Source organism: Marmota monax, unplaced genomic scaffold (genome assembly GCF_021218885.2).
Source record: "Marmota monax isolate L192 unplaced genomic scaffold, Marmota_monax_Labrador192_F-V1.1 WCK01_AAM20220418_F8-fsc00149, whole genome shotgun sequence".
Lineage (NCBI taxonomy): Eukaryota > Metazoa > Chordata > Mammalia > Rodentia > Sciuridae > Marmota > Marmota monax.
Window position 1 is genome coordinate 1,324,607 of NW_026693170.1, and position 72,089 is coordinate 1,396,695.

General features: G+C 45.7%; 1 protein-coding gene and 1 long non-coding RNA gene across 3 annotated transcripts in view; one reads left to right on the top strand and one right to left on the bottom strand.

Annotated features, from left to right (window-relative positions):
- Window positions 1-5,303: 5,303 nt before the first annotated feature.
- Window positions 5,304-57,747, bottom strand: LOC124100137 (insulin growth factor-like family member 4). Of its 2 annotated transcripts, none has more exons than XM_058582945.1 (4): window positions 57,659-57,747; window positions 57,219-57,269; window positions 56,863-57,121; window positions 5,304-5,629 (listed from the first exon to the last, which is right to left on the bottom strand). In XM_058582945.1, the coding sequence occupies exons 1-4, from the start codon at window positions 57,675-57,677 to the stop codon at window positions 5,503-5,505; spliced, it is 456 nt and encodes a 151-aa protein (XP_058438928.1). In that variant the 5' UTR covers window positions 57,678-57,747; the 3' UTR covers window positions 5,304-5,502. The 2 variants fall into 2 exon arrangements, with proteins under 2 accessions (XP_058438928.1, XP_058438929.1); XM_058582946.1 differs by lacking the exon at window positions 5,304-5,629 and adding an exon at window positions 53,032-55,765.
- Window positions 57,748-71,741: 13,994 nt separating this feature from the next.
- LOC124100274 (uncharacterized) overlaps window positions 71,742-72,089 on the top strand; it is a 4,296-nt gene continuing 3,948 nt past the window's right edge. The window contains exon 1 of the long non-coding RNA XR_006854210.2: window positions 71,742-71,864. This is a non-coding gene — a long non-coding RNA (uncharacterized LOC124100274). The remainder of the gene's footprint in view (window positions 71,865-72,089) is intronic.

Sequence of the window (72,089 nt, forward strand, 5' to 3'; positions counted from 1 at the left end):
GACCGTCCCCTGGTGAGCGCCACCTTGGATTCTGATACTGGGTGCCTGTGAGGAGATCAGGCCGAGTGTCATTTCCCCAGTGTGAAGACTGAACACCTGAGAAACGCCCAGGCAAGTGTAGAAAGCAAGTTTTATTTCAAGGATGGATCAGAGATGGACTTCCCTGAAGAGAAGGGGCCCAGAGCTGGGTGTCTGAGGAAGTGGGGGTGGGGGGCCTTGCCCTTTTATTCATTTTAGATTTCCTTTGTTCTCATGCCTCCTTCCCCCACATCCTGCCTACGTGACTAGTGACCAAAAGGTGGAGTGATCCAAGGGCTGGAAGGAAGTTGCCCAGGGGTACAGGCAGGAAGGGCGTGGCCCAGGGGGCATTCATCCCCCCACTCAATTCCTCAGAAACTCACAGCAGAAACTCACGCTGGTTAACCTAGTGACCTCTGAATCCCAATTTACAGCCTCTCCAGTATCTGCCTTTAAACTAAGGGAGCTGAGTTATTGTAACTGGAGTACCAGAAAGTTCTAGAAGGAATCATGCTCTATGGGGAATCCAACCAAAGCAGAAGTGTCCCCTTCAATGCCTCTAAAGGACCCTGCAGTACCCATGTTGATGTCCTTACCCATGGAAGTGTAAGAGAATTATAAGCTGCTTTCACTCATGGACAATTTACTTGGGTCTGCAGATGCCTAATGGGTAACTAAAAGCCAGATAAAGCTCTGCTTGGTTTTGTATTTTCTCCTTCGTTGCCTTAAACTTAAACATGTTACTCACTTGAGGAGTGTAACAAGGTTCACTAGCCTTCAACTGACCTAACCTAGCTTGCTCCCCTTCAGGTCTGAGGACACCAGGGTAAGAGTGACTCAGGTGCTTCCAAAATCTGCAGGGACTTTGCCGGCTTTCACTGCCCCTGTTCCAGAACATCTGGAGTGGCAACTAGCAATCTCCAGGCATTGCCCTGTGCCTTCCGGAAACAGAGGGGCCTCCCAGGACAGATTGCCCTGTGATGAGATGCCCCCCAAGTGGAAGCAATTGCCCCATAGTGGAACCCAGCCTGCCCCTACCCCATGGGAGTTGAATCCCCCCTAGTGATGATGACAATGACGATGTTCCCAGAGCACCACAGGACCAGTCCTGAGATAATAATGATCAAACAGATCTCGGACAGGTCACAATGTCTGACTGAGCCAATCATGCATGTCCCCTGCCCCCAGCCACGCAAACCCAAGCTTCTGCCAGTCCCTGGAAGACAGACCTTGGGTCTCCGTTTGCCTATTTGGTTCCTCATTTCCTGCCCTTCACACCCTCTCTTTGATTGGCATATTGGACAGGTGGCTGACCCTGGGCTGTCAGGAACCCCAGAGCTAGGACCTTTGTCAAAGGACTCCAGGAACAATGACCCTATCACCCAAGGCACCTTTGCGTATTTAAGCCATGAACCATGTTAAGGTTGAGCTGTGGAGGCTGAGAATACCAGTACTATGTGGGGGTCTGCGGGTCAAATTTTATAGACTTTTATTTTTCCTCATTTCCTCATCAGACTTTGTCTTTCTCTGGGCCCCTCCAGCCCTCCCAGGCGGGAGGCTTTCCACCCCCATGTTCTGTTCCATACAGGTTTAATCAGGCCAGGAATGTGGCCTATCTTTGATCACCAAAACCCTGTTCCAGAAAGTAAGGGTCGGCCCCCAATCCTGATGACGTGATTGGAGAAAATGAGTGTCACCGGCTCCTTGTCAGCCAGAAAATAGGGGCCTCTGGCTTGGGGAGCCCCCACCCCTCCTTCTACATACCTGACATTCTCCTTGCATTCCTGCCTGTCCCTGGGAAGGGCTCCCTAAGGCCAGAAGGAAACAGCACCCCCATGTTTCCAGGAGAGAGATTCACCTATGTATTCCCGTGGAGGAAGGCCAGCCGGCGAGGCGCCAGCCGCTCCCAGCTGCTGTGGGAACCTATGGCCTGGACCTCACCCAGGGGTGTCTGAGAGCAGGGCCTGCCTGCCCTCCCCAGAGGGGCTGGGCTGGGGGTCGGGAGCTCCCCACTCCAGTTCAGGGGACCTGGGGCAGAGTCCAAGCTGTCACTGACCTACAGTGGGTTATTGGCCAGTGTCTTGCTTAGAGTCAGGAGTGAGGTGAGATAATTTAACAAACAACCTGCAAACTCAGGACCTTTTAAACCATGGGTAGAGGTGTTTCAGGCTGGGCCCCCAGGGAACTGAGGCAGCGTGAAGACCCCCCTTCAAACCCTGGTTCTTGTGATCAAGTCAGAAAGATTTCAGAGATGTCACTCAAGTGACAGGCAGGGGTAGACAGAAGGGATGGGGAACAGGAAAGGGAACTCTCTCAAGGGAGAGAGAGGGTCCCCTCAGAGAGGAAGAGGACAGTGTGGGCAGTTTCATTGGGGATCCCAGAGAAGTTTCCAGATAGTCCAGCCCAGGTCCACCTCCTGACTTTTGACTGACAGCAAGAAGACATCAGACTTTCAAGTCCCCACTGCTGATGACAACTCTAGGACACTTTGCCCCATGCTGACAGGTTCTAATTGGATCAAACCATAAATTCTTACAGATTTTATGGTTAGGAGGAATTTTCCTTATCTCCCTGAGTTTCGGGATCAGTTCTGAGAAGAGTCACAAAAGGCTCCCCTTTAGGAAACTTGGGTTCTCTTGCTGTTTGGGGCCTGCATTTCTCCTGCAGATCACAGGGAATTTGCCGAGGAGTGGACGTAGCCTGTCCACTGAGGCCAGGCAGGGCTGCAGGTAAACTGCTTCTTGAAAAAGCATGTGGGGGTCAGCACCGTGGGCCCATTTTATAGACGCATTCCCTTAACCTTGTGTTCCCACCACCCTCCTCTGTCTGTCCCCTATCAGAGGCAGAGTCCCAACACCCGAGACCCTGGAAAGATGGCTTGGTCCTGTCACAGAGCTGAGCTCCTGTGAAGAAGACAGTCCTGACCCTGGACAGTGATACCCAGAATGGGCAGACCAGGCTGGGGGACTCAGAAGGACTGGCGGTGAGGTTAGACAGTGCGTGTGCAAAGACTTTTGGTCATCTTGAAAAGGGAAGGGACAGGATTTGAACTCAGGGCTGCCTGACGCCAGAGCCTCATGATTGTAGTCAGGGTCTTCAAGGGAGAAGGTGGAAGAGGTGGGAGAGATGGGCTGGGAGGGGAATGCACTGTCCTCTCCCCATGGAGGAAGGACTGAGGCATTTTGGTCACTTCTGTATTGTGCATGCTGGTTAGGTTCCATTTGTATTTTTTCTTTTTTGTAGATGGACCCAATACTTTTATTTTATTTGTTTATGTGGAGCTAAGGATGGAACCCAGTGTCCCACACATTTGGGACAAGCGCTCTACCACTGAGCCACAACCCCAGCCCCCATTTGTATTTTTAATGAGATAAATTTAAAGCATTCCTTTGTTATGGTCGTCTCTGGGGACCCAGCATGGAGACGGGACATGCAGCCTTGCTGGAGAGCTGGCCAACCACTGAAGCTCTTCCTATTGAGAAGTGACTTTTTGCTGAGGTTCTTGGGCAGCATTTTAAGTAGGAGGCAACTGCCCTGATGCTGAGTCAGCTCTTGGCACCTAAGGCCCCCTGCAGGAAGCAGGTAGCAGCCTGCAAGCTTGCAGTGACAGGTGGAGCCGAGCCCTCAGCCCTGCCCGGTCTCACCTGGAGGAGGGGCCTCTGGCGCTGGGGAGGCCGGTCCCATTCTCTTCCCGGATGCCCCACATACCTGACGTTCTTCTTGACTGTCTGAAATTCCACCAAATTCTTACCTGTCAATTCTCCCTGGAGCCAGATGGAAATTACACCCTGATGCAACCGGTGGAGGATTCAGCCTCTTGCACTTGGTGCAGAGGGGAAGCCCCTGTCCTTTGTCTGACACATTCCAGCAGCACAGATCTCCCAGCACCACCTGGGAGATGTGGGACAGGGTCACCTGTGACAAGGGCAGGGGTGCCTGTGAGCAGGGCCTGCTTCTCCTTTCTGGAGGGACTGGGCCCAGGACTGATGGAGGTCACTGGGTTGGGAGCTGGGGTGCCTGGTCCAGTCCAGACTGTCTGTGTGACTTGTATTGGAACTTCCTCATACAGGGACCCAGTGTGAGCAAATACCGCCCATGGGGTTGAGTTCTTGTGAGACCAGGAGCATCTTCTTGTTAGGTAGGAGTTTAGGGACACCAGGAAGGCGGAAGCAGGGGGTCAGAAGGATAATTAAGAAGGATAATCCCATCCCCATGACAGCTCCCACTACAGGTTCAGTGCGTTAAAATGACCCATGGGGGTAAAAGAGGCAGTACTGTAATCAGGTTTTCTAAAGTAACCCCTGGGGTGAAATTGGACAATATTTTAATCAGGTATCATAAGGAACCAGTGGGGGCTAGTGGGGTAAGGTCTTCAATCAGGTCCTGTAGGGAAGAGATCCCCTCACAGCTCAGCATGTAAGATGCGAATTTCCAGACATTGGGCCTTGATCAATGTCCATCAACACAAACGCCCATCAACTAATGAACAGATAAACAAAATGTGGTCTCTACACCCAAGAGGATGTTATTCAGCTGTCAAAAGGAAGGAGAAACCACACTAGCTGGACCTTGAGAATATTCTAAGTGACAGAAGCCAAACACAAGAGGTCACGTGGTATAATCCAATTTATATGAAATATCTACAAAAGCAATGCCATAGAGTCAGAAAGCAGATTAGTGATTGCAAGGGGCTGGGTGGGGGAGGCAGGGATGGGAGTGGCTGCTTAATGGGTGGGAGGTTTCCTTATGGGGTGATAAAAATACCAAAGTGTTGATGGCTGCACATTGTGAGCTACTAAGTACCACGGAACAGGAAGGCTTAAGATGGTCAGTTTATCTTAGAAGTAATTTTGACTGTGTGGGAAGTCAGTTCTGGTGTTCTGCATGGCAGGGGGACTCCAGATGACAATAATTGTACTGTATGTTTCAAAAAAGCTAAAAGGAAGAATTCTGAATGTTTTCACTACAAAGAAACAATAAATATTTGAGGGGAAGATATGCTTATCCTGATTTGAACATTATAGGATGTATACATGTATGAAGACATTATACAATATCCCACAAAAATGTGCAATTTTAATGTGTCAATTTAAAAAAGTAGTCGACTGGAAAGGGTACATAAGGAAACATTCAGAGGTGACATCCATGTCCTATATCTTGTTTTGGGTAACCTTTGTCAAAACTCAAGGAATTTTACATTGAAGATCTGTGTGTTTTACTACATGCACACTATAACTCAAATTAATAAAAAGACTTAAAAGTAAGCTTCCTTTAAGAAATAGGGGGAGAGTTTAGGGTACTCCTCTTTTCATAACAAACTTTTATTTTTGTTTTGCAGTATTGGGTGTTGAACCCAGGGTCGCTCTACAATTGCGTTACATCCCCAGCCCCTTTAGTTTTTGCTTCGAGACAGGGTCTTGCTAAATTGTTGAGACTGGCCTCAAATTTGCGATCCTTCTGGCCCAGCCTCCTGTGTACCTAGAATTACAGGCATGTCCAGAGACGGAGTAAGCGGAACCATGCATACCAAGGGCCCTGTTGGCTCTGCAGCTGTAAACACGTGCTGGTTTCTACCTGGACTGCTGTACCCAGGCTTTGCCACGGTGCTTTCCTGTAAGAGATGGGGGGCCAGATTCAGATCCCTCTGCCTGGAGGCACGGTGGTCGCCGCCCAGGTTCTGCCTGAGCTCCAATCGCCTCGCGCTGCTTCAAACGCCCCTCCTATCCGGACCAATCACAGCTCAGCTTCTCCCTGCGGCTACAGCCAATCATCGACCGCCTCCCTCAACAGCTTCATCCAGGGAGAGTGTGCGGACTCTGTCCAGGTTGAGCTGAGTTCTGAGGAGGTGCCCTCACTCTGGCTGCCATCTTCCAGGACAGCCTCTCAGACCAGCACTGTGACGCCTGTCCCCTCCTAGGATTCCCAGGCCCCAAATGTCGGAGACCAGCTCCAACAGGGGGTCTCAGGAGCATACTTCTGGGTGGCCCACGACCTCAGTGTGTTGGGTCAGCCTTGTGGTTTCATCAGGCCCAGCCAGGTTGGTTCAAAGCTGCGGCTGCCTCTGTGGGCCTCCAAGTCCAGAGCCCAGGGGTCATCAGACTCTGGCGGCTGTTTCTTTCTGCCAAGGCCTCCAATCCTTGTCACCTCCTGGCACTGAGTTTGTCATCCAGAGGGGTGGTGACTCCAACCAAGGGTGCCAGTGGCATGACCTGGGTGACATTGTGCTAGGGGGCTGGACTGCCTTGTCCTCCCTGAACCTCCACCGGAAGCAGAGGCTCCCTGGTCATCTGGTGCAGAGGAACCAACAGAATGTCCCAATGGGGTGTTGGGCCTCCTTTTCTGTATTTGGCTGCGTTAAAGTTAACAGTTTTGACTGATGGACTCTGGGATCTGGTGTTGAGCTCCAGCCCTGGTGGAGCTCCCAAAGGTCACTTGTTGAACTGGTCTCTAGATTTTATCAGGGGTCACTTCTCAGACCTCTGATTGCATACCTATGACAGTCAGGTCTGAAACCTCTTCGGTAGGCTGCTCACTGAGGCCCTTTGGAGGGACTTTGGATGATTTTGAGGGAACTAAAGGGGTGCTAGGTAGGGTGCTTGCTTGATAGTGAATGGGCAGTTTGGCCCATCCCACAAGCTGGGGGTGAGATTCCTTTGTGGGTGAGAGAAGAGAAATGCAGATTCTCTGACATGACAAGCTCATCCCTAGGGTTAAGGGAATCTGGCAAAATCTCCTGCTCTCCTATTGGGTGCATCCAAGTGACCCTCACAAACATGAATCCCCAGTGCAGCCTCCAGGGCCAGGGGACAGATTCCCCCTTCACCCACAGTCACAACCCAGGCCAAGTCCCCACCTCTAAGAAAACCTCAACCTCACCACTACCCTATTCTTTCTCTGCCCTCATCTCCCTCCAGAGAATGTCCCTTCCATATGTTCAAGGTCACTTTCATAATAGTTAGAGACTTAAGTTCCCCCCTTCTATATTGGATAGAACGAGATCAAGGAATTAGATGATTTGAACAACAATATAAAAGTCTGAGATACTGGGTATATGCAGACTACTGCAGTCAACTGAAACATCAGAACACACATTATTCCTAAGGCACCTGGAATATTCTCAGTATGGGTTATACGTTAGGCTACGCATCAACTCTCAATCATTATGAATACATTAGCCATGTCAGATATTTTCTCTGATCACCATGGAAAGAAACCAGAAATCAATAATGATATTAAAACTAGAAAATTGAAATTTTGTGGAAATGGAACAACACCCTTTTAGATAATCAAGGTGTCCAAGGAAAAAAATCAGAAGAGAAATTATAAAATCATGTGAAGAGAGTCAGAAGGAAGACACAACATGCCGGAACTTATGGAAGGCTCTGGAAGCAGAACTCCAAAGGAAACTGACAGGTTTAAATGCAGCATTGTGAAGAAGAGGTCTCAGGTCATTACCCTGAGTCTTAGGACCTAGAGTAGGAAGATAAAGGAAACCCAAAGCTAGCAAAATAAAGAACATAATTCAGAGAAAATCAATAATCCACAGGATGGGCATCTGAACTGACAGATGGGAAAAAATCCAGAAGATAGGGACGTTACTACAACCATATAAAATACGAAGAATTAGAACAGGTGGACATGTAACAAACGAGAATAATGGAGATGCAGTGCACAATTTCCTGGAAACTCACCAACTACCAAAATCAACTCAGGAAGGAACAGAAAATCTGAATAGACCTATGACCAGCAAAGAGTTGATTATTAATCAGTAATCTCCCAAGAAAGAAAATTTCAGGACCAGAGGGTTTCCTGAGTGAATTCCATCAAATATTTAAAATCAATCCTCCACAAGCTTTTCCCTAAAAAAAAAAAGTGGAAGGAACAATTCCTACCTCATTCCACTCGACCACTGTGACCTGACGCTGAAGCCGTATAAAGATATCCCGAGAAAAGCATGGATCATTAGCTCCCCTAAAGACAGATGCAAAAATGCTCAGCAAAATATCAGCAAATGAAATTCAGTGGCATATTGAAAAGATTGCTCAATAAGAACAAGGAGATCTGTCTCAGAAATGCAAGGGTGTTCTAAACTATCAAGATCAATTGATGTCATAAGTCACATAATACAGGGAATGGGGAAAATCTACAACCATCTCCATTAATTCCAATACAGCATTTAACAAAAACAAAACCCATCTCTCTCCCTCTCTCTCTCACACATACACACACAAAGAAAAAAAACAAAACAAAAAACTATCCCACAGAGGAGGAATAGAAGGGCATTGTCTCCACATGGTGAAGGCTTTGCTCTTAGGTTGATAATAAGACAAGACACCTGCTGTGTGCACTTCAGTTAGCAATATATTAGTGGTTGTAGCAGAGTAAAATAGGTAAGAAGAACAATGGCATTCAATTGGAAAGGAAGAAGTAAAACAATCTCATCCCAGGGATGACATAATCCTATATGTAGAAAACCCTGAACAATCCAAAAAACATTAGAGGTAATAAATAATTTCACCCAAGTTGTGTGGGGTATTGGATCAACATACCCCCTGGAGTGCAGCTCAGGGGTAGAGCACTGCCTACATATGCAAGGCCCTGGGTTCCATCCCCAAAACTGCAAAAAAAAAAAAAATCAGTTCTAGATACTTGCAGTGAGTTATCAAAAGACACTACAAAACATTTCCATTTATGGCAGCATCAAAGAGAATAAAATTTTTAAGGACAAGTTTTACAAGGAGGTGCAAGACTTGTGCATTGAAAACTAGAAAAAAAAATGCTGGAAGAAATTAAATAAGAAAGACCTCCATAAATAGAAGAACAGCTCATGTTCATATGTGTTGAAAGATGTCATATTGCTGAGATGGTCACAGCCTCTAAAGCCACCTACAGGTCCAGTGAAACGCCTAGGAAGATCACAACAATCTTTTTTTTTTTTTTTTTCCTAACAGAAATGTAAAAGTTGATTCTCAGATTCATATGGAATTTCAAGGAACCCTAAATAGATAACAATATTTCTGAAAAAGAAGAACAAAGTTGGAGAACTCACACTTTCTGGTTTCAAAACTTATCAAGCTACAGTAATCAAAACAGTGCAATAGAGGCAAAGTAATAGACCTATAGTTTAAGTGGATAGTATCAAGAGCACAGAAATAAACCTATGGCCCATTTTTATTTTTATTAGGTTGCCAAAATAACTCAACATGGAAAGCATAGTCCTCCATATATTGTGCTGGGACAAATGGATATCCATTGGCAAAAGCCTGAATTTGGATCTTAACTCACACCATATTAAGATAAAAACAAAAACAAAACTAACTCAAAGTGTATGAAAGATCTAAAAGGTAGGAGTTAAAACCATGACAGTCTGAAAAGATAACTCTTCACAATCTTACATTTGGCAGTGACTTCTTAGATAGTACATCCAAAGAAGAAAGTCAAAAGAAGTAAATAAGTAAATTGGACTTTATCAAAAGACACTATCAACAAATTGAAAAGGCAACCTGCAGAATGGGAGAAAATATTGCAAATTATTTACCTAAGAAGAATCTGGAATACACTATAGAGAGTGCCCAAAGAACTTAACACTATTAAAATATCAACAAAGGCTGTGAATTGACAATCTTAAGAAGATACCCAAATCCTCAAAAGGCCTGGGACGAGATGCCAAGAGTCATCACCATCATGGAAATGCAAATCAAAACCACTTGGAATAATTGCATCACACCCCCTCGGAGGGCAATAATTTTAAAACTGGAATTTTAGTGTTAGCAAGAATATGGAAACATTGGTACCTGCATACTTAGTTGGTGCACATGTAGATGGTGTGGCCATTGTAGAAGATAGTTTGTGTGACCCTCAATATGCCAGATAGAATTGCCATGTGAATAAACACTTCTATTCTAGTAAATACCCAAAAGAACTTAAAATAAGTGTTCAGACAAATATTCATAGTAGCATTATTCAAAAGAACCAAAAGGTGGGAATATCTCATATGTCCGCCAATTGCTGAATGCCCAGACAGAATGTGGTATATCCATATAAAGAAATATTATTTGTCATGGGAAGGAATGAAGTACACATACACGGTGCAATGAGAAACATCCTGCTCATTGAAAGAAACAGAGATGATGCATGGTGTAGTATACCATTCTAGTTATAAGAAATAGGCAAAATAGGTAAATAAATGGAGATGAGGCAGAAAACAGATTCATGTTTTCTGGGGACTGGGAGGAAGGTGAATGGGGCTGTGAGTTCCTAATTCCTATGGGGCCTTTCTCTTGTACTGATGAAGATGTTCTGTGCTAGGTAGTGGAGATGGTTCCACATCACTGTGAAATAGCACTGAATCATATATTTTAAAAAGGCAAATTTTGTGAGTGTATTTTACTTCACACACACCTGTGCGGGGAAGGTGGGGGTGAGGAAGAGCAGAAGGATCTGCCCACATCCCTGATACTGGCTGATTTGTTCTGGTTCAAGTACATCGAAGCCCTTGATCAATTCAGTCACTGAAAGGATTTGTTCCATTTTTGATGACAATCACAAACCACCTCTGGGACCTGATTCTCTCTCAAGTGTCAAAACCACAACAGCAAAACCACGATTAACAGTGAAAATTGCTCAGCCGCTGATTAGACATCAGGATATAACAGGTTGACTGATGTCAGTTTCAGAGTTCATGGAGAGTCAAAAGATGGAGCGACATTTAAAGAGAAAGTTGAAGAATAAAGAGAGACAGGGGCCAAGGTGGGGGGGGAGCGGGCAGCTGGATTATAACAAGGAGCTGTAACAAAGGCCGGTGGGGAGCCATGGGGGGTGTGCAGGCCTTGGTGGGTGGACACCTCCCACCTCCTCAGGGCCTTCCCATGTGCAGGAGCTGGAGCTTCAGACCACCCTTCCTGCAGCTGGGGTTCTGGATGCATCTGAAGCTCTGGGCAGCACAGCGTGGGGTCAGCAGGAGCTTCTGCAGCAGCATCTCATGACAAGCAACAGCTCTCAGTGGCTGAAGGGCCACAGGAGCTGCAGAAGAGGCACCAGGATCCTGGGGCACAGCTCGGCAGATGGTGCTGCTTTCCTTCCTGAGGCTCCTGCAGCCCCAGCCTGTGAAATTCAGGTTCTTAATCCACTGTGTTACCTGGGGACCCAGCCAGGACAGGAGTCAGGCCTGATCATCAGGCCTTGGTCAACACAAGCCCCTTTGCAGACAGCAGGGGCAGTGCCTGAAGTCCTGGTGCTGTGGTTGGAGCACAGGTCTGGCAGCCTCCTCCTGCTCAGCCAGCAGAGGAGGGGCCTCCGTGCCCTGGGAAGCACCTGCCCCTCCCTCTACATACCTGACATTTCCCCATCTTCCTGCCAGTTCCTAGGAGGAACTTCCCGAGGCCAGATGGAAATAACACCCAAGGATGCCAGGAGGTGGATTTATATATCTGTTCCCGTGGAAAGGGGCAAGCCCTGTGGAAGCCTCTGAGAGTAGGAAAGGCCCAGGCTTTACATTCCAGGAGCCCTGCTCTGCCAGCCCCTCCAAGGAGCCCTGGGAACCTCCAGCCTGGTCTCACCCAAGGATGTCTGTGAGCAGGCCCTGCCTGCCCTTCCCAGATGGGCTGGGACAGTGGTGTTGGGGCCCCTGGACTGTAGCTCAGAAGACCTGGGTCCTGGGTCCTGGGTCCAGCCTGTGTCACTGACCAGCAGGGGGAGGTGGGCAGCTAGAGTCTTGCCTGGATCCAGGGAGTGAAATGGACAAATTAAACAAACGGTCAGGATTTTGTACTGACTTTAGAAATCCAAAGTCTTTATTAGCCACGGGCAGAGGCAGAGTCCTAACACCTGAGGACCAGCTTCCACCAAGATGGCCCTGGTCCTGATTCACAGAGCTGGACACCCATGCAGACGACAGACCCTGGACAGTGACACCACAGAGCGGGCAGAACAGGGTGGGGACTTGGAGGGCTTGCTGGTGGGACTGGACAGCATTGTGTCCAAGAGGTTTTGACCCCTTGATAAGAGGCAGGGATAGAACTTGAACCCAGGGCTGCCTGACCCCAAAGCCTCGTGACTGCAGCGTCAAGGGCTCTCAGTGTTCACGCAACCCTGGACGGGCCCTGCTGCCCTCCCGCCATCCCCAGCCTGTGAGACCCCTGGGCTCTGACCTGACCTCCGTCCACTCTCCTGACTCAGGTGCACAGAGACGGAATTTAGAGCCAAAGGTACATATGGGACTGTTGGGAGGTGCCACATAGGAACCGAGCACCCTTAGCCTTGAGCGATGAGAATGTGGACGTGTGACAAGCCAGCCATGGGCTGTGTGTGAGTGAATTATGGGCACTGAGCGCACAGGGTGGACTGAACCCACACTGCCCCTCTGTTTGGGGGGGTCTTGCTCTGGTCTTTTCAATTGCTCCGCCATGACCCCCACCCAGCTCATGAGATGGGTATGGCCTACCTAGATGCCAGTCAACCTGCTGACAGCAGGCATCACCAAGCTAGACTCAACCCCGGAAACCTGACCCCTTGCCTTATTTGAATGGCTTCTCCCCAATAAAAGGGGTCAGCACGTGCTCCTGGCACTCTCTCTCTCTCACTCTCCCTTTCCACAGACCACTAAGGTCAGAGGAGCCATCACAAGACCCAAAGTAAAAGGTATTTCTCTGTCTCTGGGTGATCATTTTGTGCAGCCCAGTTCACCTGGAGTGACCTTGAGTGTTTAGTCTTGGGAAGCAACATGGGACCCCTCCCCCGTCAGACGCCAGCCCTAGCCCTGCTCTGGGGAAGGGACTCCTGTCACCTGAGCACCAGTGTCCCTGGGTTCATAATCCTTGGTTTTAAAAGCATGTGTGTGTGTGTGTGTGTGTGTGTGTGTGTGTGTGTGTGTCAGGGGCTAGCAATGTGCAGAAAGTCAGTGGGGGGGAATGTAAACATTTTGCAGAATCCTGTGGAAAGGCTTCTTGCCCGTCTCAGTGTGGGGGAGCGAGGACTCCAGGGAGCACCCTGTACCCTCCAGCTTGACAGAGGGGTCTTGGTGTGGCAGAGAGGAGGGCATGCAGGGAGGGGGTCGATGGGGCAGCCCTGACCTCTCCTGGTGCGGGAGGCTCTGATGTCAAATCCACCATGACACAAGCGTTTCTGACACTTGCTCCAGGGCCCAGCATGTCCCTGCAGGTTGTGGAAGAAGGCAGGTGATGAAGTGATGTCACCAGCTTATCCTGAGATATAAAAGGACATGCAGAGAACCACTGCTCACCCACTGACTCTGCGGCCACCAACCTGAGCCATGACTCCCCGAGGCTGCTTCCCGGGTAAGGAGCACAGAGACCTGTTCCCACCAGAGCCCATCTCCAATCCAGGTCACCCACCTGTCCCACCCTAAACCTCCTCCCTATCCCAGGCCCTGCCGGCTCCCACAGGACTCCACCTCAGAAGGACTCCATCCCGACCCCAGTTCTGCCCGTCTCATCCCATGGGAGACCCCGTCCATCCGGGCACTCAGCACCAGCCCCTCCTCTCTCCGCTCAGCCCCCTCCAGTCCCAACACCCTTCCAGAACCAGCCTGTGTGGTCTCCGCTCAGCCCCTCACAGCTCGGCCCCCTGTGCCTGCAGCTCCAGCCTCCTCCCCAGTACACTGCCCCCCCCAACCCAGGTCTTGCAAGAGTCCCGCACTCACCTCCCCTTCCCCTGCACAAGACCTTGGGGCAATGGGTGAACGTAGGGCAACGGGTGCCACCTGGGTGCCACAGCCTTCCTGGAGCCTCAGTAGGACAGGGACACCACCTCAGACCCTCCCCTGCCCTGGACAGTCTCCCCAAGGACCCCCAGGGTGACCTCCCTGCCCCCTCACCCCTTCTCTCCACAGCTGCCCTGGCCGCCTGCCTCCTGGTGCTGCTCTGCTCACTCGGAGCCTCAGGTGAGCCCAGGAGGGACGGGGACATCAGTGGGGAGTGTGGTTCCCACAGGACCCCAGGCTGAGACCCACCTGCCCCTCCCACAGGACCCCAGGCTGAGACCTACCTGCCCCTGCCACCTGGCCTCCAGCTCCGTCTCCCCTGTCCCCACAGGAGCCAGCCTGATGCTGTGCCGACCACTCACGAGATGCAGGGACCAGTCCTATGACCCCCTGCGGCACTGCTGCCTCGGGGATGCCCTGGTGCCCCTGGGCGAGACCCGACAGTGTGGCACCTGCAGCTACAGGGTCTGTTTTGAGCAGTGCTGTCCCCGGTGGCCGCTCGGCCTGCAGGAGCCCCTCATGGTGAAGCTGAGGGTTGACAGTTGCTCCTCGCCCCTGGTCCCAGGAGACAAGCTTTGTCGCAGGTGCTGTCCTGCCCCTCCCTGGGCATGTGGGATGCAGGGAATCTGGGGTCTGGCTGCCACTTCTGTCCCTGATGGAGCTTCCCTGCCCTCCTCTGTGTCTGCTGTCTGCCCCCTGCCTCTGTCCATCCACCTGTCCCTTTTCCTCCTGTGTGTTTCCTCCTCCTCTGTCACCTCTCTGTCTCATCTCCACATCTTGGGCCTCCCCTCGAGCTCTCTCACCCCTGCCCATGTTCTGCTGGCCCCTCTGTCCCTGGCTGTCTCTCTCCTGCTCACTGCCTGTCTTTGTCTCTCTGTTCAGTGTCATCAGTGGATCACCAGGCACAAGATGACTCCTGATGCTGTCCCCCGGATGGACCTGGACAGAGGCCTGGGGCCTGGGACAGGGAGGGAGCACAAGACTCTGCACCCATAACACCCAGCCTGCCTCTGCCCTCAGTCGGGTCTAGTCCTCTTTCTATGAGGGTCTTCCTGAGGCTGAGGAGTCCCCAGGGCCACCAAATCCTCAGCATGACCCCATACCTAGCAGGCCGGTTCCCCAGGGCCCTGAGGACCCTCCTCTGACACATTTTAGTACCTGGGTCCTTTTCTGTCCTGGAGACAAAGCTCAGGGCACTTTATTCTGTCTGCACAGTTCCGTACTGTCACTAGGGAGCTGGGCGGCTGGTGGGTCTTAGATGGTTCCATGGCCCCTTCTCTCTGTATCCTGAGGCAGCTAGCCATCTCCACTCTCCCCTCAATGTGCACAGTTTACCAAGAACCCCCAGGATTTCCTGGATGCACTGAATAAAAGTCACCTCTCAGTCACAGCCTCCAGTTTCTTGCACTGATCTGGACGTGGGGTGGGACAGGTAGGGGAGGTGCCCCACATGCAGGGCTTGGCTTCATCTCTGAGCCAGTGCCTGGTGGATGATTGGGCGATGGGCCTCCTGGTGGGCATGGGGCAAGTGGAGGGTTGAGGGGAGAACAATGTGGGGAGAGGGTGGGAGGGGGTGGGGCTGGGCTGCCCTGAGTGTGGACCTGGAGGGGGTCTCTAGCTCCAGGGGAAGGCGCCAAAGCTGGGTGCTCATGAAGAGCCCTAACCAGGAGGTGGGGTGAGGAGGGAAGATGATGGGGAGTTACCTGAACTCTTCCCAGCCCTCTAGGGACAAGGTTGATGTGTGTTACCCTGGCTAGTCCCCCAAACACTCTCCTCAAGCCCTTTGCACCCCGATTCTGCCCAGCTGCCACTGCTGATCCCAACACACCTAGAACCTTTCAGTGTGCCCCAGCCTCTCCCAGGCCCAGGACTGGTCTCCCCAGGCATCCCCGCCCCCCCTCAATGTCACAGCATGGAGGGGTGTTGGGACTCACAAACAGCGAGAGTCTCCAAGGGAGTTTCCTTGGAATTAGTCCAAAATGTATCCGGATTCTGGGATTCTGGAAACTGATAGAAGCCTATGCAGTAACAGTAGAGAGACATCAGAGTGGACAGGCCAGAAACCTGTGGCGGTCCCCTCAGAGGAGGGATGGACTGTTCGGGGCTCCCCTGGATCATCTCTCCTGGAAGGTGCAGCGTGGCAGGATCAGGAGAGTTGGGCCTGCAGCCAAAGGCTGTGCAGCCCAGGCCCCTCAGAATGGCCACACCCAGGACACAGCAGGTCACTTGAGGCTGCAAGAGTGGGGGTGGGAGGGGTGTTTATCTGAGCCCTGTTTGGGGAGACCCCATCCTGGGGGATGTGCAATTGTTTTTGAACATGAAATTATTCTGAAGCCTAAATTATTCCTGAGGAGATGATCTATCACGATTTCAAGGTGCACTCTCTAGACCTGAGCCACAGTCCTGGGCTCCGGGGACAGGGGCAGGATCATGCAGGCAGGAGGAGGGAGGAGGCTGGTTTCAAGGCTCGGGTGGAGGATGCAGGCCCACCACAGGCCGCTCCTCCCCAGAATGTCTCAGCCAGGAAGGGGCTGGAGGGGGTGTGTCCATCTTCAGAATGGAGCTAAGGAGAAGATCAGGAAGTGGGGTGGATGGAGAATTGGGGACATGGGACCGGGCTGTGGGTCAAGGCCAATACCCCATTCAAACCCAGGAGCCAGACCTCACTCTCAGATGCTTGGGGGACACAGGACGGAGCGGGCTGCCTGTGAGTGGAGGACACTGTCTGGGGGACTCAGGACAGCAGCGCTCAGCCTGAGCTCTGGCCCATCCTGTTCTGATGTGTCTCTGGGTTCCACCTCTTTCTTCTGTCATTTCTGTGACCTTCCTGAATTCTTCTTTTTTTTTTTTGTAAAATTTCGTGTCATCAGGGTTCTTGTTTGGCCTCATTACCACTGTGACAGTAGAAGCAAATGTGACTCCATTTTGTTTTATGACTTCATCCTGTAAAACAACCGTGCCAAGGAGAAGGGTCACGACTGGGGCAAGATGTTCTTTTCCTTTTGCTATAGAAACCTTTAAGAACACGGAACTACCTAATGGAGTACTGTTTCTGTAACTAGGGTAACGGGGCTCTGTTTCTGTAACTGGGGTGACTGGGCTAACTGGGATTGGTTAGGCTTCCCTCCGCTTGACTGCACTGTCCTGCTTCTGTAACCTGGCTTGCTTGCATTGGCTAGACCCCCTGAACATCCCTTTTGTGGTTTTCAGGCTTATAAGGAGCGCCCTTGCAATTGTTTGGGGCTGATCAGGAAAACAGCTTTATGTTCTGGTCAGCGGCCACCGGTGTGCTTCAATAAAGGCTTGATTCGATTATACGTGAGTGGTCTGGAAGTCAGTTTATGAAACCCTGGGACGGAGCTTTAACTATAACATCTGGGGGCTCGCCCTGGATCCATTTCTTCCCTACCTCACGCCAAATTTGCCTCCAACGACGGGCCTTTGGACCTCGGCCCCGGAGTAGAGGGGAGCTCCTGAGAGACGTTCCTCAGCCTCACTCCGAGGACGACTCCAATCCGTCCTAGGACGCTCTGAAAAGCCTCCTGCCGGCTGTCAGATCTGGTGAGTCGACTCCTCTGGGGAAAAGGTCAGATTGGATGCAGTCGCTTACACCTTCCCAGGGACAGGAGGAGACTTTGTCACTGTTTTCCTGGAGGCCTCCCTGCGGGGCCTCACCTGTGCCTGGGGGCAGGAGGAGTCATGGTCTCTGCCCCATTAGAGGTCTCCCTGTATGACCTCATCGATTGTTGCTTGTGTCTGTTCTGCTATTTGTCGTTTCTCCAGCGTCTTCTTGCTGTTTGTCATTTGTCCCGTGTCTGTTCGTGTTTGTCTGTCCGTGTGTTGTGCGCGGGCCCTTTTCTTGCTCTCATAACCGCTCTTCTTTCATCAGGACTCCTTCGCTCCACTGACATCAGAGGTAAGGAAGCGCTACAGAGTCTCTACCTGGACCCCTTTAACTTGTTTTCCTAACAATTTTCAGGACTTCCAGAGGAGCGCAGCAGAGTATGGAACTACTGTTGATGGTTTCAATCTGAGAAAATTCTATGAGATGGATTGGCCCTCCTTTGTAGTAGGCTGGCCCTCAGAAGGGTCTGTCTTTGGCTACGGAAGTCCATGCTGTAGTTTTCGGGGAGCCCGGTCACCCTGACCAGATTCCATACATTCAGATCTGGGTTGATATTCTAGCCAAAAAGTCTAAATGGCTACAAAAGTGTTTTTCCTAACCTCCCAACCAATCTCACTGCCGGGACTCTGTCCCAGAAACATAAAACTATTCTAGTCACAAAACCCAGACCAGTACCTGAAAGGTCAGGACCACCCCATGTCCTGCCTGCGGCCAATGAAGAAGAACCTCTCTCAACTGCTCCCCCGCCACCCTACCCTGACCAAATGCCCCAAGCCACCCCTCAGGCAGAACTGGAACCCCTTATGTGGGGCTTACTCCGGCCCCCCTCGCAGCAAGCTCCCTCTCAGCAGGGCCCTTTGTGGTTTGCGCGTCCCTTCACTACCAGTGACCTTTATAATTGAAAAAATCAAAATCCCTCTTTTACAGATGAGCCCCAAGGACTCATTTCACTCCCAGAGTACGGCTTTTACACCCACCAGCCCACTTGGGACGATTGCCACATCCAAGGAACGAGAACGCGTTAGACAACGCATTAGATGAGAGGCCCCCAAATCCATTATAGGGTCTGAATGGACTTCCCACCGACGACCCGGTACGAATTGATCGCGTATTCCCATCCTTGCACCCTGACTGGGACCCCAGCAGTGACAGAGGTAAGGAGACTCTAGACCAGTCTCGCCAGACTCTATTGCAGGGAGTGCGTGCTGCCGCTTGGAAACCCACAAATCTCTCCAAGGTGAGTGGGACAGTTCAGGGACCTAATGAATCTCCCCCAGCGCGTTCCTAGAACGCCTTTAACAGGCCTATGTCTGTATACACCGATTGTCCCTGAAGCTCCCGAAAATCGGAGAGCCATTGACATAGAGACTTTGTCACCCAGTCGGCCCCAGATATCAAAAGAAAGTTACAAAGGCTAGAAGGATTTGAAGGAAAAATGTTGTCCGAATTAGTAGAAATTGCCCAACGGTTCTATAATAACTGAGACCCTCCAGAAGAAAAACAAACCCAGAGATGAACAAGAGTATTACTAGCAGCTACAGGAAACCCTGCACTCCCCACAAGAGGGCAACACCAGAGATCCAAGATTAAATCGGGAACAATGCGCTTTCTATAGAGAGAAAGGACACTGGAAAAACAGATGCTCCTACAAAAACAGAAACCCCAGGTTCCAGCCAAATAAGAAACCACCAAAAGCAGTTCTCCATTTGGGAAATGAGGACGGACAGGGCCTGGGCTCCTTCCAAATAAGTCCCTGGGAGCCCTTGGTTACTCTCACAATCTGGGACAAACCAACAAAGTTTCTGGTGGACACGGGGGCCACTTATTCGGTGCTTCAACATTCAGAGGGCCCAATTCCCAAGTCAAAAATCCCTATTCAAGGGGCAACTGGAAAAACTCAACATTGTTCCTGGACTCAGGCTAGGATTACAGACTTGGGAAAAGGAACTATCACCCATTCCTTCCTTGTAATGCCAGACTGCCCCTACCCTTTGTTGGGAAGAGACCTCCTACATAAGTTACAGGCAACCATTTCATTCTTCTTTGATTCTGCAGAATTAAAGCTCTCTCCCCCCACTAAAATCCTAGTAACTTGTCCTCTTGGGGAAGAATACCGACTATTCCCTGAGGAATCTCTAGACACTGAGGTCCTAAAGGACACTGACAATTTGGGACATTTTATCACCCCAGAAGCAGTAATGTCAAACTTCCTCCAAGAATTTCCCAAAGTATGGGCAGAATTCAACCCTTCTGGACTAGCAGCCCACCGCCACCTATCGTTGTCCAGTTAACTAACATTGCCACCCCGATTTGAGTCAAACAATACTCCATCAGCCACCAAGCCCAGTTGGGGATCACCCCACATATCAATCGACTCTGGGCAGAAGGAATCTTGGTCCCTTGTAAGTCCTCCTGGAACACTTCATTCTTACTGGGCCAAAAGCCTGGAACTAACAACTACCAACTGGTACAAGACTTAAGGGAAATCAGTAAACCAGTTGAAACTATATACCCCACTGTTCCTAACCCTTATACTCTGCTAAGCCTTCTGTCCTCCGAATATACCAGGTGTATACAGTACTGGACCTCGAAGATGCCTTCTTCAGCCTTCCATTGGCAAAGGTAAGCCAACCCATCTTCGCCTTCAAATGGTCAGACCCAGAAGGGGGATATTCAGGACAACTAACCTGGACCAGACTACAACACAGATTCAAAAATTCCCCCACTCTGTTCGATGAAGCCTTAAGTCATTTTGTGGTTTATAAAATGTTATAACATTTGCTAGGCCAAAGATTATCAAGATCATCTTCAATTGATTGCACTGTTGTGAATGCTTGGACCGTTTTCTAAATCCAGTTTTAGGTGCCACTTAAGCCTCAGGTAGTTTCAGGGACAGGACTGTCCCCAGTGAGGTGTCCACAGGCTTGGCTGGGGTCTGAGTCAGATCTAGCAGTTACTCTGTGAATGCCCAGGAGGGCAGCCTCCTCCTCGGTCACTGTGGGTGCTTTGCCCCCATTGCTCAGAGCTCCTTATGTCTGAGAGAGACAGGCCACGCAGGGTGCTCTCAGCAACTGTCACTCACTTGCAGGGTTGTATGGAAACAGAGCTGCCCAGTAGCTATACCTGGCACCACCAGCAAAGTTGACGATTCTATTAAACAGCCAGCTTTCTCCATGGTGTCCTCCTTTTCGGATGTATTTCATCGACATCAGAACACACCTCATCATACTGTGAGGGCAGGATTCCTGTCCCTTCTTGGATGCCACAGGCTCTGGGCCCTCCTGCTCAGCTGTTTAAGCAGGAAGCAGAATCTGCATAAGGGGTGTGGGGCTGCTGCAGGTTGGTGGAGGGTCTAAGTGTATTACAGATTCTTGTCCCAAACATCAAGAGGAAGAAAAGCTTCCTGTTTATTTCAGAGAGTTAACAGAGCTCCCTGTAGAGGAATTATTTATGCCTTGACTATGGTGCCGGGTAGCTATTGAATCTAAGGCCACCTGACCCCAAAGCATCAGTACCCTGCTGTGGATGCTCAGCATGCCCTGGTGATGCCAGCTGCCTTCCCACCAGCTCAACCTCTGACCCCTAGCCCTGTCTTCAACTCCCTCCTCCTTCCACCCCTGGGGAAAATTTGGGATCTCCTTGGGGTCTTGGGCCTCTGATGACTTGAGCTTGTTAACCACAGGTTTCTAGGACGGGAGGTTGTCCATAGAAGTGAAAGTAGAAGTAGGTTGCTGGACACCCTCAGCTGTGTGTTTTGTCAGTCAAATCTGGCAAGGTTTGAGATGGTGGCTTCTGGGTCTTGGACCAGCTGCTGCTCCTGGAGGTCTGGCCTCTGTCCAGCGCGGGTCAGTGCCTAGGTGGTGAGGGGACCAGCCATGCTTTGTCCATGTGGTGGATGCCCTGAGAGCCTGAGGGACGCAGAGATGTGTGTGTGGGGTGCTGGCAGTGAATGGCTGGCTGACGTCCTCAGGAAGATGCGTCTTTGGGACCCGGGGGAGGGACTTTGGAGAGAGGGTCTGGCGGCTGTTCCAGCTAGGAGGTGCAGGGGTCACAGAGACCCCTGGGGCCTTGGTGTCGCAGGCATCAGGTCTGGGGTGTGGGGGTGGTGGTGGGAGGCGGGGGCTCTGCAGGTGTCTGCAGGGAAGGACACGGGAGCTGTGTCTGGGGCAGAGGGTTCGCGGGAAGGTGGGTGCCTGGGTGCTGTGATGAGAGAGGGTCCCTGGGGGTGGCGGGGAGGTTGTGCGCCTAAGGTCAGGATGAGAGGGGAGGTGGCGGGGCTGGGGGTGGGGACCAGGTGAAGGGCTGTGGCCGTGGGGAGGGGCCTGGGGGGCAGGTGAGGACCAAGTTTCTATGGATCCTCACCATATGCCATGTGCAAAATAAGTTTCAGACGATTTGCATCTACGTTTTGTGACTTTGGTCTAGACCAAGATTTCTTAAATAGGACAAGAAAATCATTAAACACAATGGGGAAGTTGAAATATTAAATTATATTAATTTAATATTTATAATTAATATGACCTATATTCATGAAAAGTCACTACCTCAAGAATGAAAAGAAAACCAGCACATAGTGGAAAGATATTCATCCAATCTGGGGTCTTCATCTGAGCATCCCCACACCATGTCCTTGGAACAGCAATGACCTGCCACAGAAGATGCCCAGACACTGCTGGGGGAGAAAAGAGATGCCCCCTCTTCTTGTAGTACACTCCTGGTCATGTTCCTAACTTGCCTGGTTTTCCATGATTTAAATCCCAATTGCAGGGCTAGTCCACTTTGTGTTGGTTTATTATTTAAGAAAAAATAAGATTCTGCTGGTGCAGTGGCCCACACCTGTAATCCCAGTGGCTTAGGAGGCTGAGGCAGGAGGACTGCAAGTTCAAAGCCAACTCCAGCAACTTAGTGATACTCTGTCTCTAAATAAAATAAAAAATATAAAATAAAATATAAAATGGGCTGGGGATATGGCTCAGCAGTTAAGCACACCTGGGTTCAATCCCTGGTACCAAAAAAAAAAAAAAAAAAAAGACAAATAACATTCTACAGTAATTGCATTCAGTAAGTCCAAGGACAATATTCCCAGCTCACTGCAACCTTAACCTACTATGCATCTTAAATATGCTAAATATGCCTTGGCTAATGGAGTACCCCTGGGGTGAAGGACACCAACCTCCACAGAGTGGCATTTTTCAGAGGCACTGAGAGGAAGAAATGCTCCTGCTGTAGTTGGGTTCCTCATAGAACACATGATTCCTCATAGAACTTTCTCGTGCTCTGATTAATATAACTTGGATCTTTTAACTTAAAGTCAGATATCGCTATGGTGTCTGCAGCCAGTTGGAATCCAGAAGGCAAAGGTTAATCAGCCAGTTAAACCTGAAGTGTATTCTCTGGTTAAAAAGTGGTGCTAGCCAGGAACTGTTCCTGTGGACAGTTCTCTTTAGTCCAACCCGGTGTGGGGAAAAAATAGGCTAAATTGACCGAGGTACGGGTCAGAAGACAGGTGGCTATTCGCTGCAGAGAGGAAACCCACATTGCAGTCAGAATCAGAAGGCTGGGTGCTGGGGCTTTGACGATGCTGATAAAGGTTAGCAACTGTGAGAGGCTGCGTGTGGGGACAAGTGCATGGAGTTCTGCATACATGGCATAAGTTAAGGGTGTCTGAGTGGCAGGCCACTCCCCTGTGCTAGGCGTGTGAGTGACAAACCATTTACCCTGTAGGCACAGCCCTGGGCATGAGGCCATGTGTTGCAGTCCCTGTGCTTGCTCCTTGGCCTGCTCCTTGATTGTCGCTGCAGGGACAGTTGGCCAGCAATTGCATTGGTGGCTGCCTGTAATCTGCTTAGTTCCTGCCTGAGTATGTATACATGGTAACTGCACAATAAAATCAGCCCTGCTTCCGGCTTGGCCTCTGGAGGTCTTGATTGGCGACTCCACAGCCACACTCTCCTCTACCCTGTTCCCGCGGACCTCCTCGCTGGAGGAGAGAGAGCCCATGCAGCGGAGGGGAAGCAAACCACACAGGAGAGGGAAACCCCATCAACAGCCTGGCCTGAGCTGCTCAGCCAGTTGGACACTTGGGGTCCTGAACCGCAAACGAGAGTCTCTGGCTCCCCCTTGTGGCGGAGGCGGCAGCATCATTCTCGCTGTGAATTTTAGACACCCGCTTCATTGTTCATGCTGGAAGCGATGCCTCATGAACCCTGCAGTTTGCAAATGATCCGCCAGTGAAAGATCCATTCCCAGCTCTGGTAACGCTCATCCCTGTGCCGTTGTAATCATGAACTTGGGAGCTGATGGCATCGTGTGCCGGACAGTGGGCTATCAGCCTAAGGCACCCTTTGTATAAAAGTGATCAGGAAAGGATTTGCTCCTCAATGGCCTGAGTGTCCTCAAGACACACAGCCTCCTCCAGCCTGGATCACACCCTTCCTTTGTTGTGTGAACAGCCTATGAATAGCAGGCCCAGAAAAATCTTACTTTAGGCTAAGAGATTACATTAGAAATGAGTAGAGTATTTATACAAGACACAATGGGGTGGGGGCAGGGGAGAAAAAGACAAGGAAAAAAGCCATAAGCATGAGTTTCTGACAATTTTCTGTCGCTATACCTGATACAGGGCGATTTATGAAGAATCGAGGTTTATTGAGGAGTCTGGCCTTAGCATCTGTGCAGCTTCTGGTGAGGACCTCATTTGGCTTCTACTCACGGGAAAGTGGAAGGACATTCTGGCGGGGGTGAAAGAGGAAAGACCCGAGAGGCATCCTTGCTAGATAACAGCCAGCTACTATTAACTAACCCAGACCTGCAAGGGAGAATATTCTCGCAAAATATTGTAAACCCCCCCCCCCCCCTTCTTTATGCAGTACTGGCCCCAGCCCTTTTTATTTTTTGAGACAGAATCTCACTAAGTTCTCTACGCTGGCCTCAAATTGCAATCCTCCTGCCTCAGCCTCTCAAATCCCCCGGGGTTACAGCGTGGGCCACTGCACTGGTTTACACATACATTAATCCGCTCTTCACCATCGCCTCCTGGACTCGCCTCCTGGAGCCCTCACAACAGCAATCTAATTTCAACATGAATCTCGACTGGCATTAGATACCTGGAAAAAGAAGAAAACTGATACCAAGTGTTTGTTGAGGATGATAAAGACTTGGTAAAATATGAGCCAATAATCCAAAGCAACAGAATCCCAGGGAAGAGATGGAGACAGAGAGACAGGACGAAGTCAGAGGTGGCTGGAGAAGAAAAGAAAATGCGGGAAATGCTTTTGTAAAATGGAAGATGGAAGCGGTGCTGCGGGTTCGGTGCAGACAGCGCAGGGCGGTATTAGGGTAGCCGTGCGCTCTGGGAGCCCTCACGACATTTCTGGTGAGTCACTTCGGCCTGAGCCCTCTGAGATTCGGAAGGATGGAAAAGGGAACTTCCAAGGCCTACACACTGACCCTCGGTCATGGGGTGTTGGGCGCTCACATGAAGAGCACGTGGCCCGATGATCTCCCGCGCTCATGCCAGAGCTGCGTGCTCTTCCGCAGGGGAACCGAGCTCAAGGTTGTGGTCGGACCCTCCCTCATGGGGAGGTGCAGTCTCCAGCATTACGTCTCTGTTGGTCTCCGCGGTGCAGGGTTCAGAAAGCCCCAGAGGATACACACTCCTGATCAACCACTGGTGACACCCGCGCTGTCCAAGAGGAAGAATGAGTTGACAATGGGAAAGAGATGGGAACCAGAGAAGTGGCCCCATAGCATCAGGTCCTCGAGGGATGCAGGTCCAGGGCTGCTCTGTCCCCTAGGACAGCAGGTCTGGGTTTGGTTTGTTACCTTCACCACTGCAGCAGCAAAGGGTCGACTGTTCTCACGTTAGTTAAAAGAAACAAACTTAAGCAGAGGTTCAAGAAGATCAGGAAGACCCTCATTCTGTTATTTTTTTTTTTAATTGAGAAGGGATACTCCCTTATGAAAGATTTCTCCCTATGAAGTAACTTTCTCAAGCAGAAGCTGAGGGAAAACCGAGCAAACCAAACCTGCTAAACCAACCCTTATCTTACTAGTCACTTCTCTACGCAACCCATGGCCTTTGCCCAAGTCCCCTGACCTGATCACAATCTACTACTTACCATTTATCTAATGCAGCATAAGTGTGTGTGTGGTTCTGGGTATTGAACCTGGGGTCTCATGCATGCTAGGCAAATGCTCTACCACTGAGCTACTTCCCCGGTCCCAGAAATGATTGATTGCCTAACAGCTGCATGGGGTCTTCTTCATTTCCTTTTTTGAAAATTTTATTTTAATGTGGTACTGATGATTTAACCCAGGCTGCTCTACCACTGAGCTGCACCCCACCCCCCTTTTATTTTATTTTGAGACAGGGTCTTGCTAAGTTGCCCAGGCTGGTCTCCAACTTGTGATCCTTCTGTTTCAGTCTCCTGAATTGCTGGGATTACAGCCTGCACCACCATGTCCATCGGGTCTTCAATCTTAGGAAGGCTCCCATGCCCCATCAGAACTTGGATTAGATAAATTTGTGTGCTTTTCTCCTGTTAGTCTGACTTATGGCAATTTAATTCTCATGAAGTAATGTTCAGCAGGGACCCTAAAAGGAAGGAGGTGGCGCTTTGCCTCCCCTTCACTGCTCGTTTTTATTTCTGCAGTAACTACATAAATTGATACTTGGAAATTACCTCCAAAGTCCCAGATGCTCTGGAGTGCAGATGGGCCTCAATCAACTCAGTGTGATTTAGGGTTAAGAAGGCTGAATTGGAGGGGAACTGGGGTTTTTAATGAATAAATGTAGTAAAGCTGGACTCAAAAATACTCAACTGACCCCTTGCCTTTAAACTGGATGAGTTGAGACTGTTTCTATTTATCGCATATAGTAGTACCTCCTTCGTGGATTGTTGAATAAGCCAGTTATAATGCATCAAAATAGGATTATGGCTTAGATCTGAAAATGGCAAAGATTAATTAACGACCCAGGAGAAGGAATGGACATCTGCCAGGGTTCTCAGTCTTCAGATGAGTTTTGTGTGTGGTCAGTACAGGGCACAGCAGGTGGCCAGGTGAACACCGTCCTTACTGCCCAGGGCAGGGGCTTGCTGAGCTGCTTCCTCTAATCACGACACGGGCCCGTTCCCCAGACTGCTGGGCAGGGATCTGAGCCCCAAGAAATGGTGCTGAGGGGAGAAAGACCTTCTTTCCTTGGCCAAAGGCTCAGCCTGGCAGCAACTTCTGGGAGGGACAGAGGCCATTTGTCACTGGATGACTTTAATGAGACCCAGCATTTTGGCTGTAGTCCACAGATAGCCTGAAGAAAATCCCTGCTCCCCTTCAAATTAAGGCAAAAGGTTTCTGGCTGGGCCTTTCCCATGAAGGACAGAACGCAGATGTTTCATGGAAACATCAGGATTTGCCTTCAGCAGCCGTAAGTAGAATTCAGAGATGAATTTGGCCGATACAAGCAGCGCAGAACAACATGCCACCACGTGAGACTTCTGCTGATCATGGCAGACTTCCTCAGAGCGATGTTCAGTTCATGGAGCTCGCTGATCTGCAGCTTCGGATCTGGAAGCCAACAGCATAGACTTGGCCCAGGAATCCACCTGTCGGAACCCTCACCAGGCCTCTGCCTTGCGCCCTGTGGCCACCATTCTCAGCAGACTGTCAGACTGTGAGTCACTGGAGAAACCAAAGAGCAAGGACAGGATGTTCCTGGTTTACTGTTTTATCTCTATTGCCAAGCTAGGTTTTTGACACATACTATTCAGTAAGGACATATTTGATGTCATTTCAATAACTGACTTGACAGTCTTTCCAATCTTGCTTTATTTGAAGAATTCACACACCATATCCTTTCGTTTATCTGGTTGGTTATTTTATCTTTATTGTTACCTCAGGATTAACAAATACCCATCATTAAGGATTTGTTTGATGAGTTATTTTAATAAGTTATTTTAACAAATATTGGTCTTTCCAATACTGTTTCATTGAGCTATCATTTACATACTATAAGCTATCCATTTAATGTGAGAATTTAATGGTTTCTTAATTTATTTAGAAATTTTTGCAATTGATTTCGTTACTCTTTAGCTTTGGCAATTGCTAATATACTTAGCATCTCTATGGCTTGTCTATTCTGGTACTTCATATAAATGGAATCCTTTGTAACCATTTTGAATCTGTGCCTTTTACTTAGCCTAATGTTTCAAAAGTTCATCAATGTCTCTTGTGTCTGGATTTCATTGTGTTTTGTTGCCAAGTAACATTTCATGTTTGGAGAAACCAAATTTTCCATAGGTTGAAAAGTTGATGATCATTTGGGTTGTTTCCCCTGGGGGAAGATAGGACTCATGCTGCTGTGACAAGATCTGTCACACTGACACCTGTTTTCATTTCTCTTAGATGTGTCCCTTTTCATGAAATTTCTGGGTCACATCTTAACTCTGTAAACTCCCAAGGAACTGCAGGCCGCAGCCTTGGAGGACATCAGGTCCGGGCACACTCCCCTGGTAAACTTCACCACATCTTTCCCGACTCTGTTGGGCTTCTTCCCTCAGTTCTTCCTACATTCTGTGGTCCCATTGTGTAAACCATTCTGTCTTAATGACAAAGTTTTGGTGTGCTGTCATTTATTTCTCTTTCAAATGTCCTTTCAGATACACAAATGTTTTGCTTGAGATGGGGTTAGGTTCCAGGAAAAGTGTCCTTAGGCAATTAGGTCATTGTGCCAAGGTTGACAGAGTGCACTCATCCAAACTAAAATGTTTACAATGTCACTAGGTGATATGATCTTAGGGGACTAGAGTGCTATAATTAGCCTGTTGTTGACAGAAATGTATTCTCTTGCCAGGTGCCCTGGTGTGGGCCTCTAATCCCAGCTGAGGCAGGAAGATGCAGGTTCAAGGCCAGCCTGAGCATCTTGGCAGGAAAGATGACTCAGTGGAATTGGAAAGTGATTGTGAGGTTTAATGTGAGCAGATCTTAACCAGGACACATGGGTAAGAGAAAAATTAGTTGGGAAACAGGGAATAAGAACAAGGGTAACTCTCAAAAAGGGCGAAAGTGGCTGGGAAGCGCTCAGCTCAGAGGCCTACCTAGCGTGCCCCAGGCCTGGGGTGTCCACTATAGGGAACTGGAGGAGGTGGGGGGCAGGAGGTGCTATTCTAAAAACAAGATGCACTCCGATCCTCCGGAGGACCCTGGAGGAAACCCACACCACACAGCGTGATAGTGCAAGGCCTGAAGGATCACAATCCCTGACGAGTGGGCCGGGACAGACCAGTGACTTCTATTGGGGCGGCTTCTTCTCATACTCCACAGTGTCTTGAACTTTCACCCCTATTCAAAATTCGCCCATTCCCCCCATCCAACCTCTCCTACTGTGAAATGGCCTCATTGGCTCTTTTAAATGCACAGCCGAACTCAATCTCAGTGAAACCGCTCAACTACCCAGGCCCCGCCCCTCCTCAACAACCGAACCTCCGCGCAGGCGCAGAGAGGGCTCTCACTCAGCAGGTTGCTCTCTCGCCTGGTATCCTTGGGCTAGCCTGGGATCTTAGGGCTAGCCTGGGATTCTTGGGCTGACCTGGTCCTGCCTGTTAGGTCCCTAGATATTAGTAACTCCATTTTGGTTCTGGGACTCAGAACTGAAACTTCTAAACTGCCAAGAAAAAGAAACTTAAGATACTCTATTCCCATACACTCCCCCCCCCCAAAGGTCCCTAAATACAAAAATCTGTTGTTTTTCAGCCACCAGCGCCCAAGGTCATTTCTAGCTTGCTCTTGTTCCTCATTAAAAGAGATATAAACCTTTATCCAAGGGACTCTGCCTGCTGCGCCTGGCAGACGTTCTCCGTGAACAAGCATTTGCTCCTGGATGTTTGCTCCCCAAACATTCCCCTAACGTTCCCCTAACATCTGGTGCTGAAACCCAGGAGGGGTTCATGGTCATTGCCTGCCGGCCCTTCACTGAAGGTCTGCTTCTGTGTTGGAGATCAGTGAGGTTGTGGGGCGCCCCGTCCTCCTCTATTTCCCTAGGCTCCCGAGAACTCTCAGCCATGGACTCTGCTCAGTCTAAAATTCCCTGAGACACCCCGCCCTTGGCTAGCTCCTCAGAAACCTCCGGCCTCTCCGTTTGACTCCAGATCTCAAACCTCGTGGGCTCATTTTCTATGTGAACACAGCCTGGCCCCAGTATAAATTAGATATTGACTCCTCCTGGCTGGAGAAGGGGACGTTCAATCCCACCACGATTCAGGACTTACACAACGAGTGGCATAGATTCCCTTCTCTTTTCTTTGCTCTCGCCCACTCTGGGTCCATCCTGCTCCCCTGCACGGGTCCTCCTGGCTGGCTCTCCCTTAACCCTATTATCTCCCAATCCCAGTGATTTTCCCTCTTTTAACCCAGAGATCACCCTTCACTTCCGACCCCGCCCTATGCTTCTCCATGGCCTGGCCCAGCCACACTGTCCTCTCCTCACTGGGACACACCTTCACTAAATAGGGAGCCAACTTCCCTGTCTGGCCCGTCCTTCATCCTCCTTCCCCTTCTCTTGACCTCAACACATCGCCCACTCCCGCCTCTCCACCTCCTTCTTTCTCCCCTGATCCTACCATTAAGGGGGCAGCTGGAGCCAAAGGCCTTGCATGTTTACGTTCCCTTCTCGCTCGCCGACCTCTTCCAGACAGAACCCTCCAGCATCCTATTCTACTGATCCTGATTCCTACACTAAAGAATCCAATCCCTAAATCTAAGGCATGGAACCCTCAGCTACCACCTGCCTTAGAAGGGGACCATCCAGAACCCACTACAGATGATCAACGTTCCCCAACCCTTAACAGATGCCTTCTTAACAGATGTCTAGCCGCCCTCCAACAAGAGCTGGACCTCTTTCCTCATGGGATTTCCACCCTGTTGGGAAAAGGTATAACAGCAGCCGCACCCCAACATGGCACCTGAGGAGCTTCTCTTCCTGCCTTTCTCTTTCCCGCCAGCATGAAAAGCTCCCGCCAGTGCCAATATTCAAACCCTGCTAGCGGGAACCTTAGCCCCAATAAGAACTAATTTCGTGGGCTCCGTAACTGACATCTGGAAGAATTTACCAATAATCGGGTGACCCATCACTTACCTAAGTCCTGCCACCTCTCCGTAGATCTATATAATCCCACAGCCTTTTGTAATAAAGTTGGAACCTCTCTGGTGACTTGTCTCGCGTCAGTTCTTCTTTCACACCCAGCCTGTCTTTCCCAGTGGCTCAGACCCTCTTTCTGCAAGGCACTCTTTCTGATTTCTCCCCTGAGCAAGTTACACAGTTCACTCTCTTTTATTTCTTTCCTTCATTCTCTTGACCATTAGGTCCCCACATTTTTAGCTTTGCTAATCACAATTCCTAGGACCCTACTCCTGGCTAGAGGGCTAGCCATTGCTGCCCCTTGAAACTGGATAATCACCCCCAAACTGTTGCTAGCCATTAATTATCTGGGCCTCTGTGTGCTACTCACCTCTGGTTTTTCTATTGGAGGGAGACAGCTCCCCCATCCTGCCTGATTCCAAGGTATCCTATATTCCCTGTTGCTCTCCTAATGACACCACTCTTCTCCACTCTCTCTGGAGCCTCTGAGGCCTCTAAACCAACACCGACTTCCTGTACCACACTCTCAACCTTACTTATAAACTCCTTAACCAAACATACCTAAAGGAGAAGGAAACCACCTGCCGGCTACGCTTCTCACCACTAGAAATGGCTAGTGGCTGTCCCACTGCCTGCACCTACAGCCTAATGCAAGCGCTTCCTTATACTCATACACCCACTTTCACCCCTGCCTTCACACTCCCATAACACCTACCGACAATTGGCCCACAAATATCCGGCTAACACCTTGTTCTGTAATACAAAGGCCCCTCCAGTCACTGGGACTATCCTCATGCACCTAGACTGCTCTGAGACTTCACTCCTTTGCTTTTTAACAACATCCAAAGCCCCAAGCAGGCTCCTTAGACCCCTCCGGTTCTCTGGGCCTCCTTGCTTCTCTGCCTCCCTATACCTCCTGAGTACTGGGGTGCCCCCAAATAGGAGGGAACCCTCTCCTCCACTATGGCCTTAATATCCATTCAAAAATGACTCCAATACCCTCTCCCCCTTTGACTCTAAGGTCCAATTGTTTTTTGACCCAGACACCTTCCTCATCTCCACTAATAATGTTTCCTAATTTTCTACGTCTAAACCTGGCCAATTACCAACTGGGGAAAGTAGGGTTAAAAAGCCCTGGGCAGCGTGGCCAAGGCCCAGCTGAAGCTAGAATGCAGAGGGCAGGCTCCACAGGGGACTAAGACTAGAGTCAGTGGACTCTTCCCCGGCTGCCACCCAGAAAAATGACTTCAAAGTTCTCTCTCTCTTTCCTTTTCCCTTTTCCTAACGCTCTCATTCTCTCATGTTGCTTTACTAAAATAATTAGTGGCCATACCATTTTTTTCTAGGACACTTTAAAAATTTTTTTTATAGTAGGGGTGAACACAATACCTTTATTTTATTGCTGAGGATCAAACCCAGTGTCTCACATGTGCTAGGCAAGCACTCTGCCAACTGAGCCCTAGGATTCTTGTTTTTAAATTCTATGTTTTTGAGCTAATGATTTTGATCTTGCATGCCTAAATTATAATTTATGATCAGACCTGTATTATCCAACTATAGAAGGTTTTTTTTATACTCTGCTTTGCTTTGAGGCCAATTTCCAAAAGATGACTCTTAATCTAATAAGTTTTAAAAGTTATAAGGCCTTTGCTTGTTTGTTCTGTGTACTCTTGTCTACAGTGTGTATGTATCAGAACCAGTAGACTAAAATTTAAAAATATGGATCCAAATACCTTTGATTCACGTGATTCAAAACTTTAATTTAAATTGGATAAACAAATGAAGATAATATGTCTTCAAAATCACTAATTCATACTTTCTTTTCAGATGATCAGACAATGGAAAATCTCATTTTCTAGTAAATGTTTTGATTATAATGTCCATTGCTGCTTCTAGGATTTTTCTTCAACATAAAAGGATGACTTAAAATATTAACTAAACTTGCTTTTCATGGGTAACCTAAATTAAAAATGGGTAAATCAGATTGAACATAAATGTGATAAACATAAATGTGATTTTAGTAAATTGTTGCTCAATGGAAAGTTTCAGATTGCTTTATTTCTGGTTTTCACTAAAAGTAAGATAATTAAAACCTCTAACCCAGGTTTTAGGTCCCTCAAGGCCAAGGCTCATGGACCTCGACTCTGGGAATCCTGCTAGCAATGAGGGGAAGAAGCCTCAGAGCCAGTGCAGCAGCTCCCACTCCTCCGCCTGACCTGTCTCCTTCACTCTCCAAGCTAAGGGAGACATTTGTAGGCACAAGTTTTTCTGTTTTAAAGGTTCTCATCTCTCAGCACTGGTTTTGGTGATCCTTTCCTGTTTATCTGTTTTTCATATCTGTTACTCTCCCTTTAGGATGCGGGCCACATTACAGTGATCTTATCAGTAGCCTCTTCAAACTCTTGGCTGAATGGGTCACCTATAGAGTCATGGCTCAGGTCTCAGCGGGTGGGTGACCAGTAGGTCTCAGCGGGTCATTTTACACTCAGAAATGATCTGGTGATATCATCAAATGATCTGGTGATGTCGCCTTCTTCACTGCCTTTGGGCCATACTTGTCCCTGGGGCAAGAGCAGGTGTCAGACAAGCTGTCTCTCTCTCCCAACTGAATGTCATTTACTCTCATCCCTGGCACTAAAGACGTGTTAGCAATGGGAAGGCATGGATGCTCCTGGAGACACTCCAACTCTCACAGATTTGAACAGCTATACCAGCTTCTCCACCGGACCCTACTGTGTCTCCAACTTTCCCCACAGTTCTTTACAGACTGATGACCTCTGAAAGCCTCCCAAAAGGGACCATGTCCTCTGACCCCACAGCCCAAGCCCAGGACAGAATGCAGAAAAACCTTACTCAGCAGCAAAGTGATGCTTTAGTCAGTGGAATTATTTTCTAAAGTTAAGAATTATTTTCTAAAGTTAAGAATTCCAGCTCCAATTTTGTTCAGTAAAGAGGGGAATGTATTGGAAGGTCGCTGGAGCAGTTTATGAAACTGACTTATGTGAAGGAGCCCTGGCGACCCTCACACCTACACTCTACCAGGGCTCTCCCACGTCTTTCCTGTCTCTTCACCAGGGGTCATTATTCAGGAGCAGAGGCCCAGGTCTTACCTTACAGGCTTCGTCTCAGGCACTGGGGAGGTGGTATGGAGCAGGACCTTCAAAAGTCATGATTTTCTTGAAGAACATCCTTTAATGGCATTGAAGGCATCCTGTTTCTACTTCCTCCCCTTCCCAATCTTCCCTTCCCTTACACACCCACCAAATCTCACCATTCAGAGACCTCTTTGTAATTTTGTTCCTGCATCAAACACCACCTTTAAACTCTTCAGGGAGTTAAGACCCCATCCAGTCTCCAGCAGATAGGTACCCACCCCCCTCCGAGGCCCTCCTTTTGGCCCACCAGGACCCTGAGGGTCCCCCTATCACTGATGGGAACTACCCTGTCAATTCCCAGAGACAATCCCTTGGGCTGTCTCTACCCATTTTAAGACCCTCTACTCCCAAACTGACCTCAAAATCAAATGCCTCATTAGGCTCAGAACTCAAATTTGGCCCCACTACAAATTAGATAATCTGCACCAACTGCCCAAGAATGGAAGATTTGATCAAGAAATTCTCTCAAGATTTAAAAAATTACTTAATGCAGAATGTCAAATTATATGAGGTTCTGTGGGGAACCACTCTGGATGCCTGGAAAGTGACAATTGATGACTTTTAGTCCTGAAGCACGAGGCTCTGGCCAATCACTACATTTCATGGTGACTTGGCCCTTGTCCCAGCTCAGATAGCAAATGGGTCGTCAGGTGCAGACGTGCCTGCTGGGGTTGAGTTAGGCTCACCTGCTCCCTTGTAGTCCTACCCCTCCTGCCCTTTTATGGGTAGAACTTTCTAAGAACAGTGTCCCCCTCCAGATAAAAGCTCACTTCTGAATGTGCTCCATCCCTCTCATCAGCCTCTCATGACTTCCTCTTTCTCTCCCTTTTGGGGATCCTGAGTCTGAGGGCTGGGGGAAGCTGTCTCGAAGCTTGTGTAAAGGTAAATTGCTGCAGTCTGGCTGGGCACAAAATCACGAGCCACCACACAGCTTGTAGATTCAAACAGCAACTCTTTATTCCCGAACTCACACCGGCACTCTACAAACACGTTCTGGGCAAATCCACGTTCTGGGCAAAATCCACACACTCCACCGGGCTCTGAATCCCAAATACTCTCTGAATCCCGCGAGAACTCAACGGGAACTCAAGGAGCGGCCACGCCTGAGGCAGCAGGATACGCCCTATTCCCAGCAGGGTACACCTTAAACCTGGAACCGCCCTAAACCCAAGGAGCAGGATACTCCCTAATCCCAGCAGGATACACCCTAAACCTGGATCCGCCCTGGTCCTTGAGCAAGGTCACCTTACATGCAATGTCACTGCAAATGACCTGGGTCATGCCATGCGTCATACCTACTTGGCAATGGCTCTCAGCAGTAAATTTTGTGTATTTTATTTTGCATCACCACAAGTTCACACAAGTGACCCTAGTTCAGCTGCCTGTGCTGGACGAGGGCAGCAGGTGGTGCCCGAACAGGGACACTCAGTGTGAATTTATAGGTTTAACTTGAGTTGAGCACACTTTAGAAATTGAAAGAAACGTGTTTTTGGGTTGTGAAATAAGCAGACAGATGGAGAGAAAGGGACTTTAAAGAATTAACATGGGAATCCTATGTCTTCAGAAGAAGAGATTTATCTGATGATCCTGGAGACTTTAATTAACCATAACAGAGGTGAGGCAAAGAACCTCACCCCCCCACAGGTGCAAAGGCCTATCCACAAGTATGGCTGTATGCTGGACCGGTAGTCAGTGACGGGTATGATCCAATTGCAGTGGTACCAACCTAAGACAGGAGGCTGACGCCTAGAGGTCAGTTCATCCGATGACGGGTAAGGACCATATGTTGAATTGGACTGCCTAACAGGCACGGTCCCTAAGCCACATGCTTGTTGTTTAAACAGAGAGGGGGAGATGTTGAGAGCCACAGCCAAAGGGGCCCCAGCAAACTTCTAGCTGCCAGCAAACTTCCCGCTGCTGGCTGATGATTGGCTCACAGCGGCCCCAGCAACATCTAGCTGATTGGCTCCTCGGCCCCAGCAACATCTAGCTGATTGGCTCCTCTGCGGTGATGCTCATTGGGCTGTTTCCCTGCCCTTTCAGACCACGGAGCTGCTCATTGGGGGACTTTTTTGGCTCCGCCCACGTGACCCAGCCAATCGGCCTCAAGAGCAGGAGGATTGTGGGAGGTGGGGAGAAGCTTGTGTGGGAGAGAGAGGCTTGTGGAAAGCCGGTGGTGGCAGTTGAGGCTCTGAGGGTTTTTCCTGAGAGGCTGTTTTGTTTGGCGTGTGTGGTTCTAAAAATAAAGTTAGTTTCTTTTGACAAGTGGCTCCTGATTGTGCCCAGCCAGACTGCGGCATTTGGTGGCCCGTACGGGGAGCGACTGAGGGTAAGTGAAACTGCTCGTCCCTGAGGGCAGGGCGAGAGGATGGGTAGCCATTTTAAGATTCCTCTTTTATTTTGCTTCACTTTTGTTTTAAGTTGCCTGTCCCTGGAGATGAGTGAGACGGAAGAAAAACCGCTCACATCTGAGGAAAAACTATTTACGTCTGAGGAACAGATAGGGAGAAAGGACGGATGCCCATGTCAGGAGGATAGAAAGGCTATAATGACTTTTTGTTGTTCCCTTTTTATTTCATTCTGTCTCGGTTTTGTTTGGCGTCATCTTGTTGGGTTGTATTATAGTAGAAATATGGGATCAGAAATTAGTAAAAAACAAACTGAAAGAGTGTTAAGTAAATTGTTAGAGGAAGGAGGCATCCCAGTAAAATCAAGAGCAGTCAGGGCATACGTTGATCCAATACAAAAATGTAGCCCATGGCTTTTTAAGGAGGAGTTGTTAAATATATCACAATGGAACCATCATGGTGAAGATTTAAAAAGAATAGAAAAGAAAAGCCCAGGGACTCTGCCAGTTGGCACATTGCCATTGTGGATGTTCATATCTTGTTTGCTTAGTCCAAAGCCTTCAGTTCAGACAATGGTAGAGGAAGGAGAAGACATAATGATTCAAGTAAAAGAGAAGGTCTCTCAAGTTAGTCAGACAGAGGAAAAGATTCAAGTAAAAGAGAAGGCCTCTCAAGCTAGTCAGACAGAGAAAGAAAGTGTAAAACAGAAAAAGCCATCAGGGGGAAAGTTACAACAGGAGACTGCTACTAACACCTTTCTATCACCAGAGGGTGTAAGTGTCCAACCAACAGCACCACCTCTACAGGAGACTGCTACTAACACCTTTCTATCACCAGAGGGCGTAAGTGTCCAACCAACAGCGCCACCTCCATATGCTGGGAGGCCCCCAACCCCCGCAGTTGATAGTTGGGATCCTGAGACAAGATCTCAAATATTAACATGCCCTGTATTTGAGGCAGGAGGGCAGCGATTTTACCAAGTTTTAAATTTCAAAACAGTGAAGCAGCTAAAAGAGGCTGTAACAACCTACGGTCCTCAAGCACACTTCACTGTAAGCATGGTCGAATCCATTAACAACTTGAACATGACGCCAGCAGATTGGGCTAATATGTGTAAAGCTGTGCTAAATGGAGGACAATACCCGTTATGGAAGGTTGCCAATGAGGAATTTTGCAAGGAGACGGCTAGGCAAAATGCAGCAGCTGGTTATCCTCAGAGAAATCTAGATATGTTGTTAGGAAAGGGACCTTATGAGGATCAGCAGCAACAAATTGCATATGATCCTGGCGTATACGCACAAATTGCTGCAGATGCAATTAAGGCATGGAAGACTTTACAAGGACATGGAGGTTTACAAGGTCAATTATCTAAGGTAATACAAGGAGCTAATGAACCTTATGCTGAATTTGTAGATAGGCTTATTCAAACAGCTACCAGAGTTTTTGGGAATACAGAACAAGCAATGCCATTACTAAAACACCTGGCTTATGAGCAAGCGAATCGTTGGTGCAGAGATATCATTAGACCATGGAAACATGAAGATTTAAACACATATATTAAATTATGTAGAGACATTAATGAACAAGAGCAAGTCATGGCAGCTGCAGTAAAACAGGCTTTAGATGCCAGAGACATTAATGAACAAGGGCAAATTGTGGCAGCTGCAGTAAAACAGGCTTTAGATGCCAGGCCAAGAACATGCTACAATTGTGAACAAACAGGACATTTTAAAAGGAATTGCCCCATTGGAGGAGGGTTTAACAAAACTAGGTATCAAAGGAGTAGAATACCAGGTATTTGCCCACGATGCCGTAGAGGGAGACATTGGGCTAATGAATGCCGTTCTCAAACCACCATAGAGGGTACTCCATTATCAAAAAACGAACAAGGACCAGGTGTTTATCCATGATATCGTGGAGAAAGGCATCGGGCTCCATTGCCAAAAAATGGACAGGGGGCCCCAATGCTCCGGGGCCCAAAACCACAAATATACGGAGCACTGGAGGAACCCAGCAACCCCATCAGGGTAGTGCCCAGGACACATTGTCCATCAGATCCCTCATCAGACAAACCAGAGGGAGCGCAGGGTTGGACATCTGCACCTCCGCCAGAGCAGTACTAACTCCAGAGATGGGAGTTCAAATCATTCCCACAGGGGTGAAAGGACCTCTTCCCAAAGGAACAGTAGGCTTATTATTGGGACGCAGCTCTTCTACTCTAAAAGGACTTATGATAAGTCCTGGGGTAATTGATCCCGATTATGAAGGTGAAATAAAAATTATAGCCAGTTCTCCAAAGGGTATATCAGTAATTTCACCAGGAGATAGAATAGCACAGTTACTAATAATACCCAGCCTACATGATAAATTTTCCAGTCGTACTGTAGAAAGAGGTTCCAAGGGATTAGGCTCCACAGGTGTAGATTGGGCTATGCTTTCTTTAAATTTAGATTCTCGCCCCATGCTAAAACTAAATATTCAAGGACATGAATTTAATGGGCTACTGGATACAGGTGCAGACCTTAGCATCATCTCTCGTCAAGAATGGCCAAAACATTGGCCATTACAACAAGCCACTCAAACGCTTCGAGGCCTAGAAGTGGCAACTAATCCCCATAGAAGTGCAATGGTATTAGATTGGAAGGATCCTGAAGGATGTGAAGGAACTATACAGCCATATGTATTGGATCATCTTCCTATAAATTTATGGGGACGAGATGTCCTAGATCAATTAGGTTTGACATTAACAAATAACATCAACCAAAATGCACCCACTATTATGACTAGACAAGGTTTTAGGAAAGGAAAAAGATTAGAAAAACAAGAACAAGGTATAGCAGCACCAATACAAATAGATCAAGGAACAGACAGACATGGGTTGGATTTTCAGAAAGGGCCACTGAGACAAAAATTACTTGGAAATCAGAAAGACCAGTATGGGTTCCTCAGTGGCCCCTGACTAAAGAAAAGATACAAGCAGCCCATGACCTGGTCAAACAACAATTAGCAGAAGGACATATACAACCTTCTGTATCTCCCCATAATACTCCCATTTTTGTCATCAAAAAGAAATCTGGTAAATGGAGATTATTGCAAGATTTAAGAGCCATTAATAATGAGATGGTTATTATGGGACCTGCTCAATCAGGGATTCCTCAGTTGTCTGCTTTGCCAAAAACCTGGTATGTTTTAGTTATAGATATTAAAGATTGTTTTTTTTTTCAATTCCAATTCATCCTGAGGATAGTCCACGTTTTGCATTTACTATCCCTGCACTGAATCATGAAGGTCCTGATCAGAGATATGAATGGAAAGTACTCCCTCAAGGGATGGCTAACAGCCCAACTATGTGTCAAATTTATGTTAACAAAGTAATCCAGCCACTTAGAAATCAAAATCCTGAACTATAAATATTTCACTATATGGATGATGTATTATTAGCACACAAAGATAAAAACACATTGCTAGAATGTTATGCCACACTTACAAACTTATTAAAAAATTATAATCTAGAGATAGCAATAGATAAAGTACAATTAAATTTTCCAATTAATTATTTAGGAGTTCTATTATCCTCAACCATGGTCCATCCACCAAAAATTCAAATACGAGTAGATCAACTCAAATCACTTAATGACTTTCAAAAGTTATTAGGAGACATAAATTGGATAAGGTCTTACTTAGGTATACCAACAGGAGAGTTGGGACCTTTATTTGATATCCTAAAAGGTCCATCAGATCCAAATTCACCCCGAATGTTAAAGCCTGAAGCAAGAAAGGCATTAAAAATCATTGAAACATATATGGAAAATATGCATTTGGATAGAATTGATATAAGTTTGCCTTTATTATTTATTGTACTACCAACAAAAAATATTCCTACAGGAGTATTTTGGCAAGAAGGTCCATTATTATGGATACATTTATCTTATTCTCCTAACACTATTCTTACTAGGTATCCTGAGGCTGTAGGACAATTAATACTCAAAGGAATAAAAGCAGCAAAGGGAGTGTTTGGAATTTCTCCCAATAAAATTATTACTCCATATACTATGAATCAAATTGATGAGTTAGCTAATGAGTTAAATACTTGGGCAATAATCATGTGCAAATCTAATGTTTCATTTGATAACCACTTACCATCTAATCCTTTATTGTCTTTTTGGTCATTGCATCCTGTAATTTTTCCAAAAATGACAAGAAAAACACCTATCATGAATGCTCCAAATATATTCACTGATGGGTCAAATAATGGTACAGCAGCAGTAGTTACCCCTGATCAAACTTTTACATTTTTAGTACCCAAACAATCAGCTCAAAAGGTAGAGCTTAATGCAGTTTTACAAGCTTTTGTGATGTTTAAAGATTCTGTATTTAATTTATTTTCTGATAGTCAGTATGTAGTTAATGCTATAGTATCTCTTGAAGATGCTGGTAGGATTTCCCCTTCTTCTACTGTTTTCTCTTTGCTTTCCACTATACAAAGTCTAATCTGGGACAGAAAAGATCCATTCTTTATAGGACATATCAGGGCACATACAGGATTGCCTGGAGCCCTTAGTTTGGGCAATGATTTAGCAGATAAAACTACACATGACATACATATTTTCTCTACACTAGAAGAAGCTATAAATTTTCATAAAAAGTTCCATGTCAATGCTAATACTTTACAAAAGCGTTTTAAAATAACTAAGGAACAAGCTAGACAAATAATAAAACAATGTCAAAATTGTGTGACCTTTTTACCACAAGTTAATCTTGGAGTCAATCCTAGAGGATTGATACCTAACCATATTTGGCAGATGGACGTCACACACTTGCCAGAATTTGGAAAATTAAAATATTTGCATGTTACAGTTGATACTTCTTCTGGATTTTTGATGGGATCCCTTCATGCCGGAGAAAAAACTAAAGATGTTATAGCTCATTGCTTACAAAATTTTGCCACTGTGGGTGTTCCAAAACAGTTAAAAACAGATAATGCCCCTGGTTATACTTCTACCTCTTTTAAACAATTTTGCTCAACATTTGGCATTACTCATATAACAGGAATCCCATACAATCCACAGGGACAAGGCATAGTTGAAAGAGCTCATCAAACTATTAAAATGTACTTATTAAAGCAAAAAGAAGGAATTGGGAAGGGGTATATATTCCCCAAAGATAAACTTAAAATAACCCTTTTTACTCTAAACTTTTTAAATTTGGATTCATCAGGACTTAGTGCTGCAGAAAGGCATATGTGTCCAAAAAATGTGCATAAGCCCAAGGTACTTTGGAAGGATATTCTAACAGGACAATGGAAAGGTCCTGACCCAGTAATTGTCTGGAGTCGGGGGTCTGTTTGTGTGTTTCCACAGGGAGAACAGCAGCCGATTTGGATTCCAGAGAGATTAACCAAGGTCCTGACCCAGTGATTGTCTGGAGTCGGGGGTCTGTTTATGTGTTTCCACAGGGAGAACAGCAGCCGATTTGGATTCCAGAAAGATTAACTAAAGCGATTTCTACAGACCAAAAAGAAGATGATTTGGCTCAAATCCATAACAACTGATATCCAAAACTCCAGTTTGGCTATTCTTACATCTGCAACAGAACCAGGATGCTTTTTTCAATATCTATTTTATTATTGCCCTTTGCCATATCATGAAGTTCTATTTTGTTTTTTGAGCTCATACAGACCTAGGTTAATGTTTTGCTGATCAGTTCTATTTTTTGACTATAGAGTTTTTAAACATTGCAATGGAGATTTCACCTGTAAAAAGTTATAAGGCCTTTACTATAATGTTACGTGTTTTATGTATTATATTATGTGTGCACACTTGTGTTTTGTGTTATATGTTTGAATGTATGTATGTCCATATATCATATATGATGAGCGCTCATGATAAAATGGATCCAAATATTTTTTTTCACGTGATTTATATGGTTTAATTTAAATTGGGTAAACAACTGTTGAGGATTTTTTTAATATGTAAACAAAAAAGAAGGTTAACAGATCTGTTTGTTTACTTTCACCTTTCCTTTTCATTATATTTAATAATTCTCTTAAAGATAATGTAAATTGTTAAGAAAATTGTTTTCTTTTAGTGCCTTCTGGAATGTTACATAATTTTTTCTTTAGCCATTATTGCCAGAATTCCTATCTTCATCCTAGTGCTGGTGAAGTCAAAGATAAAACCAATCTACAGCTTCTACAATAGCCATCACTGAACTGCTTGCAGAACTTGCCTGGACACATTGTGAGCTCACCTGTATGCATTGTGAACTATCTGTTGGTGCAGCGACTTGTGGTAGTGTTGGGGTATTTTTGCTGATGATGTCATCGGTGGTACAATTTGTCCAAAAGGAGCCGTCAATTGGCTTGGTGTATCTTCCTCCCTTCTGCTTGTCATGATCGTCCAGCTAAAATTTGGGGGCCAACAGAGGTGAGGCAAAGAACCTCACCCCCCCGCTGGTACAAAGACCTCTCCACAGGTGTGGCTGTATACTGGACCGGTAGTCAGTGACGGGTAAGATCCAATTGCAATGGTACCAACCTAAGGACCATATGTACTATTGGACAACCTAAGGCAGGCACGGTCCCTAAGCCACATGCTTGTTGTTTAAACAGAGAGGGGGGGATGTTGAGAGCCACAGCCGAAGGGGCCCCAGCAAACTTCCAGCTGCCAGCAAACTTCCAGCTGCCGGCTGATGATTGGCTCACAGCGGCCCCAGCAACATCTAGCTGATTGGCTCCTCGGCCCCAGCAACATCTAGCTGATTGGCTCCTCTGCGGTGATGCTCATTGGGCTGTTTCCCTGCCCTTTCAGACCACGGAGCTGCTCATTGGGGGACTTTTTTGGCTCCGCCCACGTGACCCAGCCAATCGGCCTCAAGAGCAGGAGGATTGTGGGAGGTGGAGAGAAGCTTGTGTGGGAGAGAGAGGCTTGTGGAAAGCCGGTGGTGGCAGTTGAGGCTCTGAGGGTTTTTCCTGAGAGGCTGTTTTGTTTGGCATGTGTGGTTCTAAAAATAAAGTTAGTTTCTTTTGACAAGTGGTTCCTGATTGTGCCCAGCCAGACTGCGGCACTAGAGGTTGCATGCCTCCTTATTTTGCTAATGTTTTATTACTGATGTTTTTATTTTTGTGTATTTCAAGTCTGCTTTTGTGTCCCTTCCAAGAAGTATCACCTTAAATAAGATTAGAATATTGTGTTTGGTGTGTTACTATATTAAAACAGAGAAAAACTAGACATAGAGGGAGAAAGTGATGAATGATGCCACCTCATTCAACTGTGTATAATAAACACTTAAGATGGCAAAAAACTATAGCATAGCAAAATGGGGAAGAACAACTACAGAATTCTTTTATACAAGCCATAATTTCTACCAGGAGGGTAGAAGACCAGCAATCAAAACTGCCCCTAAGTTTCCCACCTCTTAATACTATTCCTTTGGAGGTGAAGTTTCAACATCAGTTTGGAAGGAGCACAAACATTCAAACCACACCAGAGTTAACTTGTTTTTGTCTGAATGGTTCCCATGTTGGACAATGGGAGCTTTTCCAGTTGGCTCCTGAGCTCCCTGAAAAACAGTCATCAATGTGAGTTTCATAAGTTCTGTATGTATTCTTTTTTTCACTGCTTTATTTCTTGGCAAACAAGTTCCTGGTTCAGGTTGTCTGCTTCCTGCCCCACAGAATCTGATGTTATTCCAAGGCCTCTACAGTTTGCTATCACATATTTTTCCTTATAAATTTATTCAGTTTATTCAGTATATATGTGACTATGTGACCAAAATGATTCTGAAACAGGTACACTCAGAAAAATGAGAAATTATACCCCATCTATGTGTGATATGTCAAAGTACATACATGCATTCTACTGTCATATATAACTAATTAAACAAAATTTTTTAAAAAGTTTTTAAATAAAAATTTAAAGAATTTGTTCTGTGATTCTAGTTCATTAATGCTCAATAAATGTCCTCATGATCAGGTTAATATTGCAGAAATATATAAAAGTGAAAACAATAATATTAATTTAAAAGTTACATTTTGCAAAGTTATATTGATATATTGTGTGCATGTATGAACATGTAACAACAAACCCTGGCATTATATACAACTATAATGCACCAATAAGAAAATGTGGAAGGCAAAAAAATAAATAAAGTTACATTTCGTTCTATCTTCCCCGCAGATTGACATGACAGGATACAGGCGCCTTTCTGTCTCCCAAGCTGGAGTCTACCTGTGCATCTTCTCCTTTGCTGACCTGCTGCTGGGAGAACAGACAGGTAGGACAGATGCATGGAGGCTCTTCTCTGATTTGTAACAATCTTCCACCGACGCCACGGACATTGCAGACAATGGCTGCAACCTCACGTGAGGCCCAGAACCTCACGGTGGCATCCGTCTTCAGTAGAGACAGGAATGCCAAGGAGGATCTTTCATCTGAACTTTCCTGGGGAAGACAACAATGGCTATTCACATCCCTCGTCCTCTCCGGAAGGTTCCTGAGCCAAAGCCAGGCTGACGCTGAGCTGGGTGGAGCCCTGCACTCATAGGTGCAGCCAGAGCAAATGCACAGCAGCTGCAGATCTCCAGGTTCTGGCATTTCCAAGCCCGGGTGTGGCTTGGAGACTCCAGTGCCAGGCTGACAAGAAGGCCACTGAATCACAAAAGAGTGTGATCTGATTCTGTCAGATCTACATTAAAAAATTGAGAACACCAAAGAAAGAAATTGAAGAACCCGGAAGATGGAAAGACCATATTCATGGATATGCAAAATTAATATTGTCAAAATGGCCATATTACCAAAAACATTGTACACATTCAATCAAGCAAGCAATGACATTCTTCACAGAACTAGTGAAAACAGTCCTAAAATTTATTTGAAAGAAGAAGAGACTTCAAAGAACTGAAGCAATCTTGAACAAGAAAAGCAATGCAGGAGGCATCGCAATACCTGATCTCAAATAATACTACAGATCTATAGAAACAAAAACAGCATAGTACTAGAAGCAAAAGAGACAAGAAGACCAATGGAAGACACAGACACAAACCCACATGCTTACAGTTATCTGATACTTGAAAAAGTTGCCAAAAATATACATTAAGAAAAGACAGCTTTTTAAACAAATGGTGCTAGGGAAACTGGATATCCCTATGTAGAAGTTTTAAGCTAGATCCCTGCACAAAAGTCAACTCAAAGTGGATCAAAGACTTAGAAATCATCCCCCAAACTTTGCAACTGCTAGAAAAAGTGTGAGATCAACATTCCATCATACTGGTACAGGCACCAACTTTCTTAACAAGAACTCCAAATCTCAAGAAATGAAATCAAGAATCAACAAGTGGTGTGGTATTAAATTAAAAAGCCTCTGCACAGCAAAGGAAACAATTAAGAACATGAAAAGTCTACAAACTGGGAGACAATCTTTTCCACTACTCCTCTGACAGGGAATTAATATCCAGAATATATAAAGAACTCAAAAATCTCGACACCATAAAAACAAAAACAAAATATAAAATAATAAAATAAAGATCCAATGGTCAAATTAATTGAGCAGACATTTTTTTCAGAAAAGGAAACACTAAAGGCCAACAAATGTATGAAAAATGGTCAACATCTCTAGAAATCAGGGAAATGCACATCAAAGCTACACTAAGATTTTATCTCATTCCAGTCAGAATGGCAATTATCAAGAATACATATAATAATAACGGCTGCTGAGGATGTTGGGGGAAACGTTACTCATACTGCAAATTATACAACCACTCTGAAAGCATGAGATGCCTCATGAGACCAGAAATGGAACCACCATATGATACAGCTATTTCATTGCTTAGTATTTATTCAAAAGACTAAAATCAGCATGGTATAATGATACAGGCAAATCAATATTTATAGCAGCAAAAGTCACAATATCCAAGTTATGGAACCTTCCCATATGACCACCAACAGGTGAGTAGATAAAGATAATGGGGTATATATACAAAATGAAGTTTTATCAGCCACAAAGATGAATGAAATTATGGAATTTTCCAAATATTTGGATGAAACTGAAGAGTTTCATGCTAAGTGCTAAGTAAAATGAGCCACTCGGAAAGTCAAGGATGAAATATTTTCTCTTATATGTGGCAGCTACAGAAAAATGATAAAAATCAGAAGAGTGGGGGCTGATATCATAAACATATAGAGAAGATCAGTAGGGTAGAAGAAAGAGATGAGAGGGAGAGAGGAGGAACAGGAAAGAGGAGGAAATCTGGAACAAATTTAACAAAATCACTGCTGTGTGCATGTGTAAATATACCCTGGTGAATTCTACCTTTATGTATATCTATAAAGCAATAATCATAAAGAAAGAAATAATGAAGGAAGGAAGAGAATACTACTAAAGTAGAGGAAGGAGAATAGGGTCAGGGAGGAGGGGAAGGGAAAAGGTGGGGGCTACTGGAGACTGAAATGAAATCAATCAAATTTCACATGTATATAATTTTGTCAAAATGAACCCAACTACTATGTATGCATAACTACAAATCACATAATTTTTTAAAATGGAGTTCTACTTGATATCTTTTCAGGTGCTTACTCTGATCACTCACTTCCATTGAAAGTGTCATATCTGAGGCAAAGGTGATGATGTCCGAGACACAGGGTTTTATTAAGTTTATAGTCAACTTACTGCCACAAAAATCCTCTTTCCAATGCTAAATAGTGGAAGACTTAAGGATCTCTCTTGGACAACATCTTTAAGTCTACAGAAACGAGTATCGTTCATCATGGAAATCTTCTCTGTGTAAGTTAGATTCTGAAAATGTATTATTTCAACAATAAAATTCCACAAATATTTAACAACAAAAGACAATGTAGATGCACATAAAGAATTTAGGGTGTCCTGTTTTCTTCCCTGGGATAACTAATTAAAAACTTAGTGAGCATGGTAAATTAAAATGGAATGACAGGAAGACAAAAGAGCAATGGCTAAGAAAAGGGACAGACAAGAGAACCCTATGGTGTAAATGAAAGTAAGACCCCATTCTAACATGGCCATGGACATTACACTCAGGGTTATATGAAATGAAAGGATTGATTACACTCATAGATCCTAAGAAGGGAGACCCAGCATGCCAAGAGAGCCAAAGTCACCCAGAAGACTGATGTTTGATTATGACAGCCGAGTGAAAGCAGAACAAGGTCTTGTGGGCTGCTGTATTTCTTGGGAAGATTTCTCATTGAATAATTTACTCTCCCCTCTCCTTCTCCCCTCTTACCCTTTCTCTCCCTTTGCCTCTCTTTCTCCTTCTTCATTTTTAAAAATATTTTTTAGATATTGATGGGCTTTTATTTTATTCATTTATTTATGTGTGGTGCTGAGAATCAAGCCCAGTGCCTCACACAAGCTAGGCAAGTGCTCTACCAATGAGTAACAACTCCAGCCCCTCTCCTTCTTCATTTTGTTTCTGGATTGAACCCAAGGGCACTTGACCACTGAGTACATCCCAGTCCTTTTATTTTTATTTGGAGACAGAATCTTTCTAAGTTTCCAAGGCTGGCCTTGAACCTCTAATCCTCCTGCCTCATCCTCCTTAGTCCCTGGGATATAGACATGCACTACTGCACCTGGCTCATTGGATAATTTCAATGTAATAGAGTCAACAAGGAAGAAGTGTTATGTCACAGCATCAAAAAAGCTGACTAAAACAGAAATTGATAACAAGAGTGGGGTCATTGCTGTGATTAACTTGACCACATGGATCAGAAGCTTTTGGAGCTTTTTGGAATTGGTGGGATTAATTTTGAGATGTGTAGCAGTACAAGCTGGAAATGCTTTAGACAGTTGTAAGAGGAGATTCATGGCCAATTCTGGTGGGAACTCAGGAGACAATAATGGCAATAGGACCATGGGCAGCGAAGACAGGACTCAAGTGAGTTTAGAGGAAAAGGAGGATGCTATTTGTAATTGGAATAGAGGACATTAGTTTTGGCTGAGAAGCTGTCTGCATTTTGCCGTGTCCTGAGACTTTCTGTGAGGCTGATTTTAAAAACAATGCACTTCATAATCTGGCAGAAAAATATCTAGGTAACATACATTTAGGCACAGCACAGATACTGCTGGCAGCTTTTAGACAAGTTTATTGTAATATTCAGTAGTCAAAAGCAGAGCAGAAATATTTGAAAAACCTTGGCCTTTAAGGACAGGAATAAAACTGGGGTTAAGGAAGTTGCAGTTGTTCAAGACATTAACACCACTAAAGAAATGCTAAAGGCTTTGCCCAGAGACCATAAGAAAGATGGCTTGAGACCATACCCATCTCAGGCTCAGGGGAGTAAAAGTAAAAGTTCTCTTGAGAAGAAACCAGTGGGGCACCCAGGGAGCCTAGGAAGTTTTTCAACGTGCTCAGTTACCCAGGCATCCAGAGACTGCTACAGCAATGGTCCCTGGAGACATGGCTACTGCTCCAGAGGGTGGCAGATCTTCGTGTCAAACACATGGGGATGGTTGTGCAGGATTGCAAGATGCTGGAATTAGGGGGTCATGGAGGCTTCCACCAAGATTTCAAAGTAATGCCTGGAAAGCCAGGAAAAGTGAAGCAGGGTGGGAGTCCCTGCAGGTTGCACCTGAGAGGGTAACGCATGGAGATGTAAGGAGGAAGCTAAAGCTGAAGCTACCCCTTCATTCTATTCCTCTATTTTTGTGAATGGAAATATTCACTCTGTATCTTTTTATACTGGATACTTGAAAATCACTTTTGACTGCAGAGGGGCAGTGCTGCTGCCTGCGCCTGCAAAGTAGGCAGAACTGCGACCACCAACAGAACAAGCCTAGCGGCCCGCAGAGGGACAGAGCCGCCGATCGCGACTGCAAGGTAGGCGGACCTGCTACCGACCGGCAGAGCAGGCCCAGTGGCCTGCCGGCATGGTAGGCACATTGCCCCAATTGGAGGAGGGGCAGAGCCGCCGCCTGCGCCTGCGAGGGAGACTTTGCAACTATACAAGACCAATATAAATATATAGGGGGAAAATTCAATAGCACAACAGTTTCACCAAGTAGAAAGGAATGCGAACAGTATGAAGAGACAAGGAAAGAAAGGACCACAAGCAATGCAGGTCAACTCAACGTTAGAAGAGGTAATAGCTGCAGCAGATGGAATGTCAGATAAAGAATTCAGGATATACATGCTTCAGATGATCTGGAGTCTCAAGGAAGACATCAGACAGCAAAATCAGACAATGAAAGATCACTTCAACAATGAATTACATAAACAAATCCAAGAAGCAAAAGATCAACTATACAGGGAGATAGAGGTTATAAAAAACAAACAAACAGAAATCCTAGAAATGCAGGAAGCAATAAACCAATTTAAAAACTCAATTGAGAATACTACCAGCAGAGTAGAACACTTAGAAGATAGAACATCAGACAATGAAGATAAAGTATTTCAACTTGAAAAGAACATAGACAGCTCAGCAAGACTGTTAAGAAACCATGAGCAGAACATCCAAGAAATATGGGATAACATCAAGAGACCAAATTTAAGAGTCATTGGGATACAGGAAGGGACAGAGTTTCAAACAAAAGGAATGAGCAATCTATTTAATGAAATAATACGAGAAAACTTCCCAGACTTGAAGAATGAGACAGAATCCCAAATCCTAGAAGCCTACAGGACGCCGAATGTGCAAAATCATAACAGACCCACACCTAGACACATTATAATGAAGATGCCCAACATACAGAATAAGGAGAGAATTTTAAAAGCTACAAGAGAAAGGAAGCAGATCACATTTAGGGGTAAGCCAATCAGGATAACAGCTGATCTTTCAACACAGACTCTGAAAGCTAGAAGATCCTGGAATAACATATTTCAAACACTGAAAGAAAATGGGTTCCAACCAAGAATTGTGTTTCCAGCGAAATTAAGCTTCAGGATGGAAGATGAAATTAAAACCTTCCACGATAAACAAAAGTTAAAAGAATTTGCAGCTAGAAAACCATCTCTTCGAAACATCCTTGGCAAAACATTACAGGAAGAGGAAATGGAAAATAACAATGAAAACCAACAGTGGGAGGTAGGACAGTAAAGGGGGGAAAAATAATCAAAGAGGAAAACAAACCATGTTTAGTAACATAAATAAACAAATATGGCTGGAAGAACAACCCATATCTCAATAATAACCCTAAATGTTAATGGCTTAAACTCACCAATCAAGAGACACAGGCTAGTAGAATGGATCACAAAACAAGACCCAACAATATGCTGCCTACAGGAGACGCATTTGATAGGAAAAGACATACATAGGCTGAAGGTGAAAGGTTGGGAAAAATCATATCACTCATATGGACTTTGGAAACAAGCAGGAGTGTCCATACTCATATCAAATAAAATAGATTTCAAGCCAAAGTTAATCAAAATGGATAAAGAGGGACACTACATACTGCTTAAGGGAACCATACACCAACAAGACATAACAATCATAAATATATATGCCCCAAACAATGGTGCAGCTATGTTCATCAAACAAACTCTTCTCAAATTCAAGAGTCTAATAGACCACCATACAATAATCATGGGAGACTTCAACACACCTCTCTCGCCACTGGACAGATCTTCCAAACAAAAGTTGAATAAGGAAACTATAGAACTCAATAACACAATTAATAACCTAGACTTAATTGACATATGTAGAATATACCACCCAACATCAAGCAGTTACACTTTTTTCTCAGCAGCACATGGATCCTTCTCAAAAATAGATCATATATTATGTCACAGGGAAACTCTTAGACAATACAAAGGAGTAGAGATAATACCATGCATCCTATCTGATCATAATGGAATGGAACTGAAAATCAATGATAAAAGAAGGAAGGAAATAGAATACATCACTTGGAGAATGAACAATAGGTTACTGAATGATCAATGGGTTATAGAAGACATCAAGGAGGAAATTAAAAAATTCTTAGAGATTAATGAAAACACTGACACAACATATCGGAATCTATGGGACACATTGAAAGCAGTTCTAAGAGGAAAATTCATTGCTTGGAGTTCATTCCTTAAAAAAAGAAAAAACCAACAAATAAATGATCTCATACTTCATCTCAAAATCCTAGAAAAAGAAGAGCAAAACAACAGCAAAAGAAGTAGAAGGCAAGAAATAATTAAAATCAGAGCTGAAATTAATGAAATCGAAACAAAAGAAACAATTGAAAAAATTGACAAAACTAAAAGTTGGTTCTTTGAAAAAATAAACAAAATCGACAGACCCTTAGCCATGCTAGCGAAGAGAAGAAGAGAGAGAACTCAAATTACTAGCATACAGGATGAAAAAGGCAATATCACAACAGACACCTCAGATATACAGAAGATAATCAAAAATTATTTTGAATCCTTATACTCCAATAAATTAGAAGATAGTGAAGGCATCGATAAATTTCTTAAGTCATATGATCTGCCCATATTGAGTCAGGAGGATATAGACAACCTAAACAGACCAATATCAATTGAGGAAATAGAAGAAACCATCAAAAGACTACCAACTAAGAAAAGCCCAGGACCGGATGGGTATACAGCAGAGTTTTACAAAACCTTTAAAGAGGAACTAATAGCAATACTTTTCAAGCTACTTCAGGAAATAGAAAAAGAGGGAGAACTTCCAAATTCATTCTACGAGGCCAACATCACCTTGATACCTAAACCAGACAAAGACACTTCAAAGAAAGAAAACTACAGACCAATATTTCTAATGAACCTAGATGCAAAAATCCTCAATAAAATTCTGGTGAATCGGATACAAAAACATATCAAAAAAATTGTGCACCATGATCAAGTAGGATTCATCCCCGGGATGCAAGGCTGGTTCAATACACGGAAATCAATAAATGTTATTCACCACATCAATAGACTTAAAAATAAGAACCATATGCTCATCTTGATAGATGCGGAAAAAGCATTCGACAAAGTACAGCATCCCTTTATGTTCAAAACTCTAGAAAAACTAGGGATAACAGGAACATACCTCAATATTGTAAAAGCAATCTATGCTAAGCCTCAGGCTAGCATCATTCTGAATGGAGAAAAACTGAAGGCATTCCCTCTAAAATCTGGAACAAGACAGGGATGCCCTCTCTCACCACTTCTGTTCAACATAGTTCTCGAAACACTGGCCAGAGCAATTAGACGAAAGAAATGAAAGGCATAAAAATAGGAAAAGAAGAACTTAAATTATCACTATTTGCAGATGACATGATTCTATACCTAGCAGACCCAAAAGGGTCTACAAAGAAACTATTAGAGCTAATAAATGAATTCAGCAAAGTGGCAGGATATAAAATCAACACGCATAAATCAAAGGCATTCCTGTATATCAGTGACAAATCTTCTGAAATGGAAATGAGGACAACCACTCCATTCACAATATCTTCAAAAAAAAAATAAAATACTTGGGAATCCACCTAACAAAAGAGGTGAAAGACTTATACAATGAAAACTACAGAACCCTAAAGAGAGAAATAGAAGAAGATCTTAGAAGATGGAAAAATATACCCTGTTCATGGATAGGCAGAACTAACATCATCAAAATGGCGATATTACCCAAAGTTCTCTATAGGTTTAATGCAATGCCAATCAAAATCCCAACGGCATTTCTTGTAGAAATAGAGAAAGCAATCATGAAATTCATATGGAAAAATAAAAGACCCAGAATAGCAAAAACAATGCTAAGCAGGAAGTGTGAATCAGGCGGTATAGCGATACCAGACTTCAAACTATACTACAGAGTAATAGTAACAAAAACAGCATGGTACTGGTACCAAAACAGGCGGGTGGACCAATGGTACAGAATAGAGGACACAGAAACCAATCCACAAAACTACAACTACCTTATATTTGATAAAGGGGCTAAAAGCATGCAATGGAGGAAGGATAGCATCTTCAACAAATGGTGCTGGGAAAACTGGAAATCCATATGCAACAAAATGAAACTGAATCCCTTTCTCTCGCCATGCACAAAAGTTAATTCAAAATGGATCAAGGAGCTTGATATCAAATCAGAGACACGCCGTCTGATAGAAGAAAAAGTTGGCTACGATCTACATACTGTGGAGTCGGGCTCCAAATTCCTCAATAGGACACCCGTAGCACAAAAGTTAATAACTAGAATCAACAAATGGGACTTACTCAAACTAAAAAGTTTTTTCTTAGCAAAAGAAACAATAAGAGAGGTAAATAGAGAGCCTACATCCTGGGAACAAATCTTTACTCCTCACACTTCAGATAGAGCCCTAATATCCAGAGTATACAAAGAACTCAAAAAATTAGACAATAAGAGAACAAACAACCCAATCAACAAATGGGCCAAGGACCTGAACAGACACTTCTCAGAGGAGGACATACAATCAATCAACAAGTACATGAAAAAATGCTCACCATCTCTAGCAGTCAGAGAAATGCAAATCAAAACCACCCTAAGATACCATCTCACTCCAGTTAGATTGGCAGCCATTATGAAGTCAAACAACAACAAGTGCTGGCGAGGATGTGGGGAAAAGGGTACACTTGTACATTGCTGGTGGGACTGCAAATTGGTGCAGCCAATTTGGAAAGCAGTATGGAAATTTCTTGGAAAGCTGGGAATGGAGCCACCATTTGACCCAGCTATTCCCCTTCTCGGTCTATTCCCTAAAGACCTAAAAAGAGCATGCTACAGAGACACTGCTACATCGATGTTCATAGCAGCACAATTCACAATAGAAAGACTGTGGAACCAACCTAGATGCCCTTCAATAGATGAATGGATAAAAAAATGTGGCATTTATACACAATGGAGTATTACTCTGCATTAAAAAATGACAAAATCATAGAATTTACAGGGAAATGGATGGCATTAGAGCAGATTATGCCAAGTGAAGCTAGCCAATCCCTAAAAAACAAATGCCAAATGTCTTCTTTGATATAAGGAGAGTAACTAAGAACAGAGTAGGGTCGAAGAGCATGAGAAGAAGATTAACATTAAACAGGGATGAGAGGTGGGAGGGAAAGGGAGAGAGAAGGGAAACTGCATGGAAATGGAAGGAGACCCTCAGGGTTATACAAAAGTACATACAAGAGGAAGTGAGGGGAAAGGGAAAAATAATACAAGGGGGACAAATGAATGTCAGTAGAGGGGGCAGAGAGAGAAGAGGGGAGGGGAGGGGAGGGGAGGGGGGATAGTAGAGGATAGGAAAGGCAGCAGAACACAACAGACACTAGTATGGCAATATGTAAATCAATGGATGTGTAACTGATGTAATTCTGCAATCTGTATATGGGGTAAAAATGGGAGCTCATAACCCACTTGAATCAAAGTGTGAAATATGATATATCAAGAACTATGTACTGTTTTGAACAGCCAACAATAAAAAATTAAAAAAAAAAGAATAAAATTATCTTTATTCGTAAGCATTGAGTCAAAATTTGAAGCAAGACATGTCAGTTAAATATGCCTCCTTTGGACCCTCAGGGTTATACAGTGGAGGGGGTAGAGAGAGAGGAGGGGAGGGGAGGAGAGAGGAGGGGAGGGGGGATGGTGGAGGATGGGAAAGGCAGCGGAGCACAACAGACACTAGTATGGCAATATGTAAATCAATGGATGTGTAACTGATGTGATTCTGCAATCTGTGTATGGGGTAAAGGTGGGAGTTCATAACCCACTTGAATCAAAGTGTGGAATATGATATGTCAAGAAATTTGTAATGTTTTGAACAACCAACAATAAAAAATTAAAAAAAAAAAGAAAATCACTTTTGATTTTTACAGGAGCTCATGATGTGAGTTTTACCCCGAGTATCAGAGAAGACTCTGGGCTTAAACTTTTGGGCAATCCTGGAACTGTTGAAGATTATAGGGACTCTTGCGAATGGACAAAATTGTTCTGCGTTCTGAAATAAACATAAGGTTTTGGGGACTACGAGTTGATTGTCATGATTTGGATGTAAGGTGTCCCTAAAAGCTCACATGTGAGACAATGCAAGAAGGGTTAGAGGAGAAATGATTGGGTTCTGAGAGTCTTACCCCAACCAGTGAATTAATCCTCTGATGGGATTAACTGAGTGGTAACTGAAGGTGAGTAGGGTGTGGCTGGAGGAGGTGGGTCATTGTGACTTTGGGGTATATGTTTTGAATCTGGAGAGTGGACTCTGCTTCCTGATCATCATGTGAGCTGCTTCCCTCTGCCACACTCTTCCACCATGATGTCCAGCCTCCCCTCAAGCCCTGAGGAATGGAGCCCGCTATCTATGGACTGAGACCCTGAAACCATAAGCCACCAAATAAATTTTTCTCCCTTAAAATTGTTCTTGTTTGGTTTTTTAGTCATAGCAGCCAAAAAGCTGACTAAAACAGGAAGAAAAGGATACCGAGGGCAAAATTGTCATGAAGCTTTTCACTTGAACATGTTGGGAATGAACAAGCAGAATCTGTGCACTTACAAATAGAAATTGTCCCCCTTATACCATGACCTCACTCCCCAACTGGACCCTATCAATAACCTGAGAGCCTCCCACTAAGTCCCATGTCTCAAATTCCACCCCTTCCCAATATCACCATCCTGGACACTTAGGCAAACCACAGCTGTGCAATCAGAGGGGACTTTGTCATTCAGAGACTCATTAAATCAGCAAATAGCAGATCACAAACATGCATATTTGAAAATTTAACTGACAAACAATTAGTTTAACTTCTGAGAAGTTGCCTTAGTGAAAGATGCTTGTCTTCTGTATCTTCTTTGAGAAAACATCCCTCTGCTACAAAGAAGGAGAAAACAAGAAATTATAAATCACAGACAAGAAGATGAATAAAAAGATTTGAGCCAGATGTGGTGGTGCATGCCTGTAATCAGAGCAGCTTGGGAGGCTGAGGCATGAGGATTGCAAGTTCAAAGCCAGCCTCCGCAACTTAGTGAGGCCCTAAGAACTTAATAAGACCCTGTCTCTAAATAAAATAAAAAATAGCTAGAGTTGTTGCAACAATTTGCAGTCCCACCAGCAAAGTATTGATGTACACACTCTGGAAAGCAGTATAGAGATTCCTCAGAAAAATTTGAATGGAACCACCACTTGACCCAGTTATCCCACTTCTCTTTATATACCCAAAGGAATTAAAATCAGCACATTATAGTGACACAGCCACATCAATGTTTATAGAAGTTCAAATGACAATAGCAAAGCTATGGACCAACCTAGGTGCCCTTCAATGGATGAATGATTCTTTTAAATGTGGTATATATCCACAATGGAATATTACTGAGCCATAAAGAAGAATGAACTTAGGATTTTTGCCAGTAAATGGATGGAACTAGAGACTATCATGCTAAGTGAAATAACCCAATCCTAATAAACTAAAGGCTAAATTTCTGATATGTGGATGCTAACACACAATAAGTGTGTATTCAGGGGGGAGAATAGAAATTCATTGGGTTAGACAAAGAGGAATGAAGGAAAGGGAGGTGGGATGGGATTAGGAAATGAATCAGACATAACTTTCCCACGTTCATATATGAATACATGACCAGTGAAACTCTGCATCTTGTTTAACCACAAGAATGGGAAGTTATACTTCATGTATGTTCAATATGTCAAAATATACTCTACTGTCAGGTATATCTAAAAAGAACAAATAAAAACAATAAATCACATAAAAACTAAACTGGAAAAAAAGGCTTAGGGAAGTGGCTTGGATGTTAAGCACTGTGGAACCAAAAAAAGAAAGAAAGAAAAAAGATTTGAGTAAGCCTTTAGACCACAGGGCAAAGGTTTTTCAAAATGTGAGGTGTAGACATCCAGACTGCCCTCCCCCTTCCATCTCCCCTGCCCCACCCCACAGCCAGGGGCAGGGTCCTTACCTGCCACAGTCCCTGGAGATGGGGGATGAGTGGCACTGGGACTTCACTCCCAGAACTTTCAACCTCACAACAAACTTCTTCTGGGGACTAAAAGACTCGGGGCAGCAGAGCTCAAAGCAAGGCCAGTAGATGCAGTTGGGACCACACAGGCGGGTCCGGTTCAGGGGCAGGATGGTGTCATCGTCACAACACTTCTGCAAGGGGTTGTAGATCTGGTCCCCACATTTGGGGGCTGGCTGGCACAGCCATGGGCCAGTATCTGGAAGAGACAGAACTGGGTCAGCTTCAAGGACCAGCCTAGTACCTGCCCCCGTCCACAGAGCCATCTCCCCCCTCTTCACCCCACCTGTTCTCACCTGTGACTCCTGAGGGTGTTGAGCCCAGGAGTTCAGACATGAAGACAGCAGCTGAAAATAAAAGGGAAGTTAAAGTGATTCTGGGGGTGTAGCCAACTGGCCATGATCAGGAGTCAAAAGACAATGTCACTGAGCTTCTTGGGTGGCTGGTAATGGCTGAGTGGATTTAGAGACTGACTGTGGGATCAGGTCTGTGCTGGCAGGTGAGGAAATGCAGGGAGGGCTCTGGGAAGAGTGAGGCTTCTGAAATTTGCAGGTGTAGACATGTGAGGTGTAGACATCCAGACTACAGAGGGTTGCAGTGCAGTCAGGAAAGACAGGGGTGATTGCCAGATGGGAAGCTGAGAACTGAATACAGAGGAGAGAACTGAGTTTGAGGTTCAGAGGAACAAAGGGGTGAGAGAACACTTCGGCTCAACTTGGGGCTGGAGTCTCCTTACCAAAGATTAAGAGCAGCATGGTTCTTCTTCAGCTGTGGAGCAGGGGGAGGAAGAACAGCAAAAGAACTGTCTGGGACCTTGGACTGTGGTTTAAAAAGGGGTTATGGAAACAGGTAGGGAGGAATCTAAAGTGAGGCCCTCCCATCTTGAATTACAACAGACACAGTGTTGTTTCTGGGAAGGGCTGGGCACAAGGATCTGCATCTGAAACCACATATCAGTTTTCAAATTGATTGCCATCCTGAACACTCTTCAAAAATGTGACTCTGGCAAATGACTTTTCTTAGTGATGCCAGGGGAACCCAGTTTTGTGTGCAAACTTCCCACCAACCACTGGCTGTTTCTAGGCTTCCCATGCTCCTCACCATGGAAGTTTCAAGGGCTCTCTTCACCCGCAACTCAGTCCACTTCTCCATCTGAGCTATGTAGAGTTCTTCAGGTATTTGGGGAGGATTATGAAGTTTCAGCCTAGAGTAGAGAAGAGCAGAGGCCAGGGAGAACAAAAAAGGAACAGAGAGTCAGGATAGAGCTCTGGGGTTCACAGAGCTGTGGCTTTTGTCCCTTTGCAGCTTTTGTCCCTGTGGCTTAAGCACTGAGACCTTTTTGCCCACCCAGGGACGCCAATTGCCAGGTTGCTCATGACTAAGACACTCAGGGGTCACTCCAGGGGAACTGGGCTGACTGGGCTGTGTGAAATAACCACACAAGAGACACAATACCTTTTTCTTTTGGGGTCGCTGTGGAAGCTCCTCTGAACTTAAGGGTCCACAGAGAGAGAGAGAGAGAGAGAGAGAGAGAGAGAGAGAGAGAGAGCTTGCACACGTGCTGACCCCTTTTATTGAGGAGAAGCTATTCCAATGAGGCAAGGGGTCAGGTTTCAGGGGCTGAGTATCTTCATGATGTCCACTGTCAGCAGGTTGACTAACACCTGGGTAGGCCACACCCAAGGGCACAGTAAGAGGAGGGGACACACAAAGGGTGTTTCCATGGAACATTCTATCCTAAACAGGGCAAGGGGTAATATCATAAAGGAAGAGGTGAGCGTAGCTCCACCCCTGGGGCTGCAGGAAGGCACACCTATGCAGGAAGATACAGTCACGCAAACCCTAGAAGGGCAGGGAAAATATGGCATGGCTGCTGCCCAACCCCTCATCACCCAGGGGGCGGGGTGTAACTCAGTCAAGTGCAAGGTTGGTCTCCCACACAGAGCACAAGGGAGGACAGCATCTTCATTTGCACAATTCCTTGTCCTAGAAATGCCCCATCCATATTTTTTTACTCTTATTTTCTTGTCACTGTCATTAGCATGTGTGTGATGAGTACTGAGTGTGAGGAGCCATCACCTGGAGGGTTATGACAGGTGCCCCTCCCCCACCTTGTTCTCCAGGGGCTTCCTCTGAGTCACAGTGAAAAGTGGGGGGAGGGGAAGGAGTCACAGAAGTGCTGTGTAACCTCAGAGAGACCCCTGCTCCTCCTCCTCCTTAAACTGGATATTTAGTATGTGGGGGATCTGCCACACAGGTAAGCCTTGCCCTCCCCTCCTCCTCTGCAGGGGTGTCTGTGAGGGTGTCAAGGCTTCTCCTGGCCCCTGCACCCAACAGGAGAGCTGCCTGTAAAGAACACCTTGGGGCTGGGGCTGGGACTCAGTGGTAGACGTGATAGAGCTCTTACGTGGCACGTGTGAGGCACTAAGTTCGATCCTCAGCTCCACATAAAAAAATAAATAACTAAAATAAAGGAATTGTGTCCATCTACAACTAAAAAAATTCTTTAGAATAAAAAAATAATAAAAAAGCACACCCTGTCCCACTACCCCATTTATACAGAACAGTTCTGGGAAAACAGCTCATTTCCGTCTTAGCTAATTAGCTTGATGCCACATTCATGAGGGCAACCCAGAAGTTCATGACCACATGAAAGAGAAATTCCCAGGTGGACAGAACTGACTGTGGAGGAAAATAATAAGGACGATCAGCAGGAGAATTAACCTCTAACTGAAGTGTCTGTGTGGAGAGTCGCATGGAACCTACAGCCAAGCCAGAGTCCAGGCTGATAGATTCTGGGGCCAGTAAAACCAGCGCACCCTCTGTAGAGTCAGAGTCTACTACTTCATAGAGAAAGCAAGATGAGCCCCAGAGCCAGCTCCCCATGTCCCTTACACAGGATGATACTCAAACCAAAGGGTCCCCATGACTGCAGTGAGAGTAATGGGACACTTTATTGTCACCTAAGCCACTCTGTGCTGCAGGCAGGCAGTTTACATCCTGCAGCTGAGTCCCCGTACCTGCCCCATTGGTGGGGTGGCAGGGAGAGACTTCCTTGTGATAACCTCCTGAAATGGATATAGATGACAATGGCTTTGTCCCTACATTGACTTATGGATTTAGCACAACTCCAATGAAGGAAAATTCACAAACAAGTGAATTCGAAAATGTGTAGGGAAAGGTGAGTCAAACCAGAACAGAACATGTTGGAAAGGAAAAATATCCGAGGACTTGCACTCCCTGATTTTTAGAATTACTGTGAAGCCACTCTCAAAAAGACAGGGTTAACGACTAGGAAACAGATGGACGTATGGATCAGTAGAACATGATAAACCAGGAATAGACCCACCCTACTATGGCCATTTGATTTTTTTAGGTATGGGGGATTGAATCCAGGGGCGCTTAAGCACTGAGGCATATCCCCAGGACTTTTTATTTTATTATTTATATTGAGAAGGTTATGATAAGTTGCTTAGGGCATTGCTAAGTGGCTGAGGCTGGCTTTGAACTTGCGATCCCCCTGCCTCAGCCTCCCCAGTCTCTGGGCTTATAGGTGTGCACTGCCACATCCTGGGGCCATTTGATTTTTGACAAAAGTGCAGAGGCAATTCATAGAGGAAAGCATTGTCTGCTCACTGAGTAGACATTGTGGAGGAGTGAGGCATTCCTGTGCCAGAAAAAATAACTATACTTCATCCTTTGTACAAATTTGAAATCAGAATGGATCAACTATGAAATGTAAAACCATAAATCTTCTAGAAGAAAAGGTTGGGGAAAACATTTATGACCTGGAGATATGACACCTAAAACACAGAGCATAAAGGGAAATATCAATAAATGGAACTTGGTCAAAACTTAAAACTTTTTGGGGAAAATATTTGCCCATCCCATATCTGACTTGGAACTATTATCTCAAGTATGCAAATACATGGAAAAAATATACCATCATACACAAGTTTTTGTAAATCTCTCAAAACTGAACAGGAAGAACAACCCAGTACAGGTGAAAGCAGCACCTTACCAAAGAGGATGTACAGGTAGCAAATGAGCACTTGAAAGGTGTTCAACATCAGGAGTGTTTATGAGACCAAAAATAAAGACCACAATGAACAACCACCTCACATCCACTATAAAGGGGAAAAATTTTAAATACTGGTGGAAATGCAAAATGGTGCAATGTTCTAGAAAACATGTTGACAGTTTCTTATGGAACTAAAAATAAACTTGCAACATGACCTGATGCTCATACTCCTGGTCATTCATCCCAGAGGTGCAAAAATGTACCTTCCCAGCTGGGCGTGGTGATGCACACCTGTAATCAGGAGGCTGATGCAGGAGGATCCCTAGTTTAAAGCCAGCCTCAGCAACTTATCGAGACCCTGAGCAATTTAGTGAGATCCTGTCTCAAAAAATAAAAAGGGCTAGTGATGTGGCTCAGTGGTTAAGGGCCCTGGGGTTCAATTCCCAGTGCCAAACAAACAAACAAACAAAAAGCCCCTCAAACAGAAAAACAAAGCAAAGCAAAAAACAGAAACAAAAACACCACAAAATATTACCTTCCTATGAAAAAGTATGTGAATATTCATAGCATTTTTATCTTTGAAAACTGGAAACTGGAACCACTGCTAATGTCCATAACAGGTTCATGTGCAGACAGCCTTTGGATCTCAAAGGCAAACCCAGTAAATGGAGATCAGAGGATCTCAAATCCTGATGAAAGGTCATGTACAGTGTAATTCACTTGGAGAATATTCCTGGGTGGGCCAAGCTGTAAAGATGGAGAACAGACTGTGGTTTCCAGGGGTTAGGAGGAGGTGACCACAAAAGGGACATCATGGGGGAGCTGTTCTGTGAAGAGACAACATGGACAGAGCCTGAGAAACAGGAGGCCTTCAGGAAGGTGGACGGCGGCTGTTGCAGGTATCTGTGGGTCTCTCCCTTCCACCCAGCAGCCTCACACAACCAGGACATCGAAGGTGGAATTCTTTCTGATTTTGCAGTGTGTCAGTATTCTTCACTGCATCAATTTATTTTTTAATTGATTTTATTTTTTTAAATACACGACAGCAGAATGCATTACAATTCTTATTACACATATATACCACAAGTTTTCATATCTCTGTTTGTATATAAAGCAGGTTGACACCAATTCGTGTCTTCATACATGTACTTTGGATAATGATGTCCATCACATTCCACCATCTTGCTAATCTTCTGCCCCCTCCCTTTCCCTCCCACCCCTCTGCCCTATCTAGAATTCATCTGTTCCTCCCATGCTCCCTCTCCCTAGCCCATTCTGAGTCAATCACCTTATATCAGAGAAAACATTTGGCATTTGTTCTTTTGGGATTGGCTAATCACTTAGCATTATCTTCTCCAATGCTATCCATTTACCTCTGAATGCCATGATTTTATCACTGCATCAATTTCTACCTTAAAAATATTTTCTGTGGAAACTTGGCAAAACTAAGTCAAATGAATTTATCTTCTTTTAAAAACCCATATGAGATTTGCATTTTTCTAAAAGCAGGTCCCATTTCTCCCATTCTGGGACATCTTCACCCCACGCACTCAGGACTTAGTCATTAAGACTGTGAGGCACTTTTCTGGGCACTACAGCTTGCACAGTCTGGGAAATTCAGCAGCACCCTGTTTCAAAATAAAAATAAAAAGGTCTGGGGGTGCAGTTCAGTGCTAAAGAGCTCCTGGGCTCAATCCCCAGTACAAAAAGGTGGTATTTAAAAATAAAGGCAAAGCAGGGTTATAAAATTTTAGACTCCTTCTTTGCCTTTATTTTTAAATACGAGGCAACTCAGAAACGATCTGCTTCTTATGGAAAACAGGTAATGGGTGTCCAGCTCCTGTCTGTGGGGAGTTGCACTGCATACCCCAGCCTTGATTTCCTCTGCAGAATGTGCACATTGCATGTCCTTCTGCAGCTGAGATTTCCCCTTTTTGGTGCTATTTTTTCCATGATTAATGGGCCTGGCCTTTGGCCTAAAGATAAACTGAGAGCCCGGCTCATTGGGCTGAGACTTGGCCAAACGGAAGCAAGACACGTGGTCTAGTGCTTGGGATGAGTGTGTCCCCTCAGTAAGAGCTGTGCCTGGGGGTTTTGTAGATCAAGACTATGTGTCCAAGCTGTTTACCCTTATGAACATGCAGATATCAGTGTTACTCAAGACCATTCTACTTTCTGAAAATTTGCATCTCTTCTGCATTTGGGAGGCAGAGGCACGCCCACATCTCAGCAATGGCTAGAGCAATGTGTGCAGACTTGATGGGCAGGTCATAAACACACAGCAGAACTTGTTCTCTCTTTCCATTACAGGAACAGCACAGTAATTTCAGGGCCACGCTTGTCTACATGCCTCAGGGCCAAGCAATGGAGCAATGTCTCTGTTAGACACACAGGCAAACCTAAAAGAAGGTTGAAGATGGCAGAGAGAAAAAGGCACTGCTCAGAGGTAAGGCCTGGGGAAGTGATGTGCCATCTCCATGTGTCAGAAGGTATTTAATGAGGATCCTTCATAGAGGATGATATTCACTACACCACGTTCCCCTCTGCAGGTTCCCTTGCCACCCCACCTTCCTCTCTGCAACCTAAGCCCAGGCTGAGTCATCCAGGTCCTCCTTCTCAGAACCCAGGCTTGCCACAGCCCCAGGCACTGAAAGGCCACATCTGAGTGCCTTGGGGAGTCCTGGCTGCACTGAGCACTGTGTCTCCCTGTCCCGGGGACACACACGCATGCAATGGAGCCTCCAGATACTTCCAGCTCCCAGGCATTGAGTCACCCCAGCCTTCCCTTCTTTCTTGCTGAAGCCCCAGAAATAATGGAGCAGAGACAGATTGTTCCTGACCTACGGATCCCATGGAAATAGTAAAATTGTTCTTCACTGTTTGCTACACTTCTGGTGGCTACTAGGGAAGCAGCATTTCCCTAGGCCAGAGAGTGGCACATGAAAGGACACTTGCAGAGTCCACCAAAGTCCAAAGACCATGGCACACACTGGAATCTCACAGTAGAGATTTATTGTCAGTAGCACAAGGCAAAGGGACAGGGCTGTCCTGAGGAGAAGATCAGTGAGCAGCAGTTGATGCACCCACAGAGCAGCTTTACAGTCCCAAGAGGAATGTCATAAGCTGCTTAGGGGTTGGGACATAAGCTGGGGTGGAGGTGCTTGTTTAGCAGGTGCATGTTCTCACCAGAAGTGAAGCAGCTTTGCCTCAGAATCAAAACCCTGGAGCCTCTAGATAAAATGGCTCCCAACCTAGAATGGTGATCCTTTTTTTTAAATTTTTTTTTTTAGTTATAGATGGACACAATACCTTTGTTTAATTTTATGTGGTGCGGGGATCGAACCTAGCATCAAACACATGCTAGGCAAGCATTCTACCACTGAGCCACAATCCCAGCCCCCTAAAATGGTGATTCTGATGCCAATATTGATCTAATGCCAATATTCCTCCCTTTTGGTTTTTATAGATACCTGGGGTGGGGACAATGGTCTTTCTTCTGTAGCTTCTTCCTGTTGGTTAGGGGTGAAGAATATCATTAGTGTAAAGGGAGTCATGGAGGCTTTTAGGTGGGGCAGAGTCTCTGGAGTTGAGGAGTTGACCATGAGTCGTAGGTCTTGGTCTTGGGCATCAGGGGCTGGTAGTCTTTGAAAAGTCTTCTTTAGGAATCAGCAGGGAGCTTCAGAGGGTTGAAAGTAGAGGTTTGGAGATGAACAAAGACAGAGGTCCTGTGGGGGTTACCGTATAGTGAGATGGTGTGAACAGTTGGAGATGGGAGTTATGAATCCATGTGGAATGCCCTTGAGTTTGGCCATGGAGTGGGTAGTTAAGATTACCCTGAGTGGTCTCTTCCATTTTGAGGTTAGTGAAGGAGAGAAGGTGTGAGCAGGAGAGACGAGGACTGGGTCTCCCGGAGTCAGAGCAGAGCATGAGGCCTTAGGGTTAGGCAGCAGTTGACCATCATGGGCCCGTAATAAATATCTGAGATAGTGTAAGAGAGAGGTCATTAGATGAGGTGGGTGGGTGGGAGGTTGGTGAGCTAGAGCAGGAGGGAGCATGGGGCGATTGTACTCAACGGGGAAATGTTTAGGGGTTTTCTTGGTAGGGCCTTATATTAGACCAGGATGCAAAGAAAGACCACTGACTCCAATTAAAATCAAATTAAAGCAAGCTTATTATTTCGACCGGCTGAGCTGCCTCTCCCAACACAAACTGCAGGAATAAGACAGCCCCGCAGCTTTCCTGGAGCCCAGCTTTATAGTCCAGAAAGTTACACAAAGTGGGGCGGGGGGGTTACAGATAACAAAATTCTGACGAGCCTAATACGAATGGTAGTTTACATTTTTGCTGGCCCCAACATCAGAATTTATGAAGGTCATTAGAGCCTCAGAGAGGGTCTTTATCTGGCCCAGGTAGGTCAAGATTGATGAGCATCACTAAAGTTCCAGAGAGGGCTGCTATCTGGTCAGAGAGCAAGCATGGGTGAGGTCAACGCACGGGCAGGCGTTCCAAGCTAGTTCAGAATTTGCTTTTATGCTTTGTGGCAAGACGGCTCCAAAATTTAAGAGGGAATCAGGCTGGGTTTATCACTCTAACCATAAGTAGGGCTAGAGGGAAGAGTTTAAGCCAGTCTAAATGTAATTCCAATGATGGTTTAGTCAAGGTTGATTTCAGGGTTCGAGTGGTTTGTTCCACCTTTCCAGATGACTGAGGATGGTAGGGAATGTGAAAGTGCCAAGGAATATTTAGGGCCTTTGAAATGATTTGGGAGATTTGGGATATAAACTCCAGGCCATTATTAGTCTGCAGTGAGCAAGGCAACCCAAAGTGGGGAGTGAAGGTGTCAGCTACCATTGGGGCCCTTTTATTAGTTGTAGGGAAGGCGTCTGTCCAGCCGGTGAAGGTATCTGCCAGGACCAGGAGATATTTATATCTCTTTACTGTGGGCAGATGGTGAAGTCCATCTGCCAATCAGATGCGGACAAATGGACTGGGGCTTGATGGGCTGGGAAGGCAGCAGGGTGAAGGCTTGAGTTGGGATTAGACCTTTGGCAGATGTCACAAGAGACAGAGAGGGTCTTTAGAAAGGTTGAGTCCTCGGGGGAGAGGGAAACATAGGACTTCATGTGTTCTCACAGGGCAGAGGGGCTGGGGTGAAAGAGGTTGTGTAGGGAGGTCAGTGTGTCTTGAGTGGTGGGGGTTTGGGTCTGAGGTGAGGAAGAGAGAGTCCTGACGGGGGCCTCTGCGGGGGACCCAAGGCTGCCTTCTTGCTGCCTCATCAGCTTTGTGGTCTCCCTTGGAAACGGGAGAAGTGTGGGTCTGATGGGATCTGCAGTGAGGGCTTCCAGGTGCAGTGGGGAGGTGGCAGGCCTCCAGCAGGGGCAGCATGTGGGAAGCATGAACCACTGAGGTCCCTTGGTGGTGAGGAGTCCCCTCTCCTCCTTCCATAGGGCTGAGTGTGACCAGAGAATGTGGAAAGCGTATTTGGCGTTGGTGTAAATGTTAAGGGTGTAGCCCTGAGCAGGGTAAAGGCCCCTGAGAGAGTGATAAGTTCCACCTGTTGGTTGGAGGTATTTGGGGTAGAGGCTTGGCCTCAGTGATTTCATTAAAGTATATAACCTGCCCGCAGGTGTCCTCATGAAGAAACGAGCTTCCATCAGTCAACCATGTGCAGGTGGCCTGTGGCAGGGGCCTCTCTCGAATGTGGGTAGGGCGAGGTAGAGGGTCTTCTAGGGTCTCCACACAGAAGGGGAATGGAGGATGGGAGTGTTTCGAGGGAGAAGGGAGAAGACAGGCCAGATTAATCGGTTGCAAAGTCAGTGTAGAATCCTGTATAAGGGCACCTTGAAGGGAAAGAATCCTGGAGGAACAGTTCGAAGGCCTTTGTAGGTGAGGAGTTCAGAGGGGTGATATGGAGAGAGGACTGTGATAGGAGATCCAAAGTTCAGTTGTTTTGATTCCTGTATGAGGAAGGCTGTGAGGCTAAAGTTGTCAAGCAGGGGGCCCAAACCTTGGATGGTTATATCTGGGTTTTTTGAGAGGTATGCGACCGGAGCAAAGGTTGGTCCCAGTTGGTGTCCCAACACTCCCAGAGAATATCCATCCTTTTCAGTGATATACAAACAAAATGAGCGAGTGAGACCAGGAACATGAAGGGCAGGGACTTGAAGGAGGGCTGTTAAAGCCTCGGGAGATGTGGTGTGATAGGATTCAGAAGTGGTTCATAGAAGGGCCTCGTGTACTTCATAGAGAGGGAGGGCCAGAGGGGATAGTCGGGAACACAAGAGTGAAGGAATCCTGGCATCTCCCCAAAAGGAGAGGACTGCCTCTTTTATAGCCGGAGATGGTAGGGAAGAAATTAAGTTCTTTCTGTCAGTGGTGATTGCCTTGTGGGTTGGTGTAATGAGAAACCCAGATAAGTGACTTGGGGGGTAGATAGCTGAATCTTTGTGGGGAGACCTGATATCATGGTGAGCTAGGAAGTATTGGCATCAGATCAATATTGGCATCTAGACAGAGTAGTCTGTGTAACAATTAATTTATTTTAGCCATATTTAGTCAGAACAGAGATGTAAGATGGAATAAAAGGAAAATGTCCAGTTTCCAGGCCAGTTTTAGTGCATATACATAGAAGTGCCAGGACTTGCTGGATGCAGAAATAAATCAGGTTCAAAACCCTGTCTCTCCTAAAGGCAAGTTTCTCAGATTTTCAGAAAATTTCTTGGTGATTATCAGATCAAGGTGAGGCTGTTTGAGATTTTTTGAAGACCTCAGGTCTTGCTCTAATAAAACATCTGAGGTGGTTTATAAGGCAAAACTAAGAGTTTTGGAGCCTGAATTTCCCAGATGGGTGGACCCATCTTCCCAGCTCTGATGAGGCTTCCCAGCTGTGTCACAGCCTGGTGGAGGGCGTCAGGTGTGGGCTCATGTGAGGTGGAGAAGACACACGTGAGATAGGAAGTAGGAGAGAGAGACCCAGTTTACTTTGCACAAAAATAAAAATCCGCTTTCTCAGCAACTCACCAGGGTAGGCCAAGAACTACATAAATCCCTTCCAAGGACAGCACCTTGAGTGACCCAACCTGCCACTAGGTCCCCCCTAAATGTTCCACCACCTCAACACCACCACAGTGGGATCAAGATCCCAGTATGTGAGTTTCCGGGGACACACTCAAACCATATCCAAACCATCAGACCTCAGAAATGCCCAAGGGGATGCCCCATGGAGACTTTCAGCAAGACAGGGTGCCCTCTGAGTGTCTGAAGGGCACGTCTCCCAGACCTTCCCTGTCAAACACCAGGGCGCTAAGAATATATTTTCATCAGGTTATTCTTATAAATGATATTAAAGGACACAGATTAATAAACTTTTGAAGCTGCACAGAAGGCAAGGTCTAGAAGGGTCCCAAGTTCAAGGTCTCCCATCCCTGTGGATTTGGGCTGCCTTACCCAGCACAAGATTGCATGACCAACCTGGAACCTCCCAAAGAATTTTAACCTCCCAAAGACTTTCCCAGTCAGGGGGCTGAAGATAGAGAGATTCTCCTGTATCCAAAAGATGTGTAGTGGGGTTTCTGTCTGGTGGGATGACTCCCCTCAATAAATGTCACAGAAAGCCTAGCATGGTAAAGATGATTATACTAAACAAAGCATTGTTGGCTTGGGTAAAAAATGGCAGACCAAATGAAATACAAAGATGCCTATTAAGCATCAAGGCAGAAAGAGGTCTCCAAAAATATTCATGAACAAACTATAATATATGGGAAAGAAGGATGACTCTATAGCGCCCTAGGGTGCTTTTGGTGGAGTGAATATACAGGGAGAAGCATTAACAGTGGAATGGGGCCAAGTACAGAACCAGTTCTGATACCTGTCAGTTATCTATTTAGGACAACTGCTGATTATTATTATTTTTAATAAATATTTTTTATTGTTTTAGTTGTGGTTGGACATAATACCTTTTATTATTTATTTCCATGTGGTGCTGAGGACCAAACCCAGGGCCTCACACATGCTAGGCAAGCACTCTACTGCTGAGTCACGACCCCAGTCCACAACTGCTCATTATTGAAAACCGCATACCTCACGCACTTGTGGAGGCCTCAAGAACAAAGATTCAGGGTGAGGCAGTGAGCAGGAGATGCAGGAGAACTAATGGTTTAGTTCCAGTCCAGGTCCAAATGCCAACAGTCAGGGGGCCCCTGGTGTAGGTCCAGACTGAAGGTTAGCAGACTTGAGGCCTAAGAAGAGCTTCCCTCCACTTTGAGTCTGAAAATAGGGGTTAAAAAACATCACCCCTAATGTCCCAGTTTGACGGCAGTCAGGCAGGTGGAATTCTCCCTTCTCAAGGGAGGGTGTCTATCAGTGTGGGCTGCAATAACAAAGTACCATACACTGGATGGTTTATAAACATCAAATGTTTATTTTTCACACTTCAGAAGCTGTATGTCTGAGATCAGGAGCCAGGACAGAAGGGTCACTTTTGGGTGAGTCCCCTCTTCCAGGTGCACAGCACCATCTTCTGTTGTATCCTAACAGAGAGAAAGAGGGTGAAAAATCTCTGGAGTTCCTTTTATGAGCACTAATCCAAATCATGAGAGCTCCACCTTCATGACCTAATCACCTCCAAAGACCTCACCTTCTAATACTATCGCATTGGGGTTAGGATTGCAATGCATGAATCTGGGGAAAAACAATCATTTAGTCCATTAAGGAGATCCAGCCCTTGTTTATTCCTTCAGATGGTTGGGTGAGGTCCATCCACATCAGGGAGGGCTAACTGCTTTATACATCTGCTAGCTTAGGTGCTAATTCATCTAAAACATCCTCACAGAAATAGCCACAATAATGTTTGACCAAACATCTGGGCACCTCATAGCTCAGTCAAGTTGATATAAATTTAACTTTCACACAATGTTTTTGACATCTAAATTTTTATCTTAATTCCTTCTTAGGATTTTCATCACTCTACTTTTGCCCATCTCTTTTTTCCCCTGAGTCCCTTTCCCAAAAGTTCTCTGCCCTGGAAGTCTTCTGGCCCTTTGATGGTGATACAGATTTGCAGGTTTCTGAGATGCCCTCAAAGCCTAATGGTAAGCCATTAGGTGTGAACTGGTTCTGCGGGAATGCAGGATGCTGGAGTTAGGGGATCATGGACGCTTCCACCAAGATTTCAAAGGAAAGTCTGGAATCCTAGGCCAAGTGGGCTTACTTCCCACTTATCTGCACTATGGGAGACCAACCTAGCTTTGAGTTAACTCTCCTGCTGGGTGATGTGGCGATGGGCACCCATGCTGAGACTGGCCCGTTCTTCTAGGGTTCGAGTGACTATGTCTTCTTGCCCGGGCTGTGTCTTCCTACAGCCCCATGGGTAGAGCTATGTTCACCTGTTCCATTGTAATATTACCCTTTGCCCTGTTTGGGATAGAATGTTCTATAGAAGTGCCTTTTGTGTGTCCCCTTTTCTTAATGTGCCCTTGGGTGTGTCCTACCCAGGTGTCAGTCAACCTGCTGACAGTGGACATCATGAAGATAGACTCAGCCCCCTGAAACCTGACCCCTTGCCTCATTTGAATAGCTTCCCTCAATAAAAGGGGTCAGTGCGTGCTCTCACTCTCTCTTTTCCTGTGGACCCTTAAGGTCCGAGGAGCCATCACAGTGACCTCAAAGAAAAAGGTAGTTTGTCTCTTGTGTGGTTATTTTGCGCAGCCCAGTTAGCCCTGTTTACCTGGAGTGACCCCCTGAACCTTTTAGTCACGAGAACAGAAACCTGGCAAATGGCTTCCAAAGTGGGACAAAAGGTCTGAGTCTTTATCCCATGGGGACAAAAGCGACAAAATAATGCTGGCTTGTACAGGGACTCCAATATAAATATTAAAGTAAGTTTAGTGAGTTTGGTATTTCTCTCCAGATGTTAAGCATGCTTAGGATTGCAGAGTATTGTGGGCAGAATTGTAGAAAGTAAGTGAATTAGACAGAAGGAAAATCTGTGAAATTAAAATTTTAAATATTGGGGTATAATTCTAGAGACTCTGAATAAATGTTAAGAGTTATTAAGATGATTAATGGGCTGTGTTGTTGAGTTGAGTCCTCTCCATGGAAAAAGAACTTTTATGGAGTTTTAAAAAATTGTTTTTGTGAATCTTTATAAAAGATTTTTTTGGGGTTTTATGTACTAGAAGTTTGCGCTAGGAGAGTGAGAAAAAGGGAGAGAAAATGTTATGATGTTTACCTGGAGAGAAGCAAATTTCAATTTTCTATTGTTTTTGTGAATACTCAAATGGGCTGTAACAGCCCCTGGGGACAAAAGACTGTAGCTGCTGCACTCTATGGGGTGTTTAACTAGACCTGCAGCCAGCAGAGCTTTTTAGCCCTTAAATGACTTGACCTAAATGCTGCTGAATGCAGACTTCCTTAATGTGTGATGGTAATGCTGGCATCTGACGCTAAAACTTTTAAAGCACCCACGTGCTATGAGAAAAAGTAAAACAAGAAAACACAAGCTACAACTGCAGGTGGCAGAGACAAAACAAGCCGCTACCCACCATAGGATCTTGGCCAGGCCAGGTTTTGTTTCCATGCAAACAAAACCAAACAAAATGCAATGGGCTAGGAAAACTCAGGGAACTTTTGCTGCAGGTAATGCGCAAGGGACTCCAGGTGGTTTGTGTCACCATGGTAACCCTGTAATGCCTCTCCAGATGAGCAGGCTTCTGGTCCCGCCTCCCGCATTTTCTTGGGCTTCCAACTGGTTCTTCCACAGGAGCCGCCTTCCAGCCACTAACCTGTACTTCCTGTTTCGGACCTGCTGGAGCTACTCAGAGCCTGCGTTTTTGAGAATGCTCACTTGTAAATGCTAACAGAAGATATCTTTTTCAGATATAGTTTAATTTCACAGGTTCTATGTTGCAGCCCTAAACTTAAAGTTAGTTTGGAGTCAAATAACCTGACTTTTCTATATAGTTATATGTTACTAAACACATGCTTCTTTGTATTTTACTTTTAATTTTGGAGGTTATGGGGATGCTTTTCAGGAACAAAAGCCGGCAATGTTCCTGTGATGAACAAAAAATCCTTATTCTTATTGCTGACTATATAATTACAAGAAATAAATATGTATACATAGGGATCTAATTTCAGTCACATCAAG

Coding starts and splice junctions, on each gene's coding strand:
- LOC124100137 (XM_058582945.1), bottom strand. Junction 57,122..57,218: donor AACACCCTCAGGAGTCACAG/GTGAGAACAGGT, acceptor TGTCTCTTCCAG/ATACTGGCCCATGGCTGTGC. Junction 5,630..56,862: donor ATCTCCAGGGACTGTGGCAG/GTAAGGACCCTG, acceptor CATCTCTTACAG/GAAAGCACCGTGGCAAAGCC.